Source organism: Agelaius tricolor, unplaced genomic scaffold (genome assembly GCF_023055355.1).
Source record: "Agelaius tricolor isolate 1412-34295 unplaced genomic scaffold, bAgeTri1.0.p SCAF_55, whole genome shotgun sequence".
Classification (NCBI taxonomy): domain Eukaryota; kingdom Metazoa; phylum Chordata; class Aves; order Passeriformes; family Icteridae; genus Agelaius; species Agelaius tricolor.
In genome coordinates, this window is record NW_027269315.1 from 869450 (window position 1) to 940080 (window position 70631).

The 70631-nt window shown below is 52.1% G+C and overlaps 2 protein-coding genes and 1 long non-coding RNA gene across 3 annotated transcripts; 1 reads left to right on the forward strand and 2 right to left on the reverse strand.

Annotated features, from left to right (window-relative positions):
- Positions 1 to 14328: 14328 nt before the first annotated feature.
- On the reverse strand, positions 14329 to 19576 carry BCDIN3D (BCDIN3 domain containing RNA methyltransferase). Its single transcript, XM_071456008.1, has 2 exons — positions 19342 to 19576; positions 14329 to 16272 (listed from the first exon to the last, which is right to left on the reverse strand). The coding sequence occupies exons 1-2, from the start codon at positions 19525 to 19527 to the stop codon at positions 15676 to 15678; spliced, it is 783 nt and encodes a 260-aa protein (XP_071312109.1). The 5' UTR covers positions 19528 to 19576; the 3' UTR covers positions 14329 to 15675.
- Positions 19577 to 25935: 6359 nt separating this feature from the next.
- LOC139604777 (uncharacterized) lies at positions 25936 to 28051 on the forward strand. Its single transcript, XR_011684084.1, has 2 exons — positions 25936 to 27012; positions 27425 to 28051. It is a non-coding gene; the product is annotated as an uncharacterized lncRNA (long non-coding RNA).
- FAIM2 (Fas apoptotic inhibitory molecule 2) lies at positions 27504 to 56009 on the reverse strand. Its single transcript, XM_071456003.1, has 12 exons — positions 55672 to 56009; positions 53184 to 53364; positions 48764 to 48867; positions 48585 to 48649; positions 47917 to 47970; positions 43670 to 43720; positions 42149 to 42188; positions 40290 to 40327; positions 38805 to 38892; positions 34158 to 34253; positions 31670 to 31723; positions 27504 to 29325 (listed from the first exon to the last, which is right to left on the reverse strand). The coding sequence occupies exons 1-12, from the start codon at positions 55684 to 55686 to the stop codon at positions 29176 to 29178; spliced, it is 936 nt and encodes a 311-aa protein (XP_071312104.1). The 5' UTR covers positions 55687 to 56009; the 3' UTR covers positions 27504 to 29175.
- Positions 56010 to 70631: the final 14622 nt, after the last annotated feature.

The window sequence follows — 70631 nt, forward strand, 5'->3', positions numbered from 1 at the left end:
AAAACTGGGACCCCAAACCCAGACTGAACCAGGGGGAATAAATCCAAATATCTGGATCACAAGACACTCAAAAAACCCCAGAGTTCACCTAGCCTTGGATTTTCCATGGGGAACCTGAAATTCAGGAGCATGAGACTTTTCCCCTCTTCAGAGCCCCCACGGGATCAGCCCTGTCCGAGCTCCCCCAGCTGCTTTTGGGGAGCACCAGTGGAGCCCGTGGATGGGGGGCTGGATTCCCTCCATCCCTGCTCCTGGCAGTTCCCAGCAGCAGCTCCTGCCACGGCCCACACCCACGGGACACGCTCTGACCTGAGCTGGGATTTGGGATCAGCCCACGCCCGGCGCTGGCAGCAGCTCTGCACTTACACAAGGCAGGGAGAGCTTGGGCAGGAGCACAGGGTCCCACCTGGAGCAGGGCAGGGATCCCACCTGGAGCAGGGCACAGGATCCCACCTGGAGCAGGGCACAGGGCCCCACCTGGAGCAGGGCAGGGATCCCACCTGGAGCAGGGCACAGGATCCCACCTGGAGCAGGGCAGGGATCCCATCTGGAGCAGGGCAGGGATCCCACCTGGAGCAGGGCAGGGATCCCACCTGGAGCAGGGCACAGGATCCCACCTGGAGCAGGGCAGGGATCCCACCTGGAGCAGGGCAGGGATCCCACCTGGAGCAGGGCACAGGATCCCACCTGGAGCAGGGCAGGGATCCCACCTGGAGCAGGGCACAGGATCCCACCTGGAGCAGGGCACAGGATCCCACCTGGAGCAGGGCACAGGGTCCCACCTGGAGCAGGGCAGGGATCCCACCTGGAGCAGGGCACAGGATCCCACCTGGAGCAGGGCAGGGATCCCATCTGGAGCAGGGCACAGGATCCCACCTGGAGCAGGGCAAGGGATCCCACCTGGAGCAGGACAGGGACCCCACCTGGAGCAGGGCAGGAGATCCAGGGTTTGGTGGGACTGAATTCCAACACAAACTACCCGAATGTCCCCCAGGAACAGGAATTCCCACCTTGCTGCTGGAAGCTCCTCAGCCCACCTTGAGTGCAGGAAGGGGCAACTCAGGGCCTTGTATTTGGCTTTATAAAACAGGCCTCGAGTGGCTCCAGCTCCTGCTCTGCATAAAATCCCAGTCCACAACTGAGAATGGCCTTTGGACTGCTCACCCTATTCCTCACTTCATCCTGGGAAGGGGCAGCATTCCCACCTCTTCTTCCCAAAGAGGCTGAGCTGTTCCAACCAGGAAAGAGCCCCAAATTCTCCACTCAACCCCCCCCCCCCCCCCCAGCTGCTCCCTGTGCTTGACCATCCCAGCACTGCAGATGCACATGGAAAAGGCAGGATCAGCTCAGACATCCTCATGGTGCTTTCCAGTCCCCCACAATCCTGCTGCCCCATCCCAAAATCCTGGTGTCCCATCCCAAATCCTGCTGCCCCATCCCCAGGCCAGGCTGGTTGGGGCTTGGAACACCTTGGGCTGTGGAAGGTGTCAGGAATGGGATGGGCTTTAAGGTCCCTTCCCACCCAAACCATCCTGGGATTCTGGGACTAATCCAGGTGTACCTGAAGGAGGCATTGACAGAGTTGCCTTCCCTGCCAGCTTAAACCCAGAATTCCAGCTCCAGCACAAATGGGATGAATCCCTGTGGAATTTGTGGGAGCTGGGCCCCTTTAACAGTCCCTTTGTGCCAATTCCTGCGTGTTTTACTCTGAACTGGGAGGTTTTTACCAACCATCCCAACCATGCCAGGAATGGGGTGGGGATGTTTTGACAGGGAGCCCTGGATCACGTCCAGATCCCACCCAGCTCCCTCCTCTCACCTCTCCCTGCTGCCCGACGTGCTCAGCTCCGAGTGTCAAGAGACTGGAATTTGAGAGAAAACAGACTCAGAGAGCAAACCCTGCCCAGAGCAGGGGGGAACCCAGGGATGTCAGGCCCAGGATCGCACACACAGATCCCTGCGTGTGCGAATGGAACATCTGGGGCTAAACCTGCATCTGTAAAACACACCTGGGGGGCACCTCTGAATCCCACCTGTGTGGGAGCATCCCTGAATCCCACCGTGTGGGGGTATCCCTGAAAACCCGGGTGCACATCCCTGTTTTCAGCAAGGATCCTGGTTTTTCCTCACCTGGCTGGGAAAGGCGCTGGGGAGGCCCCGCCCGGCCCCGGGGCAGCTTCGGGAGCCGCTGTGGGCGCGTCCCTGGAGCCTCCCGAGCTGCGATCCCTCTGATCCTCCCGCGTCCCTGCCCTGGGCTGGGAACGCCGCGGCTCCAGCCCCAGCCCACTTTCGCTGGGTTTTGCACAGGAGGCAAATCTCGGTATGCAAAGCTCCCACATCAGCACATTGGCAGCAGCGGAGCCTGCCCGGCCAGCCTGGCACAGAAATGCCAAGGCCAGGCAAGGGGGGGCTCCTGTGGAGGTGCCCAGCTCCTGTTCCAGCCCTCCCACAGTCCCTTTGGTGGAGCTGCTGGGCTTGGCCTGGATGATCCCGAGGGTCTCTTCCAACCTTGGTGGTTCTGTGATTCCACAATCTCCCACCCCTTCCCTCTGGCCCAGCCACCTCCAATCCTCACAGTCTACCTGGAACCACCCGGGAAGCACGGCTCAGAGCCCAGGGAAAGCATCCTCCTGTCACGGGCAAAGTGGGACCTTTCCCTGCTCTGCCACCACCCAACCCTGGATTTCTGTGATGGGACATCACAGAGGGGCTGGGATGAGCCACTCTGCAGGACCTCCCTGCAATGGATCCCATGGCTTGTCGCCCTGATTTTTGATTTCTAAGCCTTCTATGTTTACATTCTTGTAACGAACTTTCTCACACACTTTATGTAAATAACTCATTGGTTTGCATTCTTTTATAGAAGAAATTTGATAGACTGTTGGTTTGTCCAGTGTCATTGGAAAGGTGGCACTTTCACCCTCCAATCCACTGTCACTTTTGGAAAACTATAAATGTTGGGGTCAGAAAATAAACTTCCCTTTTTTCACCTTGAGAGCAGCGGTGTGTGCGCTCGTGTTGTTTCATGCCCTATAGTGACAACAGCTCCTCTGGGCTTCCCAAAGCCTTGCAGAGCCTTGGGATGCTCCTGCACAAGGTGTTCCCTCAGGGATCATCAGATTCAGGCCTTGCAGAGCCTTGGGATGCTCCTGCACAAGGTGTTCCCTCAGGGATCAGTGGATTCAGGCCTTGCAGGGCCTTGGGATGCTCCTGCACAAGGTGTTCCCTCAGGGATCAGCGGATTCAGGCCTTGCAGAGCCTTGGGATGCTCCTGCACAAGGTGTTCCCCCAGGGATCAGCGGATTCAGGCCTTGCAGAGCCTTGGGATGCTCCTGCACAAGGTGTTCCCTCAGGGATCAGTGGATTCAGGCCTTGCAGGGCCTTGGGATGCTCCTGCACAAGGTGTTCCCCCAGGGATCAGTGGATTCAGGCCCACCCTGCACCTGAAATCAGAGTCCAAAGGAACCAAGTTCTGCATCAACCAACTGTGGCCATCCTGGGGGTATTTCACAGGGAGCAGGGGGAGAAGCATGGAGTCCCAGAAGGAGTTGGATTGGGAGGGCCCTCTGGAACCTCCAGGTGCTCTGTCCCATTCTCTGCTCCTGAGTCCACACCCCCAGCCTGATCAGAGGCTTTATGGGCATTTCCACTCTCACTAAAACATTCCTTCACCTTCCAACTCTCTAAATCCTTAAAAATCCTTACAACTCTTCCTTTGGAGCCCAAAGGGGAACCAGCCCAGCTCCACCATGAAGCCCAGATCCTCCAACTCCTTACAAAGCCTTTCCTGGCTGAGCCTGCCCTGTGTGAGTCAGCTCTGCACAACGCCCGAGTCAGCACTTCCCACAAAGCAGCTGGAGCTGGGCCTGGAAAAACGGAGCCACATCCCCAGGAGGGACCGGCCGGGACCTGCCGGGCTGGCACGGGGCACGGGGAATGTGCTGGTGACAGCAGCCGCCAGAAACGCCCAGCAGGACAGAACAGGGAGCAGCTCTGCCTCGCCCCCAGGCACAGCGCCCTGCCTGGGACATGGCAGAGCCTCCTGGGAAACCTGGAGCCAGCCCAGCCTTCCCCAAGCTCCCTTGGGATCCCCCAGGTCAGGTCTGCACTGGGGTTACCTGGCAGAACCCAGGACATCCCTCTGGCTGCCCTGGAGGGCTCCAGCCCCTGCCAGGGGGCTCAGAGACCCTGGCACAGAGCCCAGGACCCCTGTCTTGGGTGGGAAGGGACATGAAAACTCATCCAGTGCCACCCCTGCCATAGCAGGGGGACACCTTCCACTGCCCCAGGCTCTGCCAGGGATCCAGGGGCAGCCACAGCTGCTCTGGGAAATCCATCCCAGGGCCTCACCACCCTCACAGGGAGGAATTCCCCCTCATCCTGGCACTCCAGGTCATTGTCCCCAGTCCCTCTCCAGCTCTCCTGGAACCCCTTCAGGCCCTGGAAGGGGCTCCAAGGCTTTGATTTTGACCCATGAAAAAAATGACCAACCTTAGATGAGGATTTACAAGCCACGAGAGTTTAAGTAGAATGATAGTTAGTTTGTCACAGGGTGAAAAGTAGAATTTTGGGGTTTTTAGAATGGGGTTCAGAAGCTGAGATGGAGGAATTTGGGTGTGCCTTGTCCTTCTTTCTCCTTCTTCCCAGCCTCCATCTTCTGGTGATGCTGGCACTTTTGGATTGGTTTAGGGTAGAGACAGACTGTCTAACATAGGTGATAGGTATTGGAAAATAACTGTAAATAAAGTGCATGCAGTTTTTAGTATAAAAAGACAACACCGCCCTGAGGATGGACAGAGTGCCTCTGACTGAGCTGCTGGATGGACCTCAGCAGGTCAGAGAAAGAATGAAATAGATAAGAGAAAATAAACAACCCTGAAAAGCAGAGCAGAAGAATCCTGACTCCTTCTTCAGTTGCCGGGCTGGGAAAAAGAGACTAAAACATCTTGGGATCATCCTGACCACAGAGACCCCTTGGAATCATCCAAGCCAGGTGAGATCCCAGCCCCAGCACCCACAGCAGGACCCTCAGAGAAGGAGCTCAGGAGGGCACAGCCAGAAGGAACCCCAAGAACTCCTGGTCCCATTCCCAAGCCTCATCCAGGCTGGCCAAGCTCAGGTGAGATTCCCACATCCTGCCTCAATCTTCAGGAGAATGGAGCTCATGAACACAAGGCCCAGGAGGCACTGCAGGAATACCTGATTCCCAAACCTCATCCATGTTCAAAGCTCAGGAGATACTCCAGGAATGTCTAATTGGAGTCTCAATTCTCATCCAGTCACCATACTCAAAGCTTCAATACTCCAGGAATGTCTAATTTGAGTCTCAATTCTCATCCAGTCACCCTCCTTTCCTCCCTCGCTGCTCTCCCAAGCAGCTCCCAGGCTCACAAATCCCATGGGATCCCTGTTCCCTCTCCCTAACCACCTTTTCCACTCAGACCTTCCCTGCACGCTCCTGTGCTCTCTCCTGGCTTTTCCATGGAAACCTGGACACCTTTGCCACCTGCCCTGAGCACTGAACAAGCTGTCCTGGGAGAAGCCAAACCAGGTGGGATGAGGCTGAGTGGAAATGGGGCCTTTCCAGGTCCCCATGGTTGCTGGATCCAAGGACAAGGCTGTCAAGAGCTGGGGGCCACAATGGGATTGGGGCAAGCCAAAGGCAGCTCTCAGGGGTTCATCCTGTGGGAATTCTGAGGAAAGGACCGAGCCCCACCTGTGTCAGCAATGGGGCAGGGGTGGAGGTAAAGCCCCACCTGAGGAATGGGCTGCAGGTCCTGCTTCAGGAAATCCTTTGGGATCTGCCCCCGTTATCCCCCAGGAGCTGGCACTGGTCAGGCTGGCAATGTCCAGCCAGACAAAACAGCAGTCACTGCCTCAGATCATTCCCAGGAGATCCCCAAGCCCTGCAGAGAAGCCACCACACACTCCAGAGGAGCCTTCACAACTTCCACATTCCCCTGTGTCCATGCACTGGCCACCCCTGGGGACACCTGCAGAGGATGTTCCTCCCTGAGGGGATGGATCTTCTCCAGGTGGACATGGAGCCAGAGCAGCTCCCAGGGCCTTTGGAGGAGATATTCCTTATTTGCACACATTTATTAGAGATTTGGGGAAAATCCTTCATAGAAGGGTTGTCCAGCCCTAAAAGGCTGCCCCAGGACAGGGGCAGAGTCCCCACCCCAGAAAGTGTCCCAGAAATGTGTGGATGTGGCACGGGCAGGGGTGACCTTGCTGGCACTAGGTTGGACTTGATCTCTGAGGGCTTTTCCTGAACAATTCCATCATTCCTGGCTCAGGCTGTGTCATCTGCTCTGAGGGACACCGAGACTGGCTGAATTAGAGTTTTTCCCATAAAACCTTCACCCTCCTGCCTGTTTTCCTCACACAGGGAACGGGAATTCTGCCCAAAATGCCAGCAAGGATCCAGGGGCTTTTCCCAGCACCATCTCACACAGATCCATGGAATGGTTTGGGTGGGAAGGGACATTAAAGCCCATCAAGGGACACCTCCCACTGTCCCAGGCTGCTCCAAGCCCTGTCCAGCCTGGCCCTGGGCTCTGCCAGGGATCCAGGGGCAGCCCCAGCTGCTCTGGGAAATCCATCCCAGGGCATCCCCACCCTCACAGGGAGGAATTCCCCCTTATCCTGTCCCTCCATCCCTTGTCCCCAGTCCCTCTCCAGTTCTACTGGAGCCCCTTTGGGCCCTGGAAGGGGCTCTGAGCTCTCCCTGGAGTGAGGTGAGCACCCCCAGCTCTCCCAGCCTGGCTCCAGAGGGGCTCCAGCCTTTGAATCCCAGCTGGGAGTGCCTGGAGCAGGGGTGTCCAGCAGGGATGTTCCCAGAGTTAATGGAGATGCAGAGCCAGAGCTGAGCCATCGCAGGGCTGGCAGGTTTGGGAGCCTCCCTGTTCCCTCCCTGTTGCCTCTGTTTGATCCATGGAGGATCCCAGGAGCTGCTTTGATGCGTCAGCCTGGCAGCAGGGCCTGTTCCAGCACGACTGCTCCCGGATTCCTGCGGGAACAAAGCTGCACCTCAGCAGCTTCCAGAGGCTGGGACTGGCCCTGGGGCAGAGCAGAGATGCCAAGTGACACAGAGAGACCCCTCAGCATCAGCTCCCCTGTCCTTCCCAGCAGTTCCAACCCAACAGTCCAGCAGAATGGGTTATTCTGGGATGCTGGTGCCACCTCACAGGGCTGGGTCTGATCCCTGACCCACACATGATGGGGGTTTGATCAATGATCCCGTGTGTGTCCTGCCATGGAGACGTGGACCAGATCCCTCCTGAGCTCCCCTGCTCCACAGCAGGGTCCCCACACGAGTTTAGGCAGCTCTGGCCTCAGAGCTCTCTCACTCCCAATAAAACTGGCTTGAGGAGGATCCAAGGACAGAGCAGCTTTGTTAAACATCAGGATGAAATTCCAGGGGCCTGATAAGAAGCATTTTATGATCTTGATTGAACTGGGATTGTGAGGTCAGAAGAGATAAGATCTGAGAGCATTTTATACTCCCCGGAAGCTGATCCCCACCCTGCATCACGACTCCAGCCCCTTCCAGTGGTCCCAGCTCCAGAAGAACCAGGATGCTCCAAATTAACTCATTCCAAGGAACTTGAGCCTGACCTAAGCAATGGTGGCAAAGATTATGTCCATAATGATCCAAGGGACTTCTGTGCCAAGGGGAAAACAAACCTGCCTCAGTTTGTTCCATAAGTGAATAAAATGGGAAACCTGAGGTGTTGATACAAAATCCCAGAGAGGGATGAAGGAGCTCAGTGAGAAGCTTCCACATTGGGCCAGCTTCTCCACCAGGCCCAGTGGGGATAAAGCCCTGGGGACCCCAAGGAACCCTTCCCACCTGGAATTTAAACCTGAGGGTCCATGGCCAAGGCACTGACAGCCTGAGGAAGGGAACAGCCAAACTCTCCCTGTGTGTAATCCAACGGAGCAGGACATGCCTGCAGCACATCAGGGAATCCTGGAATGGTTTGGGTGGGAAGGGACCTTAAAATCCATCCCATCCCACCCCTGCCATGGGCAGGGACACCTCCCACTACCCCAGGCTGCTTCCAGCCCCATGGGGCAGCCACAGCTGCTCTGGACAAATGCCCAGAGTGACCCCAGCCTCACCCTTGGATTTGTGGTTGGTTTTCCCACCAGGGCTCTGCTCCCCTCCCAGTTCACCCCCCAGTCCAACCTTTGCCCCACAAGTGGCGACACTGGGAGGGAAAAGCCAAACTCCCAGAGTGTGTTTGGGTTGGGACTGCTCTTTTCCCAGCTCCCCACAATCAGATTCCCAGATGCTCACAGGTTGCCACCTCTCCCTTTTCTGCTGTAATTCCAAAGTGACAGGAGGAGCAAGAAGGAACCTGCCCTGAGCTGAGCCAAGGGAGTCCAAACCTCTGCCCTGGGACCTGCAGGGACAAGTTCCTGGGCCCAGGAAGCTGCTGCCAACTCCCAGCTCCTGAGGTGGGTCCCTGCACTCCTGGGCTGCTTGGATTAAACTGGAAATTGAATTCATCCATTTTTTGCCATGTCCCCAGTGAGAAATCATGGGATGGCCTGGGTGGGAAGGGGCATTAAACCCACCCAGTCCCAGGGTGGGCTTTAATGTCCCCAGGGGCACCTCCCACTATCCCAAGGTGCTCCAAGCCCTGTCCAGCTGGGCCTTGAACACCTCCCAGGATGGGGCAGCCATGATTTAACATTGACAGAATTATCCTCCATTTTCCCAGCCAGGAATTGCCAGGGGTGGGAGTTGTCCATCCCTCAGCACCAAAGCCAAACACAGCTGAACAAACTCTGAGAAAGCCTTTTTGGATATGTTCCAGCTCTGGTTTGGAGAGTCCCTTTGAGGAAATGCAACTCCATTTGCTGAAGTCCAACCCAATTCTAGGAAGGGGGAGCTCACAGAAACTTCTAAATATGGTAAATTGGGGAAGTAGAGAATGAAAACCTGGATGAGCTCAGGAAAGGGGCTGCTGGGGGAGCTGGTCCCTTCCAGGACCAGGGCTGGGGCAATGGGAAGGAATCCCAGCTGAGCCGAGGAGTCTGAAGAATTCCTTCTGCTCCAAGGGCTCAGGAAAAGCAGCCGTGGAAATGGCACAATGACACAGAATCATGGAATGGCTTGGCTTGGAAAAGCCCTCTGAGCCCATGGAGCCCAAGCACGCCCCAGCACAGCCAAGGCCACCCCTGGCCACGTCCCCAAGTGCCACATCCACACAGCTGTGAAATCCCTCCAGGAATGGGGACTCCCTCTCCAGCTGTGTCAGGAAAAGGGAGCAGCTCCAGGATATTTGGTGCTCTCAGGTTGTTTCCTCTGGCCACTCTCCTGTTCCTGCCTGGGCCCAGAGTTCCACACTCCATCTTTCCCTGGGAATGTGTCCTTTGTGCTCACTCAGCACGGGAATCTGGGAGACAGCAAAGTGTCCCTTAGAGGAAGTGACATTGAGCGCCACAAGAGTGATGGTAAAGAGAAATCCAAAACAAAAATAAAAAAGGAGATCTCATCAACTCCAACCCGATTCCACTTCCCCCAAGGGCTGGAAGCACCTGCAGAACCACCTGGAAAGTGGGAGCTCCAACATCTGAATTTTGATGCTTCAGCTCCCCTGCCTCAATTCTTCCATGCCAGGAAGGGGAGAGTGAGCTCCCCACAGCAGGGGGAGCCTTCATGAGTCCCAGCACTTGGCAGGGCACTAATTAATCCCTGCAGGGGTTATTGGGAACAGGGCACAGCTCTGAGCCCAGGCTCAGTTCTCCATCCCAAAAGCGCTGTGCAATCACACAGGCAAGATTCCCCATCAGGGCATCAAACCCATTCTGGGGATGGAAAAACAGAGGCAAACTGGGCTGGAGGCTGGGAACAATCCCAGAGCTCAGAGCTCAGGAACAATCCCAAAGCTTGGGAACAATCCCAAAGCTCAGGAACAATCCCAGAGCTTGGGAACAATCCCAGAGCTCAGGAACAATCCCAGAGCTCAGAGCTCAGGAACAATCCCAAAGCTTGGGGACAATCCCAAAGCTCAGAGCTCGGGAACAATCCCAGAGCTCAGGAACAATCCCAGAGCTCAGGAACAATCCCAGAGCTCAGGAACAATCCCAGAGCTCAGAGCCCAGGAACAATCCCAGAGCTCAGGAACAATCCCAAAGCTCAGAGCTCAGGAACAATCCCAAAGCTCAGGAACAATCCCAAAGCTCAGGAACAATCCCAAAGCTCAGAGCTCAGGAACAATCCCAGAGCTCAGGAACAATCCCAAAGCTCAGGAACAATCCCAGAGCTCAGAGCCCAGGAACAATCCCAGAGCTCAGGAACAATCGCAAAACTCAGGAATAATCTCAGAGCTCAGGAACAATCCCAAAGCTTGGGAACAATCCCAAAGGTCAGAGCTCAGGAACAATCCCAGAGCTCAGGAACAATCCCAAAGCTTGGGAACAATCCCAAAGCTCAGAGCTCAGGAACAATCCCAAAGCTCAGGAACAATCCCAGAGCTCAGGAACAATCCCAAAGGTCAGAGCTCAGGAACAATCCTAAAGCTTGGGGACAATCCCAAAGCTCAGAGCTCAGGAACAATCCCAAAGCTCAGGAACAATGCCAGAGCTCAGAGCTCAGGAACAATCCCAAAGCTCAGGAACAATCCCAAAGCTCAGGAACAATCCCAAAGCTTGGGAACAATCCCAGAGCTCAGGAACAATCCCAAAGCTTGGGAACAATCCCAAAGCTCAGAGCCCAGGAACAATCCCAAAGCTTGGGAACAATCCCAAAGCTCAGAGCTCAGGAACAATCCCAAAGCTCAGGAACAATCCCAGAGCTCAGGAACAATCCCAAAGGTCAGAGCTCAGGAACAATCCTAAAGCTTGGGGACAATCCCAAAGCTCAGAGCTCAGGAACAATCCCAAAGCTCAGGAACAATGCCAGAGCTCAGAGCTCAGGAACAATCCCAAAGCTCAGGAACAATCCCAAAGCTCAGGAACAATCCCAAAGCTTGGGAACAATCCCAGAGCTCAGGAACAATCCCAAAGCTTGGGAACAATCCCAAAGCTCAGAGCCCAGGAACAATCCCAAAGCTTGGGAACAATCCCAAAGCTCGGAGCTCAGGAACAATGCCAGAGCTCAGAGCTCAGGAACAATCCCAAAGCTCAGAGCCCAGGAACAATCCCAAAGCTTGGGAACAATCCCAAAGCTCAGGAACAATCCCAGAGCTCAGGAACAATCCCAGAGCTCAGAGCTCAGGAACAATCCCAAAGCTTGGGGACAATCCCAAAGCTCAGAGCTCGGGAACAATCCCAGAGCTCAGGAACAATCCCAGAGCTCAGAGCCCAGGAACAATCCCAGAGCTCAGGAACAATCCCAAAGCTCAGAGCTCAGGAACAATCCCAAAGCTCAGGAACAATCCCAAAGCTCAGGAACAATCCCAAAGCTCAGAGCTCAGGAACAATCCCAGAGCTCAGGAACAATCCCAAAGCTCAGGAACAATCCCAAAGCTCAGAGCCCAGGAACAATCCCAAAGCTTGGGAACAATCCCAAAGCTCAGGAACAATCCCAGAGCTCAGGAACAATCCCAGAGCTCAGAGCTCAGGAACAATCCCAAAGCTTGGGAACAATCCCAAAGCTCGGAGCTCAGGAGCTTCCCAAGGCCCAGCCAGCTGCTCCAGGGGAGCTCTGCATTCCCAGGGAAGCTCCTGCTCCCTCAGCAGCAGCAGCCAGCCCTGGCAGGCCCATCCTGGGGTCAGGGACACCCCTCTCCTGCCCTTTTCCAGGTGTCCTGGATCGTGGAGGCCCAAGGAAACCGAGTCAGGGTGCCCAGAGCAGCTGGGGCTGCCCCTGGACCCATGGACGTGTCCAGGCCAGGCTGGATGGGGCTGGGAGCAGCTGGGACAGGGGGAGGTGTCCCTGCCATGGCAGGGGTGGGATGGGGATATTTGCAGTCCCTTCCCAGCCAAAGCCTTCCCCGAGTCCAGGACCTCCATCTCCCCTCTCCTTGTCCAGGAGGAACCAGCACAGAGCTTTGCTGCTGGCCAAGGAGCAGGTTTGGGTTTGACCCCCAGCTGGAGCTTCCCTCTGTCCCACCCTCAGGAAAACTGGGAACACATGTTAGAGATATGGGAAATGCAGAGTGTTAAACACAGAATTCTCCAGATCCTTACTGCAGCTGGGATCCCTGGGATCTCCTCCAGGCTCTGCCATGGCTGCATCCCAGAGCTGTTCCCACCTCTCCAGGGCCAACACCTTCCTGGACAGCAGGAGCTGAAAGGAAAATCAAAGTGATCTTTCCTCCTCTTTGCTGAAGGACTGACTCCATGCTGAGCTCTGCAGGCTCCTGGGATCACAGAACCCTGGAATTGCTCAGTTGGAAAAGCCCTCAGAGATGACTGAGCCCAACCATCAACACAGCACCACCCTGCTCATCCCTGACCATGTCCCAGGTGCCACATCCACACTTTTCTTGGACATTCCCAGGGATGGGGACTCCCCACTGCCCTGAGCAGCCCCTTCCAGTGCTTTACAACCCTTTCCAGGAAGGAATTCTCTCAATATCTATCCCAAACTTCCCCTGCTGCAACTCGAGGCCGTTTTTCCCTTGTTCCCTGGTAGCAGATCCCAAATCCCCCCTGGCTCCCCCAGGGCTCTGTCAGGGAATTGAGGAGAGGGAGAGGGTCCCCCTAAGCCTCCTTTTCTCCAGGCTGAGCACAGGGACTCGTTTTGATTATTCTGAGCTGTATTTGTGGCAAACTCAAAGGATTTGGCTGTGCCAAAGCCAAGCAGAGGCAATTCTGGAGCTGGGCCACTCCTGAGCCTTATCAGCAATTCCAAAGTCCAGGAATGAGAGATAAGGAACCACTGTGCAGTTACAGACACACCACGCATGGACAGCATGGAAAAGCTGGAAAAAGAGGAAGTATAAACTCCAGAAAAATAAAATAGGAACTATCAACTCCATAAAAATGAAATAGGAATTATCAACTCCACAAAAATAAAATAGGAATTATCAACTCCAACCCACACTCAAAGAGCAGCCCAGGAGGATTCCCCAGGCACATCCTGGGGGGATTCCCAGTAAATAAGGAAATAAGGAACATGAACCAGGGTCTCTGGGAAGGAGAGGATCCTTCCAGCCAGGTGCAGGGACAACAATTTGGGAGGCACCTTCCTAACAACTCTTCCTAGAATTTTTCACAGGGAAGCACAAAAATCCCCAAAGGAAAAAGAAAGGCAGAAATTCTTCCCCCTTTATCTGGGAGCAGAGCTGGCCTTAGTTCAGAAACGTTTCAAAGGTGAAAGAAAACAGCACCAAATATTGACACAAGGGAAGGAAAACATTCCAGGGGGGGAAGGGTGTGGGATGCATGATCCTCCAGTGCCCCCAGCTGGGAAAGAGCAGCTGAGCAGGAGCAAAGGGAGGAAAACAGGCTAGGAGTGACAGCCCAGAGTCAGCAGAGCTGCCCCAGAGCTCCTGGAATGTCAGGGAGCTGCTCAGTTCCCAAAGGGATTCACGTGCTGGAGGAGCTGCAGGATCCCTGGGAAATTGCATTTATGGGAAGGGTCTCAAAGTTTTCCTGCAACCCTGCTCAGCATCCCAAAACCCCCGGGATCATGGAATGGTTTGGGTGGGAAGGGAACTTAAAATCCATCCCATCCCATCCCATGGGCAGGGACACCTTCCACTCTCCCAGGCTGCTCCAAGCCCTGTCCAGCCTGGCCTTGGGCACTTCCAGATCCAGGGGCAGCCCCAGCTGCTCTGGGAAATCCATTCCAGCCCTCACCACCCTCACAGGGGGGAATTCCTGCCAATATCCCATCCATCCCTGCCCTCTGGAAGCCATTCCCTGTGTTCCTGTCCCTCCATCCCTTGTTCCCAGTCCCTCTCCAGCTCTCCTGGAGCCCCTTTAGGCACCAGAAGGGGCTCCAAGGTTTCCCTTCCCTTCCCTTCCCTTCCCTTCCCTTCCCTTCCCTTCCCTTCCCTTCCCTTCCCTTCCCTTCCCTTCCCTTCCCTTCCCTTCCCTTCCCTTCCCTTCCCTTCCCTCACTCTCCCCACAGAAGGAAACAAGGAATTCCCAGGAAGGACAAGGACAAATCCACCCGGGGGTTCCCCTGCTCACCTGGGCAGCAGCAGTGACACTCGAGCACCACCTCCTGGAGGTGCCACCTCCTTCCCTCTGGAATGGAGCTCACCTGGAACAAGGCTCGGGACACCCCTGGCCTTCCCTCGCTCCCACTGCAGCAAGGAAAGGTGGAAGTACAATAGAATTACCAGCTCAGGTCCCTGGCACCCCTCAGGTGCTGAAAGGGATGGCAATAAAAACGGGATTAAAAACCCCAACACGGAATTTGGGATAAAATTCAGTGATTTTTATTCCAAGGATTTCATTCCCAAGATCACTCACCGTTAGGGATGAACCCCTGTCTGGGAGAGCTCAGCCTGGGCTGCTGGGGCCAGGGAGGGAATTGTCCTGCAGGTGCCTCAGCCCAGCCCTGGGCGAGTTTTGGGTGCACTTTGGGAAAAGGTTCCTCATCCAGAGGGGAACAGCTCCCCAGGGAATGGTGACAGCCCCAGCTGGGATTTTGGGATCAGTGGGATTTTTGGGTTGTCCCGGGCCAAGAGTTGGAGCTGGTCCCTTCCAACTCAGGGTACTCACAAGGGATCCTTGTGGGTCCCTTTCAACTCTGATTATTCCATAATTCTGGAGGTCAGGGAGAGCTTGGACAACACTCTCAGGCACTGGCTGGGATTTTGGGATGTCCTGTGCGGGGCCAGGACTTGGATTTGATGATCCAGGTGGGTTCGTTCCAACTCTGGATGTTCCATGACTCTGTGATCCTCACAGGTCCCTTTTAGCTCTGGATATTCCATGATTCTGGAGGTCTAGGAATGTCTGGACAACTTGGGCATCAGGATTTTGGGATTAGTGGGATTTTTTGGGATGTCTTGTGCAGGCCCAGGAGCTAGACTGGAGGATCCTTGTGAGGCTGTTCCAATCAGGACATCCCACATTTCCTAGAGCATGTTCCCTGGTATTCCAGGAACAGCAGTCTGTCCTGGCAGGGTGGGTTTCAGGTGGGATCAATAATTCACCTTTGCTGGGCCAGGTGAGGCCACACCTGGATCCAGGGCAGGCCTCTGAGGGACTGGAATGCCAGGGAATATTCTTGATACACGTGGAAAGCACATGTAGGAACTTGGATTCCAAGAGCATTTCCTTCAACAACCTCCCACCCCACAAAATTGGTGCTCCCTGAGCACCTGGAGTGGATCCCCCGTGGGGCAGCAGCTCTGTGGCCACAGAGAGAGGCACAACCCTCCCAGGCATGGTTCTGGGGAAGGCTGTGAGAAGATCAGAGAAAAGAATGAGAAACAATTCTTATCTCCACTTGCTGCACCTGGTGTCGTGAACATGTGGAATGGTTTGGGTGGGAAGGGACCTAAAAATCCATCCCATCCTATCCAATCCCATCCCCAGGGACACCTTCCACTCTCCCAGGCTGCTCCATGTGGAATGTGTTGTGGAGATTAGTTTATCAAAGGGTGCTTTCTTCATTAACTGTCCCAACAAATCAGTCCCAGCCATTCCATGCCCTGGACTCGCACGGGAAGCCAAGGCCTGCTCCCAGCAGGGGTTCAGGAATTGCCAGCTCTGCCTCATGCCCGTGGGCCCAGGGCTGCGTGAGGCCGCTGCTCAGTCAGAGCCCTGGGGACGGGCAGTGGTGGATCTGAAGAGCAGCAGGCTCCTGTCCCAGGAGGTGCTCCCGAAGGAGCAGACGAGCTCCATGGCGCACTCCTGGGTCAGGATGCGGGTGATGCTCTCGGCCATGTCCCCGTTGATCCGCAGCGATCGGAAATGCTCGAAGTCGTCGCGGCCCAGCCTGCGCAGCCGGCGCGCGGCCGCCCGGTAGCACCGCCAGGGCTGGGGCTCCACCAGCAGGAAGGTGCAGAGCGAGGCCAGCAGGGCCAGGAACTCCAGCAGGCCCCTGTCGCCGTGGTTCAGGTGGATCCACATGGTCACGGACATGCAGAAGCCGATGTCGAAGGAGGAGCGGCCGAAGCGCTGCAGGAAGGAGCTCAGGAAGGGCTCCCTGGCCCCCGAGTCCATGATGTCCAGGCTGGCAAAGGAGATGGAGGCAGGGAAGGGGCTGCTCTGCTGGGCCCTCCGGATCAGCTCGGGGTCGATGTCACAGCACAGCAGCTTCAGCTCCTTGTCGGCTCCTGGTGGCTCTGGGCTGGAACTGCTGTCCTGGAGGCCCAGCAGGTGCTGGTACAGAGCCACGCTAAGCTCCTGCAGGAGGAAAACAGCGATTCAGGGAGCTCCCCAGAGCTGCCTCTCGTGGGTGTCCAAAGGAAAATCTGACCAAGGTCTGTCCTGGGAGAGCCCTGAGCACCTGGAGCGGATCCCCCATGGGGCAGCAGCTCTGTGGCCACAGAGAGAGGCACAACCTTCCCAGGCATGGGAAAGGCTGTGAGAAGCTCAGAGAACACAATAAGAAACAATTCTTATCTTCACTCGCTGTACCTGGTGGTGTGTGACTGTGGTCACAAGGGTTTTCAGGATGAAGAAGAGATGAGAATGTTGACTCTATGATCAGAAGGCTTGATTTATTATTTTATGATATATGTTACATTAGACTATACTAAAAGCAATAGAAAGGAAAAGTTTCTTCAGCAGCTAGCTAAGCTAAGAATAGAAAAAGAAATGAATAACAAAGATCTGTGTTTCAGACAGAGCAAGAGCCAGCTCTGCTATGAGTGGTCAAGAAATCTAAACACCTACAGGAGATCAATCACCTGTTGCATTCCACAGCAGCAGATAACCATTGTTTACTTTGGTTGCTGAAAACTGCAGCTTCTCACAAGGAAAAATCCTAAGAAAGGATTTTTCATGAAAGATGTCTGCAACAGTGGTGTGAACATGTGCAATATTTGTTTCCCAAAGGGTGGTTTCTTAATTAACCAAGGGTGATGGTGTTTTAATTAGAGGACCAGTTAGGTCCACCTGTAGTGAAGTAGGGTACAAAAAAGCAATGGGTTTTTTAATAAAGAAATAAATGAAACTATAAAGAAATGAAAATAGAAATAAATGAATATATAAAGAAATGGATCTTTAACCTTCTGTGAATGCATGGAGTCTGTGTAACTTATTACAGTTATTATTACAGGGGACCCCACCTGTGCTGACACCCCCACAGCACAGAGGGCCTGCTCCAGAAACCAGGGAATCCTGGAATGCTCTGGGCTGGAGGAACCCAGCTCACCCCCTCCAGCCCTGCCATGGAACACCTTCCACAACAGCAGGTGGCTCCAAGCCCCTGGAATGTCCAGGTCCCCCAGCCTGGAATCTCTTTCCACACTGCACACTGATGGAAAGTGAATTAATCCTTAATTAAAGGAGATCCCATGGAGCTCCTGGAGCTGCAGGCACAGGACAGGCTGGGAATGTCCTCTGGTGGTGACAGGTGCTTCTCACTGACCTGCTCCACCAGCTCACCCGGAATGGGACCTGGAATTGTCCCTTTGGTAATGCCTCAGGGGAATTCCAACCCCCAGGAGCAGCAGCACTGTCCCAGCAGGGTGGGATCAATAATTCACCTTGGCTGGGCCAGGTGAGGCCACACCTGGATCCAGGGCAGGACTGGAATGTGTGTGGAGCTGGGAATGGAGCTGGGAAAGGGCTGGAGCAGCAGCCAGAGCTGGAAACCCCTGAGGGAGCTGGGCTCTCATGTGGGACCTCCTCACTCTCCAACCCAGACAGGAGGTGCTGCAGGAGGGGTGGGATCTGTTCCCAGGAGCAGAATGAGAGGAAGCAGATCCAGGGGAGGTTTAGGTTCCATTTTAGGGAAAATTCCTCATGGAAAGGGCTGGGCAGGGGAGGAATCCCCATTCCCAGAGGGAATTACAGACCCAGGACAAGGTTTCTTCCCAGTCTGCCCCACTCCTCCCAGCATCCCATGGAGGTGACTGTCCCAGTGTTCCCAGTTCTCCCACACGCTGGGCACTGCCGGCCCCAGCGCTCCCCATCTGTCCCAGTGCTCCCAGCACTCCCCACCAATGCCCCCCACCTCTCCCAGTGCTCCCAGTACTCCCCACCAATGCCCCCCACCTCTCCCAGTGCTCCCAGTACTCCCCACCAGTGCCCCCCCACTGCTCCCAGCACTCCCCACCAATGCCCCCCACCTCTCCCAGTGCTCCCAGCACTCCCCACCAGTGCCCCCCCACCTCTCCCAGTGTTCCCAGCACTCCCCACCAGTGCCCCCCACCTCTCCCAGTGCTCCCAGCACTCCCCACCAGTGCCCCCCACCTCTCCCAGTGCTCCCAGTACTCCCCACCAGTGCTCCCCATCCCTCCCAGTGCTCCCAGCACTCCCCACCAATGCCCCCCATCTCTCCCAGTGTTCCCAGCACTCCCCACCAGTGCCCCCCATCCCTCCCAGTGCTCCCAGTACTCCCCACCAGTGCTCCCCATCCCTCCCAGTGTTCCCAGTACTCCCCACCAGTGCCCCCCATCCCTCCCAGTGTTCCCAGTACTCCCCACCAGTGCTCTCCATCCCTCCCAGTGCTCCCAGCACTCCCCACCAGTGTCCCCCATCCCTCCCAGTGCTCCCAGCACTCCCCACCAGTGCCCCCCCACCCCTCCCAGTGCTCCCAGCAGTCCCAGCATTCCCCACCAGTGCTCCCCATCCCTCCCAATGCTCCCAGTGCTCCCAGCACTCCCCATCAGTGCTCCCAGCACCCCCCCACCAGTGCCCCCCCCACCATTCCCATCTGCCTCCCTGGGCTCCTCCACCTCTCCCAGCCCCTGCCTTTCCCTGCGCTCCCAGTTTGTCCCATTGCCCTCCCTCATTCCCCACCAGTGTTCCCAGTCTGCCCCACCCCAGAGCAGTGCCTCATCCCCAGCCTTCTCCACGGTTACACTGGGGGTGCCCAGGACCCCACAGGCTGCAGCTGAGAGAGATTTTAAAGCAGAAGAAAATGAAAGTTCCCAGTTAAAGGGGAGTTTAAGAGGAAGGGAAGTTCAGGTTAAGGGCTCTGGTGCAGGTTTAGGGTTGACACAGCAACTGGATTGTCCCCCAGTGCCCCCCAGTCTGTCCCAGTGCCAACTCGTGCCCCCCAGCAGTGCCGTCCCAGTGCCCCCAGTACCAGGGGACTGCCAGTCTGCCCCAGTGTCCCCAGTGCCCCCACCAGTGCCTCCCAGTATGCCCCAGTACCCTACACCAGTCTGTACCAGCGCCCCCCAGGACCTCACGCCAGGACTTCCCAGTCTGTCCAAGTGTCCCCAACACCCCAAACTGGGGTGTCGCCCGCACCCCGTCCCCCCGAGGTGCCCCAAACCCGCCTGCGTGTGGCCCCCTCACCCCGGAGTTGCAGCCCACATCGAGCCCCAGGAGCGGGCGGGTGGCCGCGGGGAAGAGGCTGCGCAGGAGCCCTTGGGGCAGGAGGTTGATGCGGCCCTCGGGCGGGTGGAACCGGGAATAATTCGGAAAATTCCCGTAGGGAGCCGCGCCGGGCTCGGAGCCGCTGCGGCTGATGGGCGCCGCCATCTTGGCACCGCTCCCCGCGCCGGGCGGGAACCGCAACCGGAGAGAAACGTTCCGGGGCAGAAACGTTCCGGGGCGGGACAAGGACGGGGACAGGGAGAAAGGGACAGGGGACAGGAGCAAGGGACAGGGATAGGTGCAGGGACAGGGGACAGGGACAAAGGGACAAGAGACAGGGACAGAGGACAAGGGACAGGGACAAGGGACAGGGACAGGGGACAGGGGACAGGGGACAGGGACAGAGGACAAGGGACAGGGACAAGGGACAGGGACAGGGGACAGGGACAAGGGACAGGAACAGGGACAAAGGGACAGGGACAGGGGACAGGGACAAGGGACAGGGACAGGGAAAAGGACAGGGACAAGGGACAGGGACAGGGGACAGGGACAGGGAAAAGGACAGGGACAAGGGACAGGGACAGGGGACAGGGGACAGGGAAAAGGACGGGGATAGGGACAGGTACAGGGGACAGGGACAGGGGACAGGGACAGCGCCACTAGGGCAGCCACAGCCCCTTGGAGGGGAAGAGACTTTAGACATCTTTAGACATTTTGTGTAAAGAACCCTGTGAAAAGCGCCCATCACTTGTTTTTAAAATTTTAAAAGTTTAATAGTTATTAAATGGTTATAAAAATAGTAAGACAATTAGAGTCATAATAATTTGAACAATTTGGATTAGGACAATTTGAGACAATAAAAACAAAGAGTTACGGATGTCCTGGTACCTTTTCTGGGCAACATGAGCCCCCAAAAGGCCCCACATTAACAGAGGATTAACCCTTAAAAGCAACAGCCTGTTGCATATTCATACAGCTCATCCATGATGCATAAATTCCATTCAAACACAGGATTCTGGCTGGGCAGTGTCAGCTTCTTCCTCTGAATCCTGACAGCATCATCCTGCCTGAACGAGGCAGGAAGAAGTTCATTTCTCCTGATAATGGAGCAATAAATTCTCTTTCTCTGTAAGATTCAGGTGTCCTGTGGCTGCTATCTCAGTGCGAGTCCTTTCTTTAGGAGAAAAGTATCCCACATAGCATGGTTTCTATTTTAACATTTTGTTATAACCTAAAACTATATTTAACACACTACTTAAGAGAATTAATACAGCATCACTTTCTAACACAACACATACAATATTCATTTCAATATTTGCAAAAAGCCAATCATAAAAAACACATTTTTCACAATCCTGTGAGAAATGACCAGATAATATTGGCTTTTGCATTTAGGTATTAGCCTATGCTTACTGTTAGTGATTATAACTATTTAGAAATAGAATCAATTATCACTCCTTTTAGTGCCTGTTGGTGTAATATAATCTATCAGTTTAAGTATGCTCTGTATTGCACCTGTGTGTAATGAATATAACGTCTGTGTATCATTATGGAAATAACAGTGTGATGAATGTGCTGTGTTATAGGCCTTAGCAAAGCATAAGATGCTGTGAAAAATGTGTATTTTGATTGGCTTTTCACAAATATTGAAATGAATATTGTATGTGTTGTGTTAGAAAGTGATGCTGTATTAATTCTCTTAAGTACTGTGTTAAATATAGTTTTAGGTTATAACAAAATGTTAAAATAGAAACTCTGCTATGTAGGATACTTTTCTCCTAAAGAAAGGACTCGCACTGAGATAGCAGCCACAGGACACCTGAATCTTTCAGAGAAAGAGAATTTATTGCTCCATTATCAGAAGAAATGAACTTCTTCCTGCCTCGTTCAGGCAGGATGATGCTGTCAGGATTCAGAGGAAGAAGCTGACCCTGCCCAGACAGAATCCTGTGTTTGAATGGAATTTATGCATCATGGATGAGCTGTATGAATATGCAACAGGCTGTTGCTTTTAAGGGTTAATCCTCTGTTAATGTGGATCCTTTTTTGGGCTTATGTTGTCCAGAAAAGGTACCTGGACTGTCTGTAACTCTTTGTTTTTGTTGTCTCAAATTGTCCTAATCCAAATTGTCCAAATTATTATTACTCTAATTGTCTTACTATTTTTATAACCATTTAATAACTATTAAACTTTTGAAATTTTAAAAACAAGTGATTGGCGTTTTTCACAATAACCGTGACACCAACCAGAGCACTGGAGGACAATTAGAGAATAGCACACTAAAATTAAGGAGGGCATACGAAATCCTTATCAGAGAATGTAAAACAGCAGGATGGAGACACAAGACGAAATAAAATATATTGACCTGACACCCAGGATGTCATGCAGGTAAACCAGAGTGTGAAGTAGTCAAACAAAGGAGTTCCCAAAACATCAGAAAGTTCAAAAGAACCTTTTAATAATGCATGAAACACATGAATGTGCATTTATCTCAGCAATGTAACAGTATAAAGATAACACTGTCTGTGTACACCGGGGTGTTCTTTGGCTGTTGGGCAGGAGCACCCCAGCGCTGGAAATTTTGTCCTTGTTATTGTTATTGTTATTTACTTTTATTATTTTATTTTATTTTATTTTATTTTAATGTTTAAACTTTTAAAAACCCTAAGCAGTGAATTCTGTTTCTCACAGCCCTGTCTGGCCCTGCCAGGCTGCAGAGGGATGGTGACAGCCACCCTGTGTCCCCTTTGAATGCTCACCCTGCATTGCCATGGCAATGGTCTCAGGCCTTGGCAGGGTTCAGGCGTTTAAATGACACATACATGTTAAATAATTAATATAAAAATCACATTTTATCACATAAAACATATTAATTTTGTTCAAATAAATAGTGTGTAAATGCTACTCATGTCAGCATTATTGAAAGAATATTGGAATAATACTAACCGATGTTATAAAATACTGTATAAATATACGATATATAATAATATTATATAATATAATAATATATAGTAATATAATAATAAATTAAATAATAATAAATTAACTATTTATAAATAAAAATAAAAATAAAGTAATAAAAATTAAAATAAAGTAATAAAAATAAATAGAAATAGAATTAATAAAATAATGAAATAAAAATATAAAATATAAAATAATATATAAATTTTAAAATAAATAAAAATAATTATAAATAAAAACAAAATTTTATAAATATAAAATAATAAAATAATAAAGTAATATAATAATATACTATATACACATCAATAACAAATAAAAGTTATTTAAATCACAATTAAACACGTGGTTACGTTGGGGATGCCCAGGACCCCACAGGCTGCAGCTGAGAGAGGTTTTACAGCAGAAGAAAATGAAAGTTCCCAGTTAAAGGGGGGTTTAAGAGGAGGGGAGGTTCAGGTAAAGGGCCCTGGCAAAGGTTTTGGGTTAATGTGAAAAATGTGTATTTTATGATTGGCTTTTTGCAAATATTAAAATGAATATTAATGTGCTGTGTTAGAAAGTGATGCTGTATTAATTCTCTTAAGTAGTGTGTTAAATATAGTTTTAGGTTATAACAAAATGTTAAAATAGAAACTATGCTATGTGGGATACTTTTCTCCTAAAGAAAGGACTCGCACTGAGATAGCAGCCACAGGACACCTGAATCTTTCAGAGAAAGAGAATTTATTGCCCCATTATCAGGAGAAATGAACTTCTTCCCAACTGAAGGCACTGTCAGGATTCAGAGGAAGAAGCTGACACTGCCCAGCCAGAATCCTGTGTTTGAATGGAATTTATGCATCATGCATGAGGTGTATGAATATGCAACAGGCTGTTGCTTTTAAGGGTTAATCCTCTGTTAATGTGGGTCCTTCTTCGGGCTTATGTTGCCCAGAAAAGGCACCCGGACTGTCTGTAACTCTTTGTTTTTATTGTCTCATATTGTCCTAACCCAAATTGTCCAAATTATTATTACTCTAATTATATTACTATTTTTATAACCATTTAATTACTATTAAACTTTTAAAATTTTAAAAACAAGTGATTGGCGTTTCTCACAGTTAAGCTGGCACAGCCAGCTGGGTTTCGTTTGCTGCTGGTTTCAAGCACAGCGTGGAGAGCAGGGGGCGCCTGGAGCTCACAAGTGCAGGTGAAAGGCTCCGGCTCCCTGCATCGGCCCTTCTGTGTTTTCACGGGAATGGTTTGGGTGGGAAGGGACCTTAAAATCCCATCCCATCCCATCCCATAAATCCAAAAAATCCCATCCCATCCCATCCCATCCCATCCCATCCCATCCCATCCCACCCCATCCCATCCCATCCCATCCCATCCCATCCCATCCCATCCCATCCCATCCCATCCCATCCCATCCCTGCCATGGCAGGGACACCTCCCACTGTCCCAGGTTGCTCCAAGCCCTGTCCAACCTGGCCTTGGGCACTGCCAGGGATCCAGGGATAGCCCCAGGTGCTCTGGGAAATCCATCCCAGGGCCTCCCCACCCTCCCAAGGAACAATTCCTAATTCTCAATATCCCATCCATCCCTGCCCTCTGGCACTGGGAGCCATTCCCTGTGTCCTGTCCCTCCATCCTGTGGAATTTGCAGGCAACCCCAACAAGGGAAGAGATGAGAATCTTGACTCCATGTTTCAGAAGGCTGATTTATTATTTTATGATATATATTGTATTAAAAATGCTATACTAAAGCTACTCTAAAGAAAGAGAAAGGATTTCATCAGAAGGCAAGCAAAGAAAGGAATAATAAATTCTTGTCACTGCTCAAGAACAAAAAAAAAATAGAGTATAATTTCATTTGAAATTGAAATGGCACCACATACTTGGCTTTTGACATGGACAATGGGGCCATGGCTTTAAAAGGTTTTATTAAATTAACAGAAGTTCTAAGTGCAGGCCTAACCTCCCTGCCTGGACTGCTCACAGCCTCCACACAGCTGCTGCCATTGGCCACCAAGTAAAGACAGTTCACATGCTGGCTAAACAATTAATTCTCCTCATCACATTCCAAAGGAGCAAAACATGGAGAAGATGAAGCTTCCCAGGAGAAAAGATCCTAGTGAAAGGATTTTTCAGAAATTATGTCTGTGACGCCATCCCTTGTCCCCAGTCCCTCTCCAGCTCTCCTGGAGCCCCTTCAGGCCCTGCCAGGGCTCCAGGGTCTCCTTTCCCTTCTCCTCTCCAGGTGAGCACCCCCAGCTCTCCCAGCCTGGCTCCAGAGGGGCTCTGTGGCCTCCTCTGGGCTCTCTCCAGCAGCTCCTCATCCTCCCTGTGCTGGGACCCCTGGCCACAGAAGAAAGGTAGAAAAAAGGTGCAAAACCAAATACAATTTCCCCCCTCCTCTAGGCAATGGAATTCAGGGGTTTGAAGTCTCCTCTGACTCTCCCTGGCTGGATTTAGGACCCTCAAATTTCTGTTTTCAACAGGCATGGGAAGCAGCTCCATCCCTTCCTCCCTCCAGCATCCCTCACACCCTGCCCAAACTTCCCCTTATCCTGCATCCCTCCATCCTTCCTTTCATGGTTCCAGCCTGATGAACCCCAATTTTTGCCTGAGCATCCAAAAGCCCAGTGCTGAAATTGGATGGAATCAAATTTCAAAGCCTTTCATCATGTCTGTGGTCATTTCAGGGAACCCTGATGATGCCTCATCCACCTGCTCTTGGACACCTCATTATCTGTGTGGGAATGTTCCAGAATAATTCAGTCCCTTTTTTCATACAGAAAATGCAGGGAAATCCCTCCTGGCTGTCCAGCATCACTTCCCAGGAGCCACATTTCCCACATTTTGGGTTTGACTCTTTCCTAAAAGCACAGACTGCTTTTGGGAAGGATCCAATCCCTGCTGCACTGGGATTTCTGTCCTGGACATCCATCCCTTCAGAGCTGAGGGAGTGAGATGGGAGTTTGTCCCTCCCAGTGCAGTTTGCAGTTTACCTCTCCCAGGTGGGAGTTTACCTCTCATTTTGGGTGGTAAATTGTCCCTGGAGGATTTTTTTTTCCTTCATTTACGCTTGGGAAAGCTACAGCTGGCAGAAAATTCCCTTGGAGCTGGAGCCCTCTCCCACTCACTGAATTTTGAATCCTGTGGCCACATAAAATGAGTGGGAAAGGGAGCAAATCCCTCGTTCCAGGAGCCCTTTGGCCCTCAGCTCTGAGCTGTTCCTCACCCATGACACCTGTTCCAGATCCTTGTGCTTCTATTGCTCTGTGGTGGTGAATTGTCCCTGGAGGATTTTTTTTCCTCCATTTACTCTTGGGAAAGCTCCAGCTGCTCTCCAGCATGGTAGAAAATTCCCTTGGAGCTGCAGCCCTCTCACAACTTATCCCCACTCACTGGATTTTGAATCCTGTGGGAAAGGGAGCAAATCCCTCATTCCAGGAGTCCTCTGGCCCTCAGTTCCCAGCTGCTCCTCACCCATGACACCTGTTCCAGATCCTTGTGCTTTTATTGCTGTGTGTGGGATGTTTTCTTTACTCATAACCAGGGAAGAGGTGACTCTGGCTCCGTTAAACCTCTGGGCCATGCCAGGACCTTGTTTACATCTGAAGGGGTGAAGCAGCACCTGCACAACCAGAGCAGGAACAGGCACAGGAACAGTTTTGCAACCATTTATTAGCAATAGTCAGAGAAGATACAAAATCCTATTTACAGTGAAATCACAGGAATGACCTCTCCAAAGGTTTGGATTTGGAGCTGGATGAGGACTTGGGGTGGAGGACACAGGAGGAGGGGGAGCAGCCCTCCACATCCCACCCCAAATCCTGCATCCCTCACCCTCCTGAGGAGCTCCAGCTCCCCGAGCAGGACAGTGCTCAGCATCCACCAGGGCTGGCTGGGGTGGGATCAGCGTGGAAAAGGGACCAGGACATGTGCAAGGGACACAGGAGGGTAGAAATACCCCCTAGCCAGGTGCCTGGAGCGGGGTCATGCCAGGTGTTCCTAATAGGAGCAGAAAAGCCAGGATATATCAGCAGAAAAGCCAAGATATATCAGCAAGAAAGCCAGGATATATCAGCAGGAAAGCCAGGATATATCAGCAGAATAGCCAAGATATATCAGCAGAATAGCCAGGATATATCAGCAGGAAAGCCAGGATATATCAGCAGAATAGCCAAGATATATCAGCAGAATAGCCAGGATATATCAGCAGGAAAGCCAGGATATATCAGCAGGAAAGCCAGGATGCAGCAGCAGCGAAGTTACTCCACAGCAGAAGGAAAAAGAACAATTCCAGAGGGGGCTGCAGGTCCCTGTGTTCCTCCCCAGCTCCCAGCAGGGCATTTTGGAGGAGTTTTGGGACTATTTCAGAGCCAGAGCTCATCATGGAGCTCCACACTCCTCCCTCCAAGCCTGGAAAGCACAAATCCCTACAGGAAATCACTGTGAGCAAGGAAAGGCTGCTGAGGGCCGGGAAAATCCCTCCTGGAACTCCAATTCCATCCATTTTTAGGGTTCCTCCTGTGCCATTCCCAGTCCTGCCTGCTCAGCAATCCAAGGGTTTGGTTCCCCTCAGCAGGAACCAGCAGGGCTTGAACTTCCTGCTGCCATCAGCTCGTGCTGACCTTCAAACCAAAAAGAATTTGGTTTTGGTTGGGGTTTTTTATCTGGTTGGGGTTTTTTGTCTGGTTGGGGTTTTTGGTCTGGTTGGAGTTTTTTGTGTCTGACTGGGTTTTTTGGTCTGGTTGGGGTTTTTTATCTGGTTGGAGTTTTTTGTGTCTGACTGGGTTTTTTGTGTCTGACTGGGTTTTTTGGTCTGGTTGGGGTTTTTTATCTGGTTGGAGTTTTTTGTGTCTGACTGGGTTTTTTGGTCTGGTTGGGGTTTTTTGTGTCTGACTGGGTTTTTTGGTCTGGTTGGGGTTTTTGGTCTGGCTGGGGTTTTCTTGTCTGGTTGGGGGTTTTTTGATCTAGTTGAGATTTTGATCTGGGGTTTTTTGTATCTGACTGGGGTTTTTTGGTCTGGTTGGGGCTTCTTTGATCTGGTTGAGATTTTTTGGTCTGCTTGGAGTTTTTTGTGTCTGACTGGGGTTTTTTAATCTGGACGAGAATTTTTTGGTCTGGTTGGGGTTTTTTGTGTCTGACTGGGGTTTTTTAATCTGGATGAGAATTTTTTGGTCTGGTTGGGTTTGGTTTTTTTTTGTCCAGTCAGAGATTTTTTGGTCTAGTTGGGGGTGTTTGTGTCTGACTGGGGTTTTTTGGTCTAGTTGGGGGTTTTTGTGTCTGACTGGGGATTTTTGTTCTGATTGAGGTTTTTTTGGAGGTTGTTTTAGAAGGAAGGAAGACAAGGGGAAGGCATCACTTTGCTCATCACTGCAGCCACAGAGGGGCCGGAGCATTTCCATTCCCTGCCCAGTAACTTTCCCTGCACACGTGTGGCAGGAGGACAGGACATGTGTGGGGTAAAACCCAGGGCAGAAGGAGCAGGAACATTCCAGCGTTCTGGCAGAGCCTCTGTGCAGCAGGAATTGCTGGAGGCAGCTCCCTGACGCAGCACTCGCGGCATTCCCAGCGAGATGGGAGATACCAGCTCCTATCTGCAGCAGGGATCACCCTTGGAATGAGAGCAAAAGGGCCCTTATCTCCCTGGGGAGCTTTACAGCCCCAGATCAGCCAGCTGAGCCCCAAACAGGGAATGTGAGCGGGGCACGGTGGAAAGTTACCTGAGCACATCCAGAGCCCGCGCTGACGTTCCCGTTTGGGAGAGGAAAAATGGAAAACAGCCATGGAGAGGAGCCTTGCTGCTCCAATGGCCTCAGCCCCTGGAAAGAACCCCTCAGGAACCCAAATTTGGAGCAACCAGGACAGTTCTGCGAGGGTGTCAGAGCCTCAGGGTGGGTCACAGGATCCCAGCCCATTTCCCACATGGAATGGCATTTCCCAGCATGGAAACTCAGCCTCCTCCAGCTCTTCTCTGCCATTTCCTGAAATATTCCTTCCCTGGGATCCCAAATCCCCCTGTGAGGAGCCACACTGCAAAAAGAACCAGCACATTGCTCAGGGTGGGAGCCATGGATCAGGGAAGGGAAGGGAAGGGAAGGGAAGGGAAGGGAAGGGAAGGGAAGGGAAGGGAAGGGAAGGGAAGGGAAGGGAAGGGAAGGGAAGGGAAGGGAAGGGAAGGGAAGGGAAGGGAAGGGAAGGGAAGGGAAGGACACTCAGTCGGATACAAGTGATCCAGGGGAATTTTTCCTGCAGAGGCACCAGGGATGACCTCAGAGAGCTGCACGTCCTGAACAAACAGGTTCCCTGTGCCTGGAGCACTGAAATCCAGCTACGTGATCCCACACTCCATCTTTCCAACAGCAGGAGTCACCAGGAGTAGCACAGAGGCCACCAAGCTCCCATGGATTGTGGGGAACAGGGCAATGCCAGGATTCCCCAAGGCTTTTCCCTCAGCTCAGCTGCTTTTCCTGCCAGGATCTCACCAAACTCCCTGCTCTGTTGCCCTCTCTGCTGTTTGGTCACAGCACTTTCACCCCATGATGGGCAGCACTCAGAGGGCACCTCCAGCAGCCCCTGGGGCCAGGAAGGTCCCAGCTCCTGCCCCAGCCTCTGGACTGGGCTGGGCTGGGCAGGACTGGGGGGAGCAGAAGGGACATGACACTGAAGCCCTGCTTTGCTCTCTGGGTCACAAAGGCCTGGCAGCAAATGTACAAAGCTGCAGGAGGGGCCTGGGGCCCCTCAGATGGACCAGAAAGGGAGGGATTGGGTCAGGCTGGCGGGTTTGAACCCTTTCACCTCTGCTTCTCAATTTAACCCCTCACATTTGCCAGCACGGGGAGCATCCTGCCCCGCTGCCCTCACTCCTGGCTGGAGCCAAAGAACTGCAGGAAGAAGGAGAAGATGTAGATGATGTCCAGGTAGATGTTGAGGGCTCCAAAGATGTATTCCTCGGGGCTCAGCGAGTACCGGCGGTTCCCCATCAGCATCTGCGTGTCCAGGGCCAGGAACTGGAAGGGAAGGGAGGAAAGCCCGGGACAGTGACAGGGAGGTTTGGCTCAGGGAGGCAAGAAGGGCCCTGATGACAGGAGAAATCCCCTGGATTGGGGTGCAGCCCCTTTTTATGTGCTGTAGCCACAATTTAAGAGCTCAGAACATGGCACTGAACGAGCTGCAACTTTCCCCTTCCCTCATTTCCCCCCTGGCAATCAAACCCCGAGTGCAGCTCCCACTCCAGGCCCTCTTCCCTCAGGCTTCCTCCATCCCAAGGCCAACTCTGGAGCCACCCTCCCTCCTCATCCCAGAGCCCATAACTTGTTATTCCCACGCTTCCCTCGGGTGGGAAACACCTGCCAGGGAAGGAGGTGGTCACAGGGTGGCCTGGCCCCAACAGGATATGGAGCAGCACCGCCAGAAATCCCAGGTGTGACTGAAATCCACCATTTTCTCCTCCCTCCCTTTCCTCCTTCTGCCATCCTGCTGCCCCTCACGGGCCCAGAGTTCTCCAGGGCTGCACCATCCTCCAGAGATCCTCTTTTATCCTCCCAGAACAAATCCCAGCCCAGCTGCCCTGGCAGGGCCAGGCCCAGGCTCTGACTGATGTTTATGGGGTAATTATGAGATGTTGAAGCCTCCTTGTATTTTACAGAGGGATCTTGAGCCATGAATCAGCGCCGAGCTCCCCGCGCTCCCTTGGAGTGACTTTTATGGGTGATAAAGGCAATTGCTCAACTGCTCCCATTCCCAACGTGCCCAATGGGCACCGCCTCGGAGCCAGGGCAGCCCCGGGCTGAGCCCCGGCCCCGGGAGCACCGGGAGCACCGGGAGCACCGGGCACCTCCCCAGGCACTGCCCCGGGAGCACCGGGAATTCCGCAGGCACTGCCCTGGCCCCCGGAGCATCGGTCACCCCCGGGCTGAGCCCCGGCCCCGGGAGCACCTGGCACCTCCCCAGGCACTGCCCCAGGAGCACCGGGTACCCATGGCACTGCCCCAGGAGCACCGGGAATTCCGCAGGCACTGCCCCGGGAGCACCGGGAATTCTGCAGGCACTGCCCCGGCCCCCGGAGCATCGGTCAGCCCCGGGCTGAGCCCCGGCCCTGGGAGCACTGGGAGCACTGGGAGCACCTGGCACCTCCCCAGGCACTGCCCCGGGAGCACCGGGAATTCCGCAGGCACTGCCCTGGCCCCCGGAGCATCGGTCACCCCCGGGCTGAGCCCTGGCCCCGGGAGCACCGGGAGCACTGGGAGCACCTGGCACCTCCCCAGGCACTGCCCCGGGAGCACCGGGAATTCCGCAGGCACTGCCCCGGGAGCACCGGGAATTCCGCAGGCACTGCCCTGGCCCCCGGAGCATCGGTCACCCCCGGGCTGAGCCCCGGCCCCGGGAGCACCGGGAGCACCGGGCACCTCCACAGGCACCTGATCCCCGGCTGGATCCCAGCACAGGGACCGGGACCCGCTCGGGAAGGGGCTCTGGGGATGGACCACCGGGAGCAAGCCAAGCCTTTCCTTGGAGGAGCTGCCCAGCTCCGAGGCTTTTCCCGCCTGTGTAAACCCTCCTAATGCCTCCTAATCCCCAGTCTCAGCCTTCCCTGGTTTTCTGCACCTCTGTGAGCCAAACTCATCCTGAACCTTGGCTCGCTGTCACTGGACCAGCCCCGACTCGACCGTGCAGCCTCATCCCTGCATCCCCTCGCTCCCGGGGCTCTGCCGGGCTCAGCTCTGCCTGCTCCACTTCTGGCCTGTCCCTGATCCCTGCAGAGCAACCCAGCCAGGACTGCTCACCCCGCACAGCTTGGCACTCACACCATGCCCTGCGCCGGCACCGGCACCGGCACCGCCATGGGCTCCGGCACTGGCATGGGCACGGGCACGGGCACCAGCATGGGCACCGGCACTGGCTCCGGCATGGGCACCGGCACCGGTGCAGGCACAAGAACGGGCACGGGCACCAGCACCGGCACCAGCACGGGCACGTCTGCGGCCCCTCCCGCCGGGATCGCTGCTCCGGGGCTGCCCCGAGCTCTGCAATCCCTGCCCCGGCTCCATCCCTGCCCTGGCTCCAGCTCCTTTCCCTGGCCCCCTGAGAGGCTTCAGCCCCTGCCCCGGCTCCCCGCCAGGCCCCAGCTCCTTTCCCCGCTCTTCCCCAGCTCCTTTCCCCGCTGTTTTCCCCTCCAGGCTCCAGCTCCTTTCCCCGCTGTTTTCCCCGCTCCTTTCCCCGCTGTTTTCCCCTCCAGGCTCCAGCTCCTTTCCCCGCTGTTTTCCCCGCTCCTTTCCCCGCTGTTTTCCCCGCTCTTTCCCCAGCTCCTTTCCCCGCTGTTTTCCCCGCCGGGTCCCAGGAGCAGCCACTCACCATGGTGAAGATCCCAGCCCCGAGCAGAGCGTAGATCGCATGGAGCCACGGGACCTGCAGGACACACGGACAGGGACAGGGGGACAGGGACACAGGGACACGGGGACAGGGACACATGGGCAGGGACACATGGACACATGGACATACAGACACAGACATGGACACGGACATATGGACACGGACACACAGACACACGGACATGGACACATGGACACGGACAGGGACACACAGACACAGACAGGGATACGTGGACATGGACACACAGACAGGGACACACGGACACAGACAGGGATACATGGACATGGACACACAGACAGGGACACACGGACACAGCTGTCAGAGCTGCACAGACTGGGCTACCCAGGACTTCCCTGCCCAGGTCCCTGGCTCCCAGCTGGAGGGGAAAGGTGGGAGATGCCCCAAAAGCCCAGGCTGGGTTTGCAGCCCTTCCAGCTTGTGCAGCTCCCTGGGAATGTTAGTGTGGCACAGCACAGGGCACGGGGCCTTGGACCCTCCCTCCCCGAGCCCTTGTGTCCATTTAGCTCCTGAACTTCTCCATCAGCTGCTCCTCATTGCAAACAGCCCTTGGCCCCAGCACCTGTCCTGTGGAAATCATGGGATCCTGGAATGGTTTGGGTGGGAAGGGACCTTAAAGCCCATCCCATCCCATCCCATCCCATCCCATCCCATCCCATCCCATCCCATCCCATCCCATCCCATCCCATCCCCATCCCATCCCATCCCCATCCCACTACCCCAGGCTGCTCCAAGCCCTGTCCAGCCTGGCCTTGGGCACTTCCAGGGATGGGAAACCCCCTGTCCCAGTCCCAGCACTCTCATCATAGAACACTTTGGAGCACCCCCAGAAGGGATTTATTTTCCCAAACACAGCTGATCCCACTGGAAGAAGCACCAAGAGCTTTAACTGGCCTGAGGGAACAGCTGGGTCTGTGTCAGGGGAGGCTGGGTTGGATATTGGGAAAAGGTTCTTCCTCCACTGGAACAGCTCCCCAGGGCTGCCAGAGCTCCAGGAGCATTTGCACAGTGCCCAGGCACCAGGGGGGACTGTTGGGATGTCCTGGGCAGGGCCAGGAGTTGGGGATGACCCTGGTGTGTCCCTTCCCCCTTAGGACACTCCGTGATTCAAATTAAACAAGCACAATTTAAATATATTCATCAGAGGGAGTCACAGGGGGAATTTCACTGGAACTGGGAACAAAGCTCAGCCCCTGCTGTGCCCAGAGGAACCAGGAGGCCTCAAGATTTGAGCTCTGCAGGTGCTGGGTGTTAGTTCTGAGTCCAAGTCCTGCCCTGGGCTTGGGACAGAGTTTAATGTGCTCATTTCCCTGCTTTGCTGAGGGGAAACTGAGGCAGCTGTGCTCAGGTGAGACCCCATTGGCACCCAGGGGGGTCCCAGCACAGGGGGAGCATGGATATGTTGGGTGAGTCCAAAGGGGCCATGGAGCTGCTCCAGGGCTGGAGCCAGGCTGGGAGAGCTGGGGGTGCTCACCTGGACAGGAGAAGGGTCCAAAGAGAGCTCAGAGCCCCTGCCAGGGCCCAAAGGGGCTCCAGGAGAGCTGGAGAGGGACAAGGGATGGAGGGACAGGACACAGGGAATGGCTTCCAGAGGGCAGGGATGGATGGGAGATTGGGCAGGAATTGTTCCTTGGGAGGGTGGGGAGGCCCTGGAATGGATTTCCCAGAGCAGCTGTGGGTGTCCCTGGATCCCTGGCAGTGCCCAAGGCCGGGTTGGAGCAGCCTGGGACAGTGGGAGGTGTCCCTGCCCATGGCAGGGGTGGGATGGGATGGGATGTGTCACAGACATCTTTTATGGAAAATCCTTTCCTTAGGATTTTTCCTCCTGAGAAGCTGAGAGGCCTTAAGAACAAAATGCAAACAATGGTTATCTGCTGCTGTGGAATGCAACAGGTGCATCTGGGATTGGCCCATGTGGTTGTTTCTAATTAATGGCCAATCACAGTCAGCTGGCTCGGAGAGAGTCCCAGATGAAGCCTTTGTTATCATTCTTTGCTGTTCTATTCTTAGCCAGCCTTCTGATGAAATCCTTTCTTTTATTGTTTTAGTATAGTGTTAATATAATATATATCATAAAATAATAAATCAAGCCTTCTGAAACATGGAGTCAGATCCTCATCTCTTCCCTCAACCTGAGACCCCTGTGACCACGGTCACGGATGGGATGGGATGGGATGGGATGGGATGGGATGGGATGGGATGGGATGGGCTTGGAGGTCCCTCCTGACCAAAATCATTCCACGATTCCACCACCAGGAACAGCAGGAAACATCCCCAGCCCTGGCCCAGCTCCATCCTTGTATCCCACAGTCCATCCCAGGGAATGACCCTGCTCTCCCATCCCTCCTTGCAGTTCCCACCCATTGTCAGGGAGCTGCTCCCCCCCTCCCAGCCCGCCCAGTTTGGCCCAGTTTGGCCCAGTTTGGCCCAGTTTGGCCCAGTTATCACTCACGTATTGGTAGGGCAGGATGACAGCCAGGACCAGCCCCCCCAGGAACAGCACCATGAGCAGCACGAAGAGAACGCCCTGGTACGAGGTGAAGTCGAACTGCAGAGGGCAGGGAGGGGTTTCTGTTCCAGGGGCTGCACTGGGGGGAGCCCCAGATGCCCCCCTGAGCTGAATCCCAGTCCCTGAGAAAGGATTTCCCTTTCCCTGGAAAACGGCCTCCAACTGCGGCCCTCGCCCTTGCCAATAACACAGTGCCAAGGTAGAAACTGGAAAACTTTGCTGGATTTCTCCAAAACTAAAGATGACAGCAACTAGGACCCTGCAAGTCCTTAGAGCCCTAAAGGCCATCTCTGAGCTGATACCCAGACCCTGGGGAAATTACTTCCTTTTTCCCATGGAAAATGGCCTCAGTTTGCAGCCCTCACACTTGCCAATAATACAGTGCCAAGCGAGAAATTTGTTAACTTTGCTGGATTTCTCCAAAACTAAAGCTGCCAGCAACTAGGACCCTGCAAATCCTTAGAGCCCCAAACACCACCTTTAATCTGATACCCAGACCTTGGGGAAATGGCTTCTTTTTCTCATAGAAAATGGCCTCTGTTTGTGGCCACTCACCCTTGCCAATAATACAATGCCAAGTGAGAAATTTGCAAACTTTTCTGGATTTCTCCAAAATTAACATGCCAGCAGCTAGGACCCTGCAAGGTCTTAGAGCCCCAATTGTCACCTTTCATCTGATCCCAGGATCCTGGGGAAATGACTTCTTTTTCCCATGGAAAATGGCCTCTGTTTGTGCCACTCGTACTTGCCAATCGTGGAGAGCTTTTTGGATAATTGGCTAGCTGAGAAAGGCCACTTCAATGTGATACCGTTGGATAAGGATAGGGGAAACAATCTGGGGATTAAGCAACCGGTGTCTAATCACTGACAAAGGTTATAGTAACTTTTGCTGAAACAGGAAGATGGGAGAGAAAATTGCTTGCCAGAAAATGAAGATAGCCTAGGTAGAGAAGCTATAAGAATGTAAACATAGAAACAAAATAATCATTAGAGCATAGAAGTAAGTGTAGTTGATCTAAGTGTGCTTTAACCAATAATGAGCTCAGCTTTTGCAATATGTATAAGCTTCATTAACACCAATATAAATATGTGTGAGCTTTCAATAAACTTTGGGATTTGCTGTTCACGCATATTGTGTGAGGCATTTCTTCCGCCGTTCACGACAGCCAATAATACGGTGCCAAGCTAGGAATTGGCAATTTTTGCTGGATTTCTCCAAAACTGAGGCTGACAGAACCCAGGACCCTGCAAGGCCTCAGAGCCCCAGACCTTGGTACTTCAGGGACGTGGTTCAGTGCTGGGTTTGACGCTGCTGCAGCCCCCAGGTCCCACTGGGACCCACCCAGGGCTGGTTCTGCCTCTCCCTCCCAGCCCGCACCCCCTGCCCTGAGCCAGCGCCCCCAAATCCCCTCGGGGCCACAGGGAAGGGCTCGGGGCCCGCCAAAGGAATCCCAAACCCACCACACACCAGAGTCCTCCTGTGTCCCACAGCACAACCCTCTGAAACTCCCAGTTTACCACCCTGCAGCCCCTGCCAGCCCCTCTGACATCCCTGGCACATCCCAGCCCTCCAAAAATCCCAGATTATTCCCACACATCAGCGTCTTCCAGTACCACGTGCACCTGTGGCACACCCCAAAATCCCACACAAAAAAAAATCCCATTTTATTCCCATTTATCAGCATCTTCTAGCCCTCACCCCAATCTACAAAAAATCTCATTTTATTCCCATATATCAGCAACTTCTAGCCCCCATTCCAATCCAGAAAAAAATCTCATTCCCTTAAATCAGCATCTTCTAGACCCCACCCCAATCCAGAAAAGAATCTCCTTTAATTCCCATTATCAGCATCTTCTAGCCCCCAATCCACAAAAAAATCTCATTTTATTCCCATATATCACCATCCTCTAGCCCCCATCCCAATCCATTAAAAAATCCCATTTTATTCCCATTTATCAGCATCTTCTAGCCCTCACCCCAATCTATAACAAAATCTCATTTTATTCCCATATATCACCTTCTTCTAGCCCCCAATCCACAAAAAATCAGCATCTTCTAGCCCCCACCCCAATAAAAAAAATCTCATTTTATTTCTATAAATCAGCATCTTCAAGCCCCAAACCCACAAAAAATCTCATTTTATTCCCATATATCACCATCCTCTAGCCCCCATCCCAATTAAAAAAAAATCTCATTTTATTTCTATAAATCAGCATCTTCAAGCCCCCAATCCACAAAAAATCTCATTTTATTCCCAAATATCACCATCCTCTAGCCCCCATCCCAATCCATTAAAAAATCTCATTTTATTCCCATATATCAGCATATTCTAGCCCTCACCCCAACCTACAAAAAAATACCATTTTATTCAAGTGTATCAGCATCTTCTAGCCCCCACTCTAATCCACAAAAAAAACTAATTTAATTCCCATATATCACCATATTCTAGCCCTTACCTCAATCCACAAAAAAATCTCATTTATTATATACATACCAGCATCTTCTAGCCCCCACTCTAATCCACAAAAAAAAATCTCAATTTATTCCCATAAATCACCATCTTTTAGGCCCTAATCCACAAAAAAATCCCATTTTATTCCCATTTATCACCATCTTCAAGCCCCCACCCCAATCTACAAAAATCCCATTTTATTCCCATATAACAGCAACTTCTAGCCCCCATTCCAATCCAGAAAAAAAATCTCCTTTAATTCCCATATATCAGCATCTTTAGTCCCCAATCCACAAAAAAATCTCATTTTATTCCCATTTATCACCATCCTCTAGCCCCCATCCCAATCCAATAAAAAATCTCATTTTATTCCCATATATCAGCAACTTCTAGCCCCCATTCCAATCCAGAAAAAAATCTCATTCCCTTAAATCAGCATCTTCTAGCCCCCACCCAAATCCAGAAAAAAATCTCCTTTAATTCCCATTATCAGCATCTTCTAGCCCCCAATCCACAAAAAAATCTCATTTTATTCCCATATATCACCATCCTCTAGCCCCCATCCCAATCCATTAAAAAATCCCATTTTATTCCCATTTATCAGCATCTTCTAGCCCTCACCCCAATCTATAACAAAATCTCATTTTATTCCCATATATCACCTTCTTCTAGCCCCCAATCCACAAAAAATCAGCATCTTCTAGCCCCCACCCCAATTAAAAAAATCTCATTTTATTTCTATAAATCAGCATCTTCAAGCCCCCAATCCACAAAAAAATCTCATTTTATTCCCAAATATCACCATCCTCTAGCCCCCATCCCAGTTAAAAAAAAATCTCATTTTATTTCTATATATCAGCATCTTCAAGCCCCTAATCCACAAAAATCTCATTTTATTCCCATATATCACCATCCTCTAGCCTCCATCCCAATAAAAAAAAAATCTCATTTTATTTCTATAAATCAGCATCTTCAAGCCCCAAACCCACAAAAAATCTCATTTTATTCCCATATATCACCATCCTCTAGCCTCCATCCCAATAAAAAAAAATCTCATTTTATTTCTATAAATCAGCATCTTCAAGCCCCCAATCCACAAAAATCTCATTTTATTCCCATATATCAGCATATTCTAGCCCTCACCCCAACCTACAAAAAAATACCATTTTATTCAAGTGTATCAGCATCTTCTAGCCCCCACTCTAATCCACAAAAAAAACCTAATTTAATTCCCATATATCACCATCTTCTAGCCCTTACCTCAATCCACAAAAAAATCTCATTTATTATATACATACCAGCATCTTCTAGCCCCCACTCTAATCCACAAAAAAAAATCTCAATTTATTCCCATAAATCACCATCTTTTAGGCCCTAATCCACAAAAAAATCCCATTTTATTCCTATATATCACCATCTTCTAGCCCCCACCCCAATCTACAAAAAATCCCATTTTATTCCCATATAACAGCAACTTCTAGCCCCCATTCCAATCCAGAAAAAAAATCTCCTTTAATTCCCATATATCAGCATCTTTAGTCCCCAATCCACAAAAAAATCTCATTTTATTCCCATATATCAGCATCTTCAAGCCCCCACCCAATCTACAAAAAAATCTCATTTTATTCCCATATATCAGCAACTTCTAGCCCCCATTCCAATCCAGACAAAATCTCATTCCCTTAAATCAGCATCTTCTAGCCCCTACCTCAATCCAGAAACAAATCTCCTTTAATTCCCATATATCAGCATCTTCTAGCCCCCAATCCACAAAAAAATCACATTTTATTCCCATATATCACCATCCTCTAGCCCCCATCCCAATCCATTAAAAAATCTCATTTTATTCCCATTTATCAGCATCTTCTAGCCCTCACCCCAATCTACAAAAAATCTTTTTTTTTCCCACATATCAGCATCTTCTAGCCCCCAATCCACAAAAAAATCTCATTTTATTCCCATTTATCACCATCCTCTAGCCCCACTTCCATCCCAGCCACGTCCCTCCCTCGCACGTGTCCTGATCCCCTCCGACCTCCTCGTGCCATCCCCACATCCCTGGGGCTGCTGCTGTTTCCAGACACCCCCATTCCCCCCTGTCCTGCCCCAGTGTCCCCTTCCCGAGGGATGTCCCCACCTTGCTCTGGAAGCTGAAGATGGTGACAGACAGACAGACCAGGGCCGTGATCCCCAGGCACAGCAGCACCGACTTGGTGTTGTAGTAGCTGCAAAATGACCAGGAAAATCAAATTAGGGTCATTCCCAGGGATGGGAAAGGGGATTCGGACAGGCAGGAGCTGGGCAAGGAATCCTAGGGGCACAAACAGCGCTGGAATTACCAACACTCCACACTAATGTTGGATAAGGAAGGATAGAAAAAAGCTTGGATGGGTTTTCTGTCGCAGACATCTTTTATGGAAAACCCTTTCCTTAGGATTTTTCCTCCTGAGAAGCTGAGAGGCCTCAGGAACACAATGCAAACAATGGTTATCTGCTGCTGTGGAATGCAACAGGTGCATCTGGGATTGGTCCATGTTGGATGTTTCTAATTAATGGCCAATCACAGCCCAGCTGGCTCAGACACAGAGCCCGAGCCACAAGCCTTTGTTATCATTCTTTCCTATTCTATTCTTAGCCAGCCTTCTGATAAAACCTTTTCTTCTATTCTTTTAGTACAGTTTTAGTGTAATATATATCATAAAGTAATAAATCAAACATGGAGTCAGATCCTCGTCTCTTCCCCAATCCAAGGACCCCTGTGAACACCGTCACAGTTTTCCTGCTGTTTTAAAGGATGGAGGGAAGGCAGGAGGGTCCATCTGGGCCTCCCAGAGCAGCTCCAAGTCCATCAATCCCAGTGTCCACGGACAGACAGGGAATGGGGAAGGTCCTGACTGGGAGGTAACAAAACCAGGGTGACAAAAGTCACCACAGCATGAGGGGAAAGCAAAGGAGCAGCCCCGGGCTCCTGCCCAGCCTGGCGTTAGGAAAAGGAGGGGTTGGAGCAGGGACAGGGGGCTGGCTGCAGGCTCAGGAATGGTTTCCAGGCTGGATCAGGATTTTGGCTGCAGTGCCAGGCTCAGCCCTTGGAAAAGCCAGTCCTGCTCTCCCTGGGGATTTGTGTGGAGCCTCTGGAGTTTTCCCCCTGGAGCTGCTGAGGCCAGGGATTTCTTTGTCCCCATCCATCACCCAGCCTGGCTCATGGCCCTCTCTCCAGGCTCCCACACGAGCCAGGAGCAGATTTCAGATTTCCTGGTGCACGTGAGCAGAAGGGAACAGGCTGGGATACAAATTCCTGAAACTGCTGGAACAAATCCCTTGGCTCACTGCAGCCCCACCTGCCTGAGACCTGCCCAGTGAGAAGTGTGGGATCACTGAGTGGTCACCTCCAGCCCCTCCAGGTGCTGCCCCTCCAGGGCTCTCCTGCAGGATTTGGGATGTGGGAATCCCCCAGCGCTGCCTCCCTTGGCACAGGGACAGGCCTTGGGAACCTTTCCTTGGGAAGTTTCCCCAGGGAAGCTCCAGCTTTGTGTGGCTGCTGGGAGCCCCAGGCAGCTCAGGTACCTCAGGAACAGGGAATGCTTTCAGGAAGAGACAGGACACAGGGCAGTGCCCAACCCACCTGGAGAGCATGGCAGTGAGGTAGGCCATGGACAGGGTCTGGGGGAAAACACAGCCTGGTTAGTGCCCCCCTGCCCCGAGCAGGCACCACAGGAAATCCCTCAGTCCCAGAGAAAGCGGCAGGGGAGGCCCAGACTCTCAGGAGAAGGAGCTGGGGCAGCGTTTGGAACCCTCCAGGGACTGATGGGCACAGGAGAGGGCAGAGGGAGGGCAAACAGCACGGGAGGAGTCGCTGCTCCTGCATCCCTCCCTCGCAGGAGCCAGCTCCCATCCCAGCTCCTGTTCCACACTCCAGCTCCCATCCCAGCTCCCGTTCCACACTCCAGTTCCCATCCCAGCTCCAATTCCAGCTCCTGTTCCACACTCCAGTTCCCATCCCAGCTCCAATTCCAGCTCCCATCCCACATCCCAGCTCCCATCCCAGCTCCTGTTCCACACTCCAGCTCCCATCCCAGCTCCCGTTCCACACTCCAGCTCCCATCCCAGCTCCCGTTCCACACTCCAGCTCCCATCCCAGCCCCAATTCCAGCTCCAATTCCAGCTCCCATCCCACATCCCAGCTCCCATCCCAGCTCCCATCCCAGCTCCCATCCCAGCTCCTGTTCCACACTCCAGTTCCCATCCCAGCTCCAATTCCAGCTCCCATCCCAGCTCCTGTTCCACATCCCAGTTCCCATCCCACATCCCAGTTCCCATCCCGGTTCCCATCCCACATCCCAGTTCCCATCTCAGTTCCCATCCCGGTTCCCATCCCACATCCCAGTTCCCATCCCAGTTCTCATCCCGGTTCCCATCCCCGTTCTCCCCCCAGCTCCAATCCCAGTTCCCATCCCAGTTCCCATCCCAGCTCCCATCCCAGTTCCCATCCCACATCCCAGTTCCCATCCCAGCTCCCATCCCAGTTCCCATCCCACATCCCAGTTCCCATCCCGGTTCCCATCTCAGTTCCCATCCCAGTTCCCATCCCAGTTCCCATCCCAGTTCCCATCCCAGTTCCCATTCCGGTTCCCATTCCGGTTCCCATCCCAGTTCTCACCCCGGTTCCCATCCCAGTCCCCATCCCAGTTCTTATCCCAGTTCCCATCCCAGCTCCCATCCCAGCTCCCATCCCAGTTCCCATCCCAGTTCCCATCCCAGTCCCCATCCCAGTTCTTATCCCAGTTCCCATCCCAGCTCCCATCCCAGCTCCCATCCCAGTTCCCATCCCAGTTCCCATCCCAGCTCCCATCCCGGTTCCCATCCCAGTTCCCATCCAACATCCCAGTTCCCATCCCAGCTCCCATCCCAGCTCCCATTCCAGTTCCCATCCCAGTTCCCATCCCAGCTCCCATCCCAGTTCCCATCCCAGTTCCCATCCCACATCCCAGTTCTCATCCCAGCTCCCATCCCAGTTCCCATCCCACATCCCAGTTCTCATCCCAGTTCCCATCCACATCCCAGTTCTCATCCCAGTTCCCATCCCAGTCCCCATCCCAGTTCTTATCCCAGTTCCCATCCCAGCTCCCATCCCAGCTCCCATCCCAGTTCCCATCCCAGTTCTCATCCCAGTTCCCATCCCAGCTCCCATCCCACATCCCAGTTCCCATCCCACATCCCAGTTCCCATCCCGGTTCCCATCCCCGTTCTCCCCCCAGCTCCAATCCCAGTTCCCACCACACTTCACAGATTATTTTTTGTAATTTTTTAACAAACAGAAGCTCCCTTTCTTTCCACCTTTTCCCATCCCAGTGCAACCACAGCTCCTCAGCCCAAGCCCAGGACAAGAAGGGGATGAAATTCCCACTTTTCCCCAGGAATTCCAGCCTTGTCCTGGGAGCCACTCTGGCCCCAGGGCAGATGTTGGCCAGATGTGCCACTCACAAAGATGCTGAGCAGGATCAGGTTCCATGGGAAGTATCTCCTGCAAAGCAAACAGGGTCAGTCAGCCAGGGCTGTGCCAGGGAATCCCTGACCATGAGGGTTATTAGGGACTGTGAGGGTAATTAATGGCCATTAATGACCCAGCTGGGTAATTAATGGCCATGCTGGTAATTAGTGCCCTGTGCACCAGTGTTGGGGCAGTGCAGGGCACAGTCACCCTGCTGGGAGCCCCAGGACAGAGATCCCCAGGACATTCCTGCTCCCCTGGCAGCTGGCAAGAGCATCCTCTGGGATGTTTAATTCCCAGAACCCAGCACGAGCATCCTCTGGAATGTTTCATTCCCAGAATCCAGCAAGAGCATCCTCTGGAATGTTTAATTCCCAGAATCCAGCAAGAGCATCCTCTGGAATGTTTCATTACCAGAACCCAGCAAGAGCATCCTCTGGAATGTTTAATTACCAGAACCCAGCACGAGCATCCTCTGGAATGTTTCATTCCCAGAACCCAGCAAGAGCATCCTCTGGAATGTTTCATTCCCAGAACCCAGCAAGAGCATCCTCTGGAATGTTTAATTCCCAGAACCCAGCAAGAACATCCTCTGGAATGTTTAATTCCCAGAACCCAGCAAGAGCATCCTCTGGAATGTTTAATTCCCCAAACCCAGCAAGAGCATCCTCTGGAATGTTTAATTCCCAGAATCCAGCACGAGCATCCTCTGGAATGTTTCATTCCCAGAACCCAGCAAGAGCATCCTCTGGAATGTTTAATTCCCAGAACCCAGAGCTGCAAATGGGGCGGTGCTGCCACATTTCTCTTCACAGAGAAAAGCAAGGCACAATTCTTCCCAAGGATTTCTGAGATTCACATTCCCTGAACCTCAGAGAAAGGGAAAACACAACTCTTCTCACCTGCTGTGCCTGTGTAGAATGCAACATGGGGATTGTTTACCCAAAGTGAGGATGTTTGGTTTCCTTGGCCTACCAGGGCCAGGTGTGTGTGTGTGACTGTGACAGTCACAAGATTCTGTGCAGGGTGTGCAGAGTGAGTGCTTGGCAGATTCAGTTTAGATGAAATCGATATAGGACAGTATAATAAAGTGATTAATTAGCCTCCTGCTACCCATGGAGTCAGGTGCATCATTCCTCCTTTGTTGGGGCCCTCACAGCATTGCCATAGGGCAGTTCCTGCTGGAAGTCCCAGCTGCAATTGGACTCCTGAGCTGCAGCAACCCCAGGCCTGGAACAGCTGTTTCCAGCATCTGGAACAGCTGGGGCTGCCCCTGGATCCCTGGCAGTGCCCAAGGCCAGGTTGGATGGGACTGGGAGCAGCCTGGGACAGTGGGAGGTGTCCCTGCCATGGCACTGGGTGGGATTTAAGGCCCTTTCCAACCCAAACCATTCCATGATCCCATGGAAACACAGCAGCTGCATCCCTGCCCCACAGCAGGGCTGGAAACCTGAGGAAAACATTCCTGCTGCCTTCCCCAGGCTGTCCCAGACCCCAGAGCATCCCCTCCTCACCTGGGCCCGGAGCAGCAGGCCAGGATCAGGTAGGTGACGAAGAAAACGGCGCTGCAAGGAGAGAGAGAGAGAGAGGGAGAGTTCAGGGGGGAAAAACAGCCTGGGAGGGGGGAGCAGGGGGGAATTCCCTGGGGTGAAATTCCCTGGAAAAGAAGCCTGGGATGGAATTGCCTGGAAAAGCAGCCTGGGATGGAATTGCCTGGAAAAGCAGACAGGCATGGTGGAATTCCCTGGGATGGAATTGCCTGGAAAAGCAGCCTGGGATGGGGATGTTGGAAATGCAAACACCCAGCAGGCTGGATCAGGGTGGTTCCCACCCCTGGTCCCTCTCACTGAGCTCCTTCCTGCCCTCAGGAGCCTCCTCTGCCTGTGCCCGTCCCCAGGGTGGGACAAAACATCCCTGGAGAAGCTGAGGGCAGGATCTGGAGCAGAGCACCCAAATGTGTGAATGACAAACAGGGCAGAACTGGGTTTGTGTTGGCTCTGAGGAAATGTTCCCTCATGGAAAGGGAGGTCGGGCATTGGGAGGGGCTGCCCAGGCAGTGCTGGAATCCCATCCTTGGAAGTGTCCAAAAGCTTTTGGAAGTGGCACTGGGGGACATTCAGATCTGAGCACTGATTGGTTTCACCACAACCTCCCAAAAAACTCACTTATCAACCCAGGACACTTGGTCAGTGGTGAGGGGAGGCTTGGTGGTTGGACTCCATGGGCTCCAGGGGCTTTTCCCACCTTCATTATTCCAGGATTCCTTGGTTCTGGGAGTTTCTCACATGGAGGTGCCAGGCTTTGCCCCTCGTTTCCAAACCCTTTCCAGCCTGGGGGTGTCAAGGCTGGAGGTTCTTAAACCAAGGGCTGGCAAAGTGGCCAGGCTCAGGCAGGGCTGGAAGGGCTGTGCTGGAGAAGGGAGCTGCTCCCATGGTACATCCCTCCAGGAATGGGAATTTTTGAGCTTTCCACTCCTGGAAGTGTGCAAGGCCAGGCTGGACAGGGATTGGAGAGACCTGGGACAGTGGAAAGTGTCCCTGCTCATGGCAGGGGTGGCACTGGGTGGACTTGAGGGTTCCTCCAACCCACCCCATTCCTGGATTCCACTCCTGGAGAGCTTGAGGAAGAGCCCAGGGCAGGGAAGGGCTCAGGGCAGGAGGATCCATTCAGAACAGGGCTCAGGGAAGGGCTCAGGGCAGGAGGATCCATTCAGAACAGGGCTCAGGGCCAAGCCCAGGGCAGGAGGATCCATTCAGAACAGGGCCCAGGGCAGGAGGATCCATTCAGAACAGGGCTCAGGGACAAGCCCAGGCCAGGAGGATCCATTCAGAACAGGGCTCAGGGCAGGAGGATCCATTCAGAACAGAGCTCAGGGAAGGGCTCAGGGCAGGAGGATCCATTCAGAACAGGGCTCAGGGCAGGAGGATCCATTCAGAACAGGGCTCAGGGCCAAGCCCAGGCCAGGAGGATCCATTCAGAACAGGGCCCAGGGCAGGAGGATCCATTCAGAACAGGGCTCAGGAACAAGCCCAGGCCAGGAGGATCCATTCAGAACAGGGCCCAGGCCAGGAGGATCCATTCAGAACAGGGCTCAGGGCAGGAGGATCCATTCAGAACAGGGCTCAGGAACAAGCCCAGGCCAGGAGGATCCATTCAGAACAGGGCTCAGGAACAAGCCCAGGCCAGGAGGATCCATTCAGAACAGGGCTCAGGGACAAGCCCAGGGCAGGAGGATCCATTCAGAACAGGGCTCAGGGACAAGCCCAGGCCAGGAGGATCCATTCAGAACAGGGCCCAGGGCAGGAGGATCCATTCAGAACAGGGCTCAGGGACAAGCCCAGGCCAGGAGGATCCTCCTGGCTCGCAGGAGCCCAAGGTGCAGTGGCTGCCCAGCCCCACCCAGGTCCTGGCAGGTTTTAGGTTTTACCTCCCAGCATTTGAGCCTGTGCAAGCCCAGCAGCCCCAGAGCTGCAGGAGGCTCTCCTGCCCACAGCTGGGTGTTTTTCCAGGCTCTGGGAGCTGCTCCCCCCAGGGCAGCAGTGCCGGGCGTGCCGATGGCTCCCGATAGCCACTGACCCTCGGCCAGGGCAGGGAGGTGATGGCAGAGCCCAGGGCCACGAGGGCACAGAGATAAACCCAGGCCCAGCTCTCCCACTGGGAAACCAGGAAAGCCCAGTGGGAGCAGCCTGGACACGGCTGAGCAGCTGGGAAGAGACTGTGGGGAGCACAGAGCCAGCAGGGCCCTCCATCCCCTGTCTGCTCTGGGTTTATTCCACTGAAGGGCCATCCCAGCGGTGGGAAACATCCTGGGGCTCCCAGGTTTTATTACAGAGGTCTCTGGTTGGGAAGGAGACCCAGGCACAGAGCAGGAAAAACATTTGGAGACGCTGGAATGAAGGGAAGGGCTTGGCTCACTGAGCAGTGAAAAAACAGACAAAATTAAAGGCATGGAATGGCCTGGGTGGGAAGGGAGCTTAAAATCCACCCCATCCCATCCCATCCCATCCCATCCCATCCCATCCCATCCCATCCCATCCCATCCCTGCCATGGCAGGGACACCTCCCACTGTCCCAGGTTCCTCAAAGCCCTGTCCAACCTGGCCTTGGGCACTGCCAGGGATCCAGGGGCTGCCTCAGCTGCTCTGGGAAATCCATTCCAGGGCCTCCCCACCCTCCCAGGGAACAATTCCTGCCCAATGTCCCATCCATCCCTGCCCTCTGGAAGCCATTCCCGTGTCCTGTCCCTCCATCCTTGTCCCCAGCCCCTCTCCAGCTCTCCTGGAGCCCCTTTGGGCCCTGGCAGGGGCTCTGAGCTCTCCCTGCAGTGAGGTGAGCACCCCCAGCTCTCCCAGCCTGGCTCCAGAGGGGCTCCAGCCCTGGGGCAGCTCCGGGGCCCCCTCTGGGCTCTCTCCTCATCCTCCCTGTGGGAGCCCAGGGCTGGGGCAGCTCTGCAGGTGGGGTCTGACCTGGGCACAGGGGGACAATGACCAGGGGGGAAACTCCTCCAGGACAGAACCCCCCCAGCTGTCCCAGGGTGTTCCAGCTGGGAAACAGGAGGGAATAAACCCCATCTGGGCCGGGAGCTGGAGAGGTGACCCCAGAGGCCAAGGCGGGGACCTGAGCAGGGCTGAGCCTCCTCCCCCTGTCCCCTGGGAGGTGACAGTGCCTCTCCAAGCCCAGCTGCCCCCTGGAGCACCTCTGGTTCCCTCCTGGTGCCCCAGAGCTCCCATGGCTGCTGTTTGCGGGGTTCTCCCAGGTTACATAAGCCGGTGTCTCATCTGCTGATTTGGGTGTGAACTGATTAAAGCTGAGTTCACCTCACACTGAATGAGCAGCACTGACCCCGCCAGCAGCCTGGAAACCACGGAGCCAGGAGATGCCAGCACCTGGGAGCTCCATTCTGGGCTGGCTGGAGGAACCAAGGAACAGAATCCCAACTTTGGGGCTCTGGGATGGAGCCCCAGGAGTGACAGCCCCACCCAGACATGGCCAGGAACATCCCAACACCTCCAAATCCACCCCACTGGATATTATGTAATGGAAACCATGACAACCACCTGGCTTCCAAGGGGAAACCCCAAAGTTCAGCCTCCACGGTGCCCTGAACATCCTTCCAGGTGTCAGACATGGGGCTCTGCAGTGTTTTCCTGAATGCTCTGCAAGGAGGCTTCCCAGGGGCCCTTCCCAAAATCAACCCTCTAAGGTACCCTGGACATCCCTCCAGGTCTCATTAGGAGTTTCTGTTTCCCTGGAAACTCCCCAGTTCTCTCTGGCTTTCTGCAGGAAATACTCAGGGATTTATTTCGACCCTGGTTTCTCGAGCCATTTTTGGGGAGGTGTTTGGGGTCTCTTGCTCATTCAGGTGAGATTTTCCACCTGCTCACCTCAGGCTCACCCATGGATTGGTGCCCAGAGCAGCTGGGGCTGCCCCTGGGTCCCTGGCAGTGCCCAAGGCCAGGCTGGACAGTGGGGCTGGGAGCAGCTGGGATGGAGTGAGGGGTCCCTGCCCAGCCTGGGATGGTGGGAGGGGTCCCTGCCACAGCAGGGGTGGCACTGGATGGGCTTTGAGGTCCCTCCCAACCCAACCCAACCCAACCCAACCCATTCCATGACCTTCCCCAATTGCCCCTGGACACTTTAGAGTGATGCTTCACATGCAGGACAGTGTTTGGGAAGTGTTGCAGGCTCTTCCCACATGCCCACATCCCCACCCAGGCTGTCTGGAGCACACAAGGCCGCAGGAAAAGCCAGGGATACTCACTAGGAAGCCCAGTACCAGGCAGAGTGGGTCTGGATGTAGCCCTTGACTGGTTCACTGCAAGACAAGGAAAGATCCTGAGCAGGATGAACCCAGTCCCTCCGAGCTCCCTGCTCAATGAACCCAGGAACAGCCCGAGCAGGGGATTCGAAACCCGGCCCTGGGCGAATCCTCTCGGCAGCCTGAGCCTGTGGAGAGGAATTCCAGCTGCCAGGTGGGAAGGGAGGCGCTGCTCCCCCAGCTCCACACCGCAGCTGGCTGGGAATGGCTCCCACAGGGGATTAGGGAGCCCAAATCCTCAGGCTGGCACTGATCCATTATTTATTCTGGAGGCAACATGAGCCACACACACCCAGAGCGCTCGGTCATCCGAGCTGGAGAGGGGGATGAGCAGGGCAGGGAAGGCAGCTCCCGGAGCTGGGATCTGGTAACTCCCACAGGGAAAACCCAGCAGCCACTGCCAAGGGCAGCGGCCATGGGATCATCCAGCATGGGGGATCCAAACCTGAGCGTGGGTGGGAATGGGGGCAAAAAGGACTGAGGGACCTCTGAGTGTTCCCTCAGCTCTGCTTTTCTCTTGGAACACTCAGAAAGAATCCAGGTGTGACACAAGCCCCAGGAACCTGCCCAGAACCCACTCCCAGGTGGCCCAGGACACACCCAGCACCCACCAGAAGGTGAAGAAAGCCACGATGACAACGGTGACCAGGAGCTGGACCATCAGGATGGCGTAAACCTGCAGGGAGAGGTGGTGATCCATGGATCCCAGAATCCAGCAGAGCCAGGCCCTCCAGGGGCCGGGGGTCCAGCTCTGCCAGCCCCGAGGGTGAGGGCTGTGTCCCAGCCTCACCTTCCTGATGAACACCCTGCGCACGTTGCGGTCGTCCCAGCTGAAGGTGGTGAGCAGCTCCGTGTCCCCCGGGTACCCCGCGCTGCCGTAGCTGGGGCTGGTGCCTGCAGAGAGGCCAAAGGAGCAGCTGCCACCCAAACCCCCCCAGCTGTGGGACCTGAGCCCAGGGAGCCATCACAGCTCAGTCTGGTGCCCCAAATCCCCAGAGGTTCCTTGTGATCAAATCCCAAACCCCCCCAGCCTTGGGACCTGAGCCCAGGGAGCCATCACAGCTCAGTCTGGTGCCCCAAATCCCCAGAGGTTCCTTGTGATCAAATCCCAAATCCACCCCAGCCTTGGGACCTGAGCCCAGGGAGCCATCACAGCTCAGTCTGGTGCCCCAAATCCCCAGAGGTTCCTTGTGGTCAAATCCCAAATCCACCCCAGCCTTGGGACCTGAGCCCAGGGAGCCATCACGGCTCAGTCTGGTGCCCCAAATCCCCAGAGGTTCCTTGTGCCATTCACATTCTCTGAAAAAATCCCTTCGCCCATGATTGTTCTCCTGGGAAGCTGAGGAGCTTCAGAGAAAAGGAAAACAATTTTATCTCATTTGCTTCTCCTGTGTTTTGCTCATGTGCAATGTCTTTGGAGATTGTTTACCCACAGGTGATTGTTTCAGTGGTTTAATGTGAATTGTTTTGACTCTTTGGCCAATCAGGGCCAAGCTGTGTCAGGGCTCTGGAAAGAGTCACGAGTTTTCATTATAATCTTTTTAGCATTTATTAAGTATCCTTTCTGTATTCTTTAGCATAGTTATATTATATAGTGTATTAAATAGATCTATATATTATAAGTCTAGTATTCTTTAATATAATATATTAAAAAATATTAATATAAGAATAATAATATTAAAGAACATTAAATACATTATTCTTTAGTATATATTATATTAAAGTATAGTATTCTTTAATATAATATATTAAAGAATATTAATATTAAAGAATGTTAAAGATATTATTCTTTAGTATATTACATATTATATTAAAGTATAGTATTCTTTAATATACTATAGTATAATAAAGTAATAAATTAGCCTTCTGAGAACATGGAGTCAGATTCATCATTCCTGCCTTTGTTGGGACATTTCCCAGCAAACACAAAAGTTCCTCTGCTCCCTTCCCACTCCTGCTGCTCCTTGGGACCATCCCTGGGAGCAGAGGGGGAACATTCCCACAAACCATCCCAACACCAGGCTGAGTCCTTGTCTGAGCAAACACCAAACCTTCCACAGCAATGGGAGGGCTGGGATCATCCCTTGCTCTCCTTTCACTGGATGCTAAAGCACCCCCAGAGCAGCTGTGCTCAGCATTCCCAGGGGAGCAGCTGTGACTCAGCATTCCCAGGGAGCAGGAGGAGTCTCTCGCTGCTCTCCTGAGCTGTGTTTGCATCCTGGCTTTGTCAACAACGTCCCTGCTCTGAGAGCAGCTCCTGGCAGCTCCCTGAGCTCCATCCCTCAGCCCCATTTCCATGCAGGCACTCAGGAAACAGTTAAGCACCGAGCCTGAAAAGGGAGGAAACAGCTCCAATGCTACCAGTGAGAAAAACCTTCCCCCAAACTCTCAAATCCCCACACAAGTCACCTCTGCTGGGCCAAAACTGGAACAGAAGCTCCCATTGCTGGTTTTCCTTTCCCCATCCCTGGCAGTGTCCCAGGCCAGGCTGGACAGGGCTTGGAGCAGCCTGGGACAGTGGGAGGTGTCCCTGCCATGGCAGGGGTGGCCCTGGATGTGCTTAAAGGTCCCATCCCACCCAAACCATTCCATGACTCCATGACTATTCTGTGCCCTCTGTGCTCCTCTCCTGTGTCACTGAAGTCTCCCCTGCTGGGTTTCACAGAAGGATTTTTGTGTGATTTTCCTGCTTTACATTCCTGTCCCTGCCTGGTCCACAGACACCTCCCCTCCTCCTAAAGCTTCTGAGCTCAGGGATACCAAAATCCTTCAGGAGATGGAGCAAAGACCCTCTCAATCTCAGAGCAGACTCTGAGAGAGCCAAATTTAAGGTCCTGATCCTGATTTTCTTCTGGTTTTTGGTTTAGGTTGCTCATTCAAAATGCAGGACTCTCACTTAGGTGCTCCCATCAGCAAATAAGTCCCTGGTGCTGTTCTGTTGTCAGTAAATCCCTTGGTCCTTCCTTCCTGCCCCAGTGGAGCTGAACCTGCTGCGTGTTCTCCTGGATCCCGCATCAACCCCAGAGTACCTGGGCAGGGAGAATTCCTGGGAATTCGAGGCCTCCTGCACCAAAGCAATCCCAGCCCCTAAACACCAAATTGGCCCCTAAACACCCAACTGGCCCCTAAACACCAAATTGTTCTCTAAAACCAAATTGGCCCCTAAACACCCAATTGGCCCCTAAACCCCCAGCTGGCCCCTAAACCCCCAGCTGGCACCTCAGTGCCCTGAGGAACTGAAGGGTTTTACCCCCCTCCCTCCCTCCCTGCCAGCATCCAGAAGGTTCCATCCTCCTCCCTCCTGGTGTCCCCCCATCTGTCCCCCCGTCCAAGGCCACAGCAGGACGGTGTGTCCTGAGTTCATGGTCACAGAAACAGCCCCAAACCCACATCCCTTCTCTCCAGGTGCTCCCAGTCAGGTGTGAGACATCCCATAGAGTGGGTTTGGCTTCCCACCTGGAGACCCCAAACACCCCATCCCACCCCTAAACCCCAATACCCCATCCCACCCCTAAACCCCAAATACCCCATCCCACCCCCTAAACCCCAATACCCCATCCCACCCCTAAAGCCCAAATACCCCATCCCACTCCATAAACCCCAAATACCCCATCCCACCCCTAAACCTCAAAATACCTCATCCCACCCCCTAAACCCCAAATACCCCATCCCACTCCATAAACCCCAAATACCCCATCCCACTCCATAAACCCCAATACCCCATCCCATTCCCTAAACCCCAAATACCCCATCCCACCCCCTAAACCCCAATACCCCATCCCACCCCTAAACCCCAAATACCCCATCCCACTCCATAAACCCCAAATACACCATCCCACCCCCTAAACCCCAAATACTGCATCCCACTCCCTAAACCCCAAATATCCCATCCCACCCCCTAAACCCCAATACCCCATCCCACTCCCTAAACCCCAAATATCCCATCCCACCCCTAAACCCCAAATACTCCATCCCAATCCATAAACCCCAAATACCCCATCCCACCCCATTTAGGCCTCACCCCCCCTAATTCATTGCAACAGCAGAAAAATCCAGATGATGCCCAGAGGCACCTGGGGGATTTATCCTGTTCCTCAGGGCAAAGGCTGAGGAACCATCAGAATGTGCAGCACAGACACAGCAGGGGAGGTTTTCACTCCTTCCCCTTCCCCAAGCATCCCATCCCTGCAGCTGGACAGAACAGGCAGCAAAGGATGGAGCAGGCCAAGAGCTCAGGAGTCCCTAAATCCCATAATCCCAGTGTTTTCTCTGGCTGGAACTGTGCTGAGTGAGCACTTGGCCACCCCCAGGGTCACCTCCCAGGCTCCATCCCCAGTTCCAAGCCTGCAGCCATTCCCTGGGCACAGCCAGGGCTCTGTCCTTTGCTACAGCCCAGCAGCAGCTCCAGGGAGCTTCTGGGTGTTGGAAAAATTGCTGGTTTGCCCAGGAATGGCCACGAGGATGCTGGAACAATCCAGCCTTTGGCCCCAGCCGCGTCCCAGCCTCCCTGGCTCTGCCAGCAGCTGCCAACAGCCACACTGGGGGCTGTGACACCACTTGTGACACCAATTGTGCCACCTCAGCTGCTCTGAGAGCTGGGGCTGAGCAGGAGCTGCAGGAGGGGGTGGGGGGATCCCTGCAGCTGATCCAGGACTTTTCTCCAGCCCCAGGAGCTGGGATCTCCCAGGGCAGCGAGCTGGCAATGGGGATTTCTCCCACTGGGAAGGAGTTTACTCCCTCCTGAGGTCTCTGGGATGGCTGCAATGGCTTTCATTCACAGATATGGACTTTTATCTGCAGATGGAGAGTTTTATGTGTAGATGGAGATTTTACACATAGATGGAGACTCTGCTGTGCAGACAGAGGCTCACAGCTCATGGCTGCAGCTCTGCCCTGGGCCAAACTGAGCAACACATCCCTGGTCCCCATCTCATCCCTGCTGCTCCTCTTATCCTGGTTCCCTTCTCATCCCTGCTCCTCCTCTCATCCCTGCTGCTCCTCTTATCCTGGTCCCCTCTCTCATCCCTGCTGCTCCTCTTATCCTGGTCCCCTCTCTTCTCCCTGCTCCTCTTATCCTGCTCCCCCTCTTCTCCCTGCTCCTGCTGTCATCCCTGCTCCCCCTCTTATCCTGGTTCCCCCTCTCCTCTCCATGCTGGGGGATCTCTGCCCCTGTCCCAGGGCTCACCCAGCCCATCCATGGAAGGACTTACTGGGATCCACGTACGCCCAGCTGGGGTGGAGCGGGGCCGCGGGCGGGGCAGGAAAAGCCCCAGCTTTGATCCCTTCGCCCGCCGTGGCCTCCTCGTAGGACGGGGGAGCCGGGGGGGCTGTGGCATTGTCCTTCTTGTCCCCCTGCCCCTCAGAGCTGGGGGGTTTGCTGTTCACAGAGAGCTGCACAGACAGGGGCAAAGAGAGAGAGAGAGATGAGTAAAAGCATCGCAGAAACCGCCCTGGATGAGAAACTGGCACGGATGGGCTGTGGAAAAGGGGTCAGGAACTGGGAGCCCCAGGAACTGGGAGAGATGGGAACTGGGAGAGATGGGCACTGGGAGCCATGGGAAATGGGAGCCCCGGGAACTGGGAGCCCCAAAACTGGGGGAGATGGGAACTGGGAGCCATGGGAAATGGGAGCCCCGGGAACTGGGAGCCCCGGGAACTGAGAGCCCCAGGAACTGGGAGAGATGGGAACTGGGAGCCATGGGAACTGGGAGCCAAAGGAACTGGGAGCCCCAGGAACTGGGAGAGATGGGAACTGGGAGCCATGGGAACTGGGAGAGATGGGAACTGGGAGAGATGGGAACTGGGAGCCATGGGAACTGGGAGCCCCGGGAACTGGGAGCCCCAGGAACTGGGAGAGATGGGAACTGGGAGCCATGGGCACTGGGAGAGATGGGAACTGGGAGAGATGGGAACTGGGAGCCATGGGAACTGGGAGCCAAAGGAACTGGGAGCCCCAGGAACTGGGAGAGATGGGCACTGGGAGCCATGGGAACTGGGAGCCCCGGGAACTGGGAGAGATGGGAACTGGGAGCCATGGGCACTGGGAGCTCCAGGAACTGGGAGCCATGGGAACTGGGAGAGATGGGAACTGGGAGCCAAAGGAACTGGGAGAGATGGGAACTGGGAGCCACGGGAACTGGGAGCCAGAGGAACTGGGAGCCATGGGAACTGGGAGAGATGGGAACTGGGAGCCATGGGAACTGGAAGAGATGGGAACTGGGAGCCAAAGGAACTGGGAGCCATGGGAACTGGGAGCCACGGGAACTGGGAGCCATGGGAACTGGGAGCCCCCCAGCCATTCCTGGGGGCTGGGCACAGGCCCATCCCTGCAGCCCGGGAAGGGCACCCATGGCTGAGGGGCGATGGGAAAGCCCCGGAGGTGCTCGTTGGGATGAGAAGTTCCAGGCAGGGAGGTCTGAGGGGAGACCCAGAGCCCCCGCAGTGCCTTGGGCTCAACGTGACACCAAAAACATCCAAGGAATTCTCTGCTTCTCATCAAACTTCCTACATTGCTCCTTCAAAAGAGCTTTCAGATCCTGGGCGGAAAATCCTGAACTCTTCATTCCCATTTACCTCATTTGGGCTCAGCTGCTCCCAGGAATGCTCTGGTTTGGCCCTCCAGAATTTTCTCCCCTGTGCCCGTGTGGAGGCTCAGCTCTGCTGCTTCCCAGCATTCCAAGGACCCGGGGCTGCAGCAAGGAGCCAACCTGGGGCCACCTGAGCACTCTCCTCTCCTTGGGAACATGATCCCTTTAACCTCCCAGCTGGGCTGGGGTAGATGAACTGCCAGGATAACTCTGCTGCCCTCGGAGGAGCCAGCTCAGCCCAGGAGCAGCAGCTCCACAGCTCGGGGGGGCTGCAGAGGCAATGAACCCCAAAACAGGGGGGCTTGAACAGAGCAGAGCGAGGAGAGCTCCAGCTGAAGGGGCCACGGGCCCTGAAAACACAGCAGGGCCAGGCTGGGATGAGTCCCACGGGCAGATCCAGCTGTGCCACCTCCCCTGGCAGCCCCAGGGTCTGTCCTTCCCTGTCCTTCCCTGTCCTTCCCTGTCCTTCCCTGTCCTTCCCTGTCCCTTGGGTTTAGGGGCCGAGATCCTGCGAGCCCCCTCCCCACCCCCCCGAATATCCAAGGAGATCCAGAGGGATGGAGCTGCATCCAGAGCGTTGCCATGGCGATGGTGCATGAGCTGGCAGAGGATCCACAACCCCCCCCCCTCCTCGGTCTGAGAGCACTGGAGAGCCCCAAAATCCCCCAAACCCCCAAAATCCTGAGCCCCCGGGCCGGGCAGGAGGTGCTGCCAGATGGGGACAGGGGTGGGACAGCACAAACAGCTCACGGAGCCCCCCCACACCCGGGATTTGGAGGCACAGGGGCTAAAACGGCCACAGGTCCGGTCCAACGGGGTTTGAGCTGTGCATCCATCACCCCTAAACCAGCCCGATCCCCAAACCAACCCCAAACCAGCCTCCAATCCCCAAACCATCCCTAAACCGGCCCCCAACGCCCAAACCAGCCCCCAGCCCCTTCCGCCCCCATGGCAGGCACCGTGCACGGGTGCCCCGCTCCCCTTGCCCCCATCACTGTTCCTAAATCCCTCGGTGCTCCTAAACCCCTTCCCTGCGCCGCTCTCTCCGCTCCGAAGGCGCCGTTACGCAACAGGGACGGGCTCGCCCTGCCCGGCCCGGCCTCGCTCGTACCTTCCCCTGGGTCATGGCTGCTGCCGGCCCCGGGCACGGATCGGGATGGATCTGGGGGCCCTTCCAGCCCTTCTCCCGCGGGTGTGGGGCTGCACGCGGCCGCCGCAGCCCCCGCAGCGCTGCCCTCGCTGCCAGCAGCGTCCCCGAGCAGCGGGCAATGCAGGCAGGGAGGGAGGGAGGCAGGGAGGGAGGGATGTACCACTGCCAGCCCGCCGAGCAGGGGAGCCGCGAGGGGAGACAGGGACGGGCATGGGAGAGGGACGGGAGAGGGATGGGAGAGGGATGGGAGAGGGGTGGGATGGGAGAGGGATGGGAAAGGGATGGGAGAGGGATGGGAAAGGGATGGGATGGGAGAGGGATGGGAGAGGGATGGGATGGGAGAGGGACGGGAGAGGGATGGGAGAGGGATGGGATGGGAGAGGGATGGGAGAGGGATGGGAGAGGGATGGGAAAGGGATGGGATGGGAGAGGGATGGGAGAGGGATGGGATGGGAGAGGGACGGGAGAGGGATGGGAGAGGGATGGGATGGGAGAGGGACGGGAGAGGGATGGGAAAGGGATGGGAGAGGGTCGGGATGGGAGAGGGATGGGAGAGGGATGGGAGAGGGATGGGATGGGAGAGGGATGGGAGAGGGATGGGAAAGGGATGGGAGAGGGTCGGGATGGGAGAGGGATGGGAGAGGGATGGGAGAGGGATGGGAAAGGGATGGGATGGGAGAGGGACGGGAGAGGGATGGGAGAGGGATGGGAGAGGGATGGGAGAGGGATGGGAGAGGGATGGGAGAGGGATGGGATGGGAGAGGGATGGGAGAGGGATGGGATGGGAGAGGGATGGGAGAGGGATGGGAGAGGGATGGGAGAGGGTCGGGATGGGAGAGGGATGGGAAAGGGATGGGATGGGAGAGGGATGGGAGAGGGTCAGGATGGAGAGAGGGTCGGGATGGGGGGGATGCAGGGATGGGCGTAGGGATGGAGAGGATACAGAGTTGGAGTGATGAGGAGGATGCAGGGATGGGATGGGGAAGATGCAGGGTTAGGGAGGATGCAGGAATGCAGAGCCTGGGAGAATGGGATGGGGAGCATGCAGGGATGGGATGGGATGGGATGGGATGGGATGGGATGGGATGGGATGGGATGGGATGGGATGGGATGGGATGGGATGGGATGGGATGCAGGGATGGATGGGGAGGATAAAGGGATGGATTAGGGAGGATGCAGGGTTAGGGAGGATGCAGGGATGCAGAGCCTGGGAGGATAAAGGGATGGGGAGGATGCAGGGATGGATGGGGAGAATGGACAGACACAGCACCCAGGAGGGTGAAGGGTTGGGGTCAGGAATGGGGAGGGTGCAGGGATGAGGAGGATGTGGGGATTGGGATAATCCAGGGTTAGGGAGGATGTGGGGATTCAGGCTCCCACTCCAGGGCTGGGATCAGCTGCCCCAGAGCTTCTGAACCTCAGCACTGGGATTTGCAGAGGGAGGGAGGCTCTGAGGAGCCTTTCTCTGCTGCAGCCTCAAACCCAGCAGCTCCCAAATATCCTGGGGGTGCTCTGGGGGCTGCAGGCTCCAGTGGGACAAGAGGGGACGGCCTGAGCCAGGCTGGGGCAGAGGGCAGGAGGGAGGAATCCTGCACGGGCACAGGGCAGGAGGGAGGAATCCCACACTGGACAGGGCAGGAGGGAGGAATCCTGCACAGGCACAGGGAGGGAGGGATCCCACCCTGGCACAGGGCAGGAGGAAGGAATCCTGCACAGGCACAGGGCAGGAGGGAGGAATCCCACACTGGACAGGGCAGGAGGGAGGAATCCCACCCTGGCACAGGGGAGGAGGGAGGAATCCCACCCTGGCACAGGGCAGGAGGGAGGGATCCCACCCTGGCACAGGGCAGGAGGGAGGGATCCTGCACGGGCACAGGGCAGGAGGGAGGAATCCCACCCTGGCACAGGGCAGGAGGGAGGAATCCCACCCTGGACAGGGCAGGAGGGAGGAATCCCACCCTGGCACAGGGCAGGAGGGAGGGATCCCACCCTGGACAGCTCCTGGGTCCCACCCTCGTCCCCTCACTGCAGCCCAGGGGGGCACAGGGAGGGTCTGGAGCAGATTATTGATCAGTGCTATTGATCCAAGCCCATGGGCAGGGGGACAATGGGGACCTCCCAGCCCAGGGAAAGGGGCGCTGAGGGAATCAGGGTTTTCACTGCTTTGACAGAGCCTGGGGGGGAAATACAACCTCAGGGCACAGGGAGATGGGGACATCTGCTCTTGTGCCACAGGACATGGGGGAAATTGTCCCTTTTGAAGGGTGAAGTGGTTCCCACAGGCCCAGGGCAGAGGAAACACAGCCCAGGCTCCACCTGGAGCCCAGGAGAGGGGCTGGAGAGGAATGGGAGCTCTCAGCAGAGCAGCTGCTCTCTCTGTTCCCCCAAAATGAGACAATTTGGGGCTGGGAGCCTCCATCCCCCCTCCTGGCCCTCCCCAACCCCTTCGAGTCACTCCTGAGTTTGCCAGGTCGATAACAGAGGCACAAACAATAAATCAGCTGTTCTGAGCACTCTGCCGGGAAAAAAAAAAATAAAAAACCCAAAACCACCACAAAAAAAACCTGACAAACTCCAGGCCCAGTGCCGAGAAGGTGAGGAATCTTTGCAGGCAAACGGGGTGGGAAAACCATCCCCGCTCCTGGATTCTGCGGAGAAGCCGGGAAAGGAAGGGTTAAAAGGAAAGCACGAGCTGGAAGGGCAGGAATGCAGCCAAGCAAAGCAGCCTTGGCATCCACACGGACCCAGCCCGAGCCATTCAGTCGGAAAGGGGCGATTCCGCAGGACCTGTCAGGATTATTCCCAATCAATTAAGGGCCACTTAACCTGCGGCTCCTCAAGGGCTGCATTCTCCCGGGGCTGGGCAGGGCCCAAGGGAGGGAGAGAAACTGAGCCCAGGCTGGTGCCCGGATTCCGCCTCCCCTGCGAGGGTGAGGATGGACAAAGAGCCGAGAACGAGGATGCACAAACAACCACGGGTCAATTGCGGAGGATGGGGAAAGGATGGGGAAAGAACTCCAACACACGCAGGGGGTGACACCCTCAGGGGCTTGGAACAGGAGCTCAGGTGCTTTGGGAGCCCAATTGCTCAGGGAGCCCCAGTATCACAGACATCTTTTATGGAAAATCCTTTCCTTAGGATTTTTCCTGCTGAGAAGCTGAGAGGCCTCAGGAACAAAATGTAACCAATGGTTATCTGCTGCTGTGGGATGCAACAAGTAGATCTTTAATTAGCCTCATGTTCATTGTTTCTAATTAATGACCAATCACAGTGAGCTAGCTCAGACAGAAAGTCCAAGCCACAAGCCTTTGTTATCATTCTTTCCTATTCTGTTCTTAACCAGCCTTCTGATTAAATCCTTTCTTCTATTCTTTTAGTATAGTTTTGATATAATATATATCATAAAATAATAAATCAAGCCTTCTGAAACACGGAGTGAGATCCTCATCTCTTCCCTCACCCTCAGACCCCTGTGAACACGGTCACACCCCAGGGCTCTGCTGCCCAGCCAGGGCAGGAGCCTTGGAGCCTGAACTCCACATCCCACAGCTCCATCCCAGGCTAGAAAGGCTCCAAGAGGTGAAACTTTTGCTCTGGGAGGGGAAAAACTCCCAGCAAAGGCACAGCCCCAGCAGCTCCTCCTGGATAAAACAGCAGGGGAGAGACTCCAGCCCCTGCCCTGCTCTGTTCAGGGAGCACCCTCAGTGGGAAGGGGTTGCTGGAACTCAGCGCATCCCTCTGGGTGTCCAGAGTCCACTGGGGGGCTCGGAGACCCTGGCACACAGCCCAGAGCACCTGGGGATTTGATTGTGACCCCTGGAGCAAGTTGCCACCTTTGTATGAGGACCTGAAAGTCACAGAGGTTTGAACGGTGTAATAATAAAATGATCACAGGGTGAAAATGGAGATTTTAGGATTCTTGGTGTGGGGGTTGTGGGGACAAGATGGAGGAACTTGGGCGTGTCCAGCCTTTCTTCTCCTTCTTGGTCTCCATTTTCTGCTGTGATGCTGGCACTTTGGGATTGGTTTAGAGTAGAAGTGCACTGTCTAACATAGGTGATGGGTATTGGGAATTAAGTGTAAATATTGTACACACAGCTTTTAGTATAAAAAACTAACACCACCCCAAGGGCTGGAAACAATTCCCAGCTCTGTGTGAGGAGTTGCAAGCCACAAGAGTTTGAGTAGAATGAGAGTGAATTTGTCACAGGGTGAAAATGTAGAATTTTGGGGGTTTTAGAATGGGGGTTCAGGAGGCAAGATGGAGGAATGTGGGCATGTCCTGTCCTTCTTCTCCTTCTTCTTCTTGGTCTCCATTTTCTGCTGTGATGGTGGCACTTTGGGATTGGTTTAGAGTAGAAGTGCACTGTCTAACATGGGTGATAGGTATTGGGAATTAAGTGTAAATATGTTATATGTAGTTTGTAGTATAAAAGGACAACACCACCTCAGGGGCGGTCACAGTGCCTGTGGCTGCCCTGCTGCGCAGATCTCGGCTGGGCAGAAAGAAAATTTTATAGATAAGAATTAATAAACAACCTCAAGACCGAAAAGTGAAGAGTCCAGACTCGTTCTTCAGCTGAAACAGAGACATCCTGCACATCTCAGGGCAGCAATCAACAACCAAAACCCGAGAAGGTGTCACTAGATGACACGAAATAACATGACACAGACACACTGTTGTTTTCAAGGTAGAAAAGGGAAGTTTATTTTTTGACTTCAATATTTACAGACTTCCAAAAGTGACAGTGGATTGGAGGGGGAAAGTGCCACCTCTCCAATGACACTGGATAAACTAGCAATCTATTAAAATTCTCTCTTTCCATAAAAGAATGCAAAACCATAAATTATTTACAGAAAGTGTGTGAGAAAGTTTGTTACAAAAATGTAAACATCAGAAGGCTTAAAAAAAAAAATCTTTAAAAATCAGGGCAACAGGAAGGGACCCCAGGATCATCCATTCCACTCCTGGCCCTGCACAGACACCCCCAAATCCCACCCTGTGCCTGAGAGGGTGTCCAGAGGCTCCAGGGGCTCTGGCAGCCTTGGGGCCACGAGCAATCCCTGAGGAGCCTGTTCAGCACCTCTGGGGAGGAGCCCTGCCCTGATCCCAGCCTGAGCCCCCTGGCCCAGCTCCAGGAGTGCCCAAGGTCCATCCCCACCCAGGGGACCTCGGCCTCCCCTCCTGGCCCAGCCTGGCTCCAAATCCAGCAGCAGCACCAGGCACCACCCCCGTGGGGCTCTGAGGAGCCACCAGGTCCCTCCTGAGCCAGCAGAAGCATCTGGGAGTGTCCCCAGGGCTCTGCTTGCTCCTGGAGAAGAGGAGGATGGCTCTGCCCAGCCTGCAGTGATGGAGAGCAGATCCCTCAGGGACCCCCAAACCCTGCCCCAAGCCTGGATTTGTTCTGTTTGAGCTGAACAATGGAGAGCAGATCCCTCAGGAACCTGCAGGGACCCCCAAACCCTGCCCCAAGCCTGGATCCTTGTTCTGTTTGAGCTGAGCAATGGAGAGAAGATCCCTCAGGGACCCACAGGGACCCTTCCTCCTCCCAAACCCTGCCCCAAGCCTGGATCCTTGTTCTGTTTGAGCTGAGCAATGGAGAGCAGATCCCTCAGGGACCCCCAAACCCTGCTCCAAGCCTGGATTTGTTCTGTTTGAGCCGAATGATGGAGAGCAGATCCCTCAGGGACCCTTCCTCCTCCCAAACCCTGCCCCAGGACTGGATCCTGGTTCTCCTGTTTGAGCTGATGGAGAGCAGATCCCTCAGCTTGCAGGGACCCCAAACCCTGCCCCAAGCCTGGATCCTGGTTCTCCTGTTTGAGCTGGCAGCTCCCAAAGGTGCCAGAGTCCTCCCAAGGTGTTGATTGTCCCCAGGGCCCATCCCACAGGGAGAAGATCCCAGGTGCAGGTGTCTGGCACACCCATCCAGCTCCAGCTCTGGCCATTCCCCTCCTCACTCTTCCCTTCAACACTCAGACTGAGAAATAATGGCAATAAAAAACCTCTGTCCAGGCCACACCCAGCCAAATCCACCAGGGATTTTGCAGGATTAAAACAACTTTGCTGAACACTCAATCACATCAAAAACAAAGGAAAGGGAACCTGATGGGATAATTAAGGGATTTGCTGCACCAACATCCACAGTGGCACACCCAGAAGCCCTCAGTAAATACTCTCTCCCCCATCCCAAGAGGGGAAAAAAAATCCCTGGCAGTGAAAGCTGTGCTGTGGACTTGAAAAAAAATAAAACATTAAAAATGCAGGAATTTACCCCAGGCCACTGAATTATCCATGGATTATTAATGCTAAATCCCTGGTCCCTGGGTGGGGGATTAACCTGCAGGCTGGGAACATCAGGGAAGGCACAGAGAGGGGTTTGCAGAATAAAAGAAATGAAAACCTCCTTGTTCTTGACGGGCAGAGCCCTGCCAACACCCCAGGGAGCTTCCCAGGGCTGTCAGCCTTGGAGCTTCACCTCCATAGGAGATGGAAACCTGGACAGGACAAGGGAGAAAGGTTTTTAACTAAAGCAGGAAAGATTTAGAGTGGATGTGAGGAAGGGATTCCTCCCTGTGAGGGTGGGGAGGCCCTGGAATGGATTTCCCAGGGGATGCCCCATCCCTGGCAGCGCCCAAGGCCAGTTTGGAGGAGTTTGGAGCAGCCTGGGATGGAGGAAGGTGTCCCTGCCCTGGGACTGGGTGGGCTTTAAGGGCCCTTCCCACCCAAGCATTCTGTGATTCCCAGCCCCCTCCAGCTGAAATGTCCCCTCCCTCCTCCCCATGGTGTTCCTGAAGGATGGGACAGCACCCCCTGAACACGTGGGGGAAGGAGCTGGATGGGCCTGGACCCTTTGGGCTGGGAATGTTCTCCTGGGTTTCTGCACTGGGGCCTGGAGAGCTCCTGCTGGTGCCACAGCTGACCCCAACCCCCCTGTGTGCCTCAGTTTTCCATTGCTTGGAGGGAAAGCCCACAAACTGGGCTGTCCCCCTGCTCCTGGGCTCCCAGGGAACATTAATTAATAACCCTGAGCAGCCACTTTAATTAATGAGGGCTTGGCCTGCCCTGGTGGGCAGCACCCACGAGGAGCAGCAGCTGAGGAAGCTCCTGCTTCATCCCTGCCTTGGGACCAAGGCAATCGGGCTGTTTGGAGAAATTTGGGCCTGGAAATAAGAAATTTTCTCCTGTTTGGAGAAATTTGGGGCTGGTTTATTTCTTTGAACCTCCAGGGCTGTGGTGTGAGATTTCCACAGGTCACAGGGCACGGTGTTGAGAGCAATGAGGGATTTGTGTTTCCAAACCAGCTCTGGGTCTGCTGGGGGATAAAACCAGCACTGGGAGATAAAAGAAACAATGGGAAGGATTCCACTGATTGATGAATGCAAAAAGACATTTGCTTTTACAAATAAACTTTAGGTTTGCTGATAAATAAAATTGGACGTTGAAAGATGAAAGAAACAATGGGGAAGAAAAACCCCTAAATTCCATAAGAATTAAAAATTAAAGGGAGTGTTATACTTTAGAGGGAAATCTGGTATCAGGCGTTTTGGGGAGTCTGAACCCTCAGAAATGGGAAAAATTCCATAAGAATTAAAAAAGAAAAGGGAGAGAGAGATTTGCTTTTACAAATAAACTTTAGGTTTGCTGATAAATAAAATTGGACGTTGAAAGATGAAACAATGGGGAAGAAAAACCCCTAAATTCCATAAGAATTACAAATGAAAAGGGAGGATTATACATTAGAGGGGAATCTCTGGTATCAGGCATTTTGGGGAGTCTGAACCTCTCAAGTACCTCAGAAATGGGAAAAAACCCCTTAATTCCATAAGAATTAAAAATGAAAAGGGAGGATTATACATTAGAGGGGAATCTATGGTATCAGGTGTTTTGGGAAGTCTGAACCTCTCAAGTACCTCAGAAATGGGAAAAAAACCCTAAATTCCATAAGAATTACAAATGAAAAGGGAGGATTATACATTAGAGGGGAATCTCTGGTATCAGGTGTTTTGGGAAGTCTGAACCTCTCAATTACCTCTCAATTAAAATGGGGAAAGAGAGAAGGGAAATGCAGCTGGGAAATTGGGATAAAAAGGAGGCTGTGTCCTCCAAAGAATGGAGAGATCCCAGGGGAATGCCCCATGGCCTCTCCCTTTATTGGAATAAAGCAAAAGGACTCCTCTGGCTCCTCTTTGGACGCAAACGCAAACTCTGGTGTTTGTGGGTGAATTTTCCTGGCAGTGAGGACACAAAGGAGCAAACGGAAGCGAAATGGGCGCTGCCACGTCAGAGCAGCAGCTCCGGGTGCTCCCGGGCCCCAGCAAACACTGCAGGCCAGCCTGGCTCTGCCCAGGATTAAACCGAGCAGCTCTCGGGCCTTGGCAGAGCTCCCTGTCCTGCCCCCGGGTGCAGCCAGGCTGCTGCAGGGCAGGAATTGCTCAAGAGCTCCCAGGCCTGGCTGCACGGGGAGCAGAACAGGTTTGGGGACACCGGCAGAGCCACCAGAGCAGTTCCTGCTGCTCCCAGCGGCTGTGCAGGGACTTCAGAGAATGCTGGGAAGGATGAAAGTTGGACAAGAAAGTCTCACAGATATGTGTGCTTGACAGAGAGATATTTGAATGTAGAATCTGAAGAAGGAATAGAGATGCAAGCAAGTTTTGATATAGATATATATAGTTGATATATAATATATATCAATATATTCAATACATCCATATATATTTGATATACAATATATATCAATATATTCAATATATTGATATTGAAAGATATTTGAATGGAGAATCTGAAGAAGGAATAGAGATGCAAGCAAGTTTTGATATAGATATATATATTTGATATATAATATATATCAATATATTCCATATATTGATATTGAAAGATGTTTGAATGTAGAATCTGAAGAAGGAGTAGAGATGCAAACAAGTTTTGATATAGATATATATTTGATATACAATATATATCAATATATTCAATACATCCATATATATTTGATATAGATATATATTTGATATATAATATATATCAATATATTCAATACTTTGATATACAATATATATCAATATATTCAATATATTTATATTGAAAGATATTTGAATGGAGAATCTGAAGAAGGAATAGAGATGCAAGCAAGTTTTGAGATATATATATATTTGATATATAATATATATCAATATATTCCATATATTGATATTGAAAGATGTTTGAATGTAGAATCTGAAGAAGGAGTAGAGATGCAAGCAAGTTTTGATATAGATATATATATTTGATATATAATATATATCAATATATTCAATACTTTGATATACAATATATATCAATATATTCAATATATTTATATTGAAAGATATTTGAATGGAGAATCTGAAGAAGGAATAGAGATGGAAGCAAGTTTTGATATAGATATATATATTTGATATAAAATATATATCAATATATTCAATACATTGATATTGAAAGATATTTGAATGTACAATCTGAAGAAGGAATAGAGATGCAAGCAAGTTTTGATATAGATATATATATTTGATATATAATATATATCAATATATTCCATATATTGATATTGAAAGATGTTTGAATGTAGAATCTGAAGAAGGAGTAGAGATGGAAGCAAGTTTTGATATAGATATATATATTTGATATACAATATATATCAATATATTCAATACATTGGTATTGAAAGATATTTGAATGTAGAATCTGAAGCAGGAATAGAGATGGAAGCAAGTTTTGATATAGATAGATATATTTCATATATAATATATATCAATATATTCAATACACTGATATATATTTGATATACAGTATATATCAATATATTCAATATATTGATATTGAAAGATATTTGAATGTAGAATCTGAAGAAAGAATAGAGATGCAAGCAAGTTTTGATATAGATATATATATTTGATATACAATATATATCAATATATTCAATATATTGATATTGAAAGATATTTGAATGTAGAATCTGAAGAAGGAGTAGAGGTGCAAGCAAGTTTTGATATAGATATATATATTTAATATACAATATTTATCAATATATTCAATACATCCATATATATTTGATATAGATATATATTTGATATATAATATATATCAATATATTCAATACATTGATATATATTTGATATACAGTATATATCGATATATTCAATATATTGGTATTGAAAGATATTTGAATGTAGAATCTGAAGAAGGAATAGAGATGCAAGCAAGTTTTGATATAGATATATATAGTTGATATATTATATATCAATATATTCAATATATTGATATTGAAAGATATTTGAATGTAGAATCTGAAGAAGGAATAGAGATGCAAGCAAGTTTTGATATAGATATATATAGTTGATATATTATATATCAATATATTCAATATATTGATATTGAAAGATATTTGAATGTAGAATCTGAAGAAGGAATAGAGATGCAAGCAAGTTTTGATATAGATATATATTTGATATACAATATATATCAATATATTCAATACATTGATATATATTTGATATACAGTATATATCGATATATTCAATATATTGATATTGAAAGATATTTGAATGTAGAATCTGAAGAAGGAATAGAGATGCAAGTTTTGATATAGATATATATATTTGATATATAATATATATCAATATATTCAATATATTGATATTGAAAGATATTTGAATGTAGAATCTGAAGAAGGAATAGAGATGCAAGCAAGTTTTGATATAGATATATATTTGATATATAATATATATCAATATATTCAATATATTGGTATTGAAAGATATTTGAATGTAGAATCTGAAGCAGGAATAGAGATGGAAGCAAGTTTTGATATAGATAGATATATTTGATATATAATATATATCAATATATTCAATACATCCATATATATTTGATATACAATATATATCAATATATTCAATATATTGGTATTGAAAGATATTTGAATGTACAATCTGAAGAAGGAGTAGAGATGGAAGCAAGTTTTGATATAGATATATATATTTGATATATAATATATATCAATATATTCAATACATTGATATATACTTGATATACAATATATATCAATATATTCAATATATTGATATTGAAAGATATTTGAATGGAGAATCTGAAACAGGAATAGAGATGGAAGCAAGTTTTGATATAGATATATATATTTGATATACAATATATATCAATATATTCAATATATTGATATTGAAAGATATTAGAATGTAGAATCTGAAGAAGGAATAGAGATGCAAGCAAGTTTTGATTGCTGAGCCAGTCTTACTGGAAAACCAAGGAGGCAAAGGGTGTGTTGGTTAGAGGGGGTTTTATGGCTTAGAGCAAAGGATAAACCCATCTCAAACAAGAAGATGTTTTAACCAAGCAGGAAGAGAGCACAGGCAAACAAGGCAGCAAATGGTGCAAATAGAAAAAAGGTCTCAGAATTTTCCACTGCAAGAAAACTGAAAAACAACTTCTGGCTTAAACTGTAATGTGCTAACTTTTAGTGACTGGAGAACAGAAGCATGAATATGGTAATTACAGTAGGTATGATAGGGTATAGATAATAGTTCAGGTATAGATTGGTTCTAATTTATTAAGATGCTCACCAAAGAAAAGTCTATAATGCATTGTAACCAAAAGAAAAGTCTAGAATGCATTTGTAACCTAAACTAAGGGTGTCCAGGCCTGCCTGCAGCTGGAGCTGACAGCTGTGGGCACAGCTCTGTCACCCACAGCCCTGGGCTGCTGTAACACCTTGGATACAATAAACTGCATTTTGTACACAATAAACTGCATTTTGTGTACAATAAACTGCATTTTGTATGCAATAAACTGCATTTTGTACACAATAAACTGCATTTTGTGTATAATAAACTGCATTTTGTACACAATAAACTGCATTTTGTACACAATAAACTGCTTTTTGTACACAATAAACTGCATTTTGTACACAATAAACTGCATTTTGTGTACAATAAACTGCATTTTGTATATAATAAACTGCATTTTGTACACAATAAACTGCATTTTGTACACAATAAACTGCATTTTCTACACAATAAACTGCATTTTGTGTACAATAAACTGCTTTTTATGTACAATAAACTGCATTTTCTACACAATAAACTGCATTTTGTACACAATAAACTGCATTTTGTGTACAATAAACTGCATTTTGTATGCAATAAACTGCATTTTGTACACGATAAACTGCATTTTGTGTATAATAAACTGCATTTTGTACACAATAAACTGCATTTTGTACACAATAAACTGCATTTTGTATATAATAAACTGCATTTTGTATGCAATAAACTGCATTTTGTATGCAATAAACTGCATTTTGTGTACAATAAACTGCATTTTCTACACAATAAACTGCATTTTTGTACAATAAACTGCATTTTGTACACAATAATCTGCATTTTGTATACAATAAACTGCATTTTGTACACAATCAGCTGCATTTTGTACACAATAAACTGCATTTTCTACACAATAATCTGCATTTTGTGTACAATAAACTGCATTTTGTACACAATAAACTGCATTTTGTGTACAATAAACTGCATTTTATGTACAATAAACTGCATTTTGTGTACAATAAACTGCATTTTGTACACAATAAACTGCATTTTGTATACAATAAACTGCATTTTGTGTACAATAAACTGCATTTTGTACACAATAAACTGTATTTTGTGTACAATAAACTGCATTTTGTGTACAATAAACTGCATTTTCTACACAATAAACTGCATTTTGTGTACAGTAAACTGCATTTTGTACACAATAAACTACATTTTATACACAATAAACTGCATTTTGTACACAATAAACTGCATTTTGTGTACAATAAACTGCATTTTGTACACAATAAGCTGCATTTTGTGTACAATAAACTGTATTTTGTACACAATAAACTGCATTTTGTAGACAATAAACTGCATTTTGTACACAATAAACTGCATTTTGTGTACAATAAACTGCATCTTGGATAGAATAAACTGCATCTTGGATACAATAAACTGCATTTTCTACACAATAAACTGCATTTTGTACACAATCAGCTGCATTTTGTACACAATAAACTGCATTTTGTGTACAATAAACTGCATTTTGTACACAATAAACTGCATTTTGTGTACAATAAACTGCATTTTGTGTACAATAAACTGCATTTTGTACACAATAAGCTGCATTTTGTATACAATAAACTGCATTTTGTACACAATAAACTGCATTTTGTGTACAATAAACGGCATTTTGTGTACAATAAACTGCATTTTGTACACAATAAACTGCATTTTGTACACAATCAGCTGCATTCTGAAGAGCTGCCTGGAGTCCCACATCTCTCATTGAGGCTCTTGCAATAGAACACAGCCCAGGGTGGCCACAGGAGTGTCTGACGCTGCTCCTGGCCCAGGAGTCACTGTGCTGGTGACACCCTGCCCAGCAGAGCACATGGAGGAAGGACTTGGTGATCCTTGGGGGTCTGTTCCAACTCAGGGTATTCCAGGTTCTGTGGTTCCAGAGCCCAAATTCCCAGAAATTGGCTCAAAACCCAGGTTTGCTGGTGTTCTCCTGGAAGGATGCCCCGTGCTTGCCCTGGAAGCCCAAGTTTAGAGGGAAGGGCATTTCCCACCTGGCCTAAGGATGTCCCAGGAATGGAACTGCAGAACCAGGGAACCCTGGAATGGTTTGGGTTGGCAGGGACCAGGGCAGGGACACCTCCCACTGTCCCAGTGTCCACCCTGGCCTTGGGCACCTCCAGGGATCCAGGGGCAGCCCCAGCTGCTCTGGGAAATGCATCCCAGGGCCTCCCCACCCTCACAGGGAGGAATTCCCTCCCAATATCTGAACTGCACCTCTCCAGGTTCTTGCAGCAGTTTGCAAACCAGGCCAGGGGCTGATGCCTCCCTGACCTTCATCCCTGGGTCACAAAGACCTCGCTTTCCTCCAGACATCCCAAAATCCCCTTCCTTCTTCTCTTTCCTCCCCAAACCTCACCTCTCCCATGACATCCCTGCACTCACATCTCTGCCTGGAAAGCCCCTTCAGCCCCTAACTGCGGGCAGATTTCTTTGTCTCCCCTGTTCCACCATGAGGGAGCGGCTCCATCCCTCCCAGGATGGTCCTGGGGCTGCCCCCAGCTCTCCCTGTCCCAGTTGGGACCTTTACCCCCAAAACCTCCGGGCAGAATTCTTTTAGCCTTAGTTTGTGCTCTTCGGGTGGATTGTGCCAGGTTTTGGGGTACAGCAAAGCTCCTCCACCCCCAGCGAGGCCCAGCCCCATTTGGATTCCAGGGCAGCAGATTCACGAACTCCACTGGAGCAGCAAAATGAAATTCTGAGCTCTGTGGGCAGTCAGTCCCCACCCAGGAGAGGATTTCAGAGCTTTCCTCACGCTGGACTGGCTGGCACGGCCTCGAGGAGCTGCCAGGGCTCCCCGAGCCTCAGCACAGCTCAGAGTGCCAAAGCAAATCACAGTGACAGCGGGGCCAAATCCCATCAGCACAGGCATGGGCACGGGAGGAAATCAGAGCCACAGCCCAGATTTAAAAATAAAACTCCTCCAAAAGTCTCTGTACCGTGGCAGGAGGGCAAATCCCAACCCAGGCCTCACCACGCCCAAACACCACTGAAATCCAGCCTCCAAAAACAAAAATATCCCTTCACCCTCCCCTTTCTCCTCCATGGGGAGAAGGAGACAGAGGCTTTGCAGAACCCACTTTGGGCTTCTCTCGTTTCAGCCTCGGCATTGAGGAGGGGTCTGGGAAGGACCAGGAAGCAGAAGGAGGGACCTGGAGGATGGAAGGTGAAGGAGGTGATGAAAAGAGATGGAAGGAGGGAAGAGAAATGGCCCTTCCTCTGAAAATTGAAAAGCAAGAGGTTGGATCTCCTGCCTGCACCTCCTGTGTAAAAACAGAAG

What these genes read in the sequence shown, in the direction of transcription:
- FAIM2 (XM_071456003.1), bottom strand. An exon ending in GTGGCTTTCTTCACCTTCTG is followed by an intron (nt 47,971 to 48,584) that starts GTGGGTGCTGGG and finishes CTTGTCTTGCAG; the next exon opens with TGAACCAGTCAAGGGCTACA. An exon ending in GCCTGCTGCTCCGGGCCCAG is followed by an intron (nt 42,189 to 43,669) that starts GTGAGGAGGGGA and finishes TTTGCTTTGCAG; the next exon opens with GAGATACTTCCCATGGAACC.
- BCDIN3D (XM_071456008.1), bottom strand. Translation starts at nt 19,527, where the DNA reads ATGGCGGCGCCCATCAGCCGCAGCGGCTCCGAGCCCGGCGCGGCTCCC. An exon ending in ATGTGGGCTGCAACTCCGGG is followed by an intron (nt 16,273 to 19,341) that starts GTGAGGGGGCCA and finishes TTCCTCCTGCAG; the next exon opens with GAGCTTAGCGTGGCTCTGTA.